At 46.3% G+C, this 72,089-nt stretch overlaps 1 protein-coding gene and 1 pseudogene across 1 annotated transcript; one reads left to right on the forward strand and one right to left on the reverse strand.

Annotated features, from left to right (window-relative positions):
• Nucleotides 1-8,524: 8,524 nt before the first annotated feature.
• Nucleotides 8,525-46,375, reverse strand: LOC129382056 (uncharacterized). Its single transcript, XM_055065400.2, has 9 exons — nt 46,225-46,375; nt 44,145-44,480; nt 38,943-39,150; nt 34,508-34,655; nt 31,414-31,538; nt 26,216-26,363; nt 19,068-19,256; nt 17,635-17,757; nt 8,525-8,886 (listed from the first exon to the last, which is right to left on the reverse strand). Exons 1-9 carry the CDS (start codon nt 46,373-46,375, stop codon nt 8,713-8,715), a joined length of 1,602 nt encoding a protein of 533 aa, XP_054921375.2. The 3' UTR covers nt 8,525-8,712.
• LOC126519784 (uncharacterized) lies at nt 16,630-17,352 on the forward strand (annotated as a pseudogene).
• Nucleotides 46,376-72,089: the final 25,714 nt, after the last annotated feature.

Here is a 72,089-nt window from a genome sequence, read left to right on the forward strand (position 1 = left end):
CCGTCCCAGCTGCCCTTCGAGAACCTGCGTGTGCAAGCAGACTACCTAACACTCGTCTAACGTTAGCGTTACAACGCCAGCTGTCATAAATCCCTTGACGAATTAAATTCGGTGCTTCTTCAAGTCAGTGTGCCTGCCCTCTGCCGGGTGGGTGCTGTTAGGAATGGCCGGCCGGGGTGGCAATGTGCCAGCTATTTCAGCCCGCTGCACGTGCTTCGACCGACCCGCGGTGGCGGCGCCCTTCCGAGAACGAGTGAGGACGACAACGCTAACCGACCATGCGCCGCGTTTGGAGGATCGCTGACGACAGCAGGGCTGGCCACGCTTGGCGCCCCATGCATTGTTGCTTAATTTGCCGGGTCGTCATGGTCTCTATGCGGCAGGGGGAGCTACCCTGGCAAAGGGTGCTTTGCGGTAAGGGGGCTCAAGGATTCGTCACAGTCTGCTGACACACGTGGCGACTACAGGAAAAAGGGCAGCTTTGGAATTTAGCGGCGCCGGCTGGGGTCGGGTGTGACCACCTGACTACAGGGACGCAGGACAATGGATACCACGACGACTGCGCTGCAAAGGTCGTCTGCCCTCGAGAGAGCACTGAAACCTCTGCGGCACGTGTGTGTGAGCCCTCTTCCTCCAAAAAGGCGTGTAGTCTGCGATGACGACGAACGATGACGTCGAACGGAGTGGAACGGAGTGGATTGTCGGCTCCTAGAGTGTGCTCGCCGTCGTGCTCTGTGCTCGTCAATGTACTCGTGAGCTGTGTGCTCGTTTGCTGTATGCTTCGTCTTGCGGGCTCCATTTGGGCAGTTACGCTAGACTGTGTAAATGCATCTCATGTGCAAATGTAAATACTGCAAATAAACCCTGCACGCCTAAGTCCAGACGAAGAGTCAAGGTCCTCCCAACGACTACGACTGCCAAAACCTAATAGTGCAAACCGATCTACTCCTGTCGTGTGACATCACTGCCCATTTCTGACCAACACCCTGATTTAACGTGCCACCAATGATCCCAGAAGGTGCCATAAATGCATGTGTTTTTGGAAGGGGCTACCTATTGGGGGAGTCAGTCGAAACTTTTTTATCTTTGGCTGATATTATAAATATAATTTTAAAAATAGTTTTTCCCATTGAGTTACATTTGTCAATTCAGGTTAAATTCCGAAGGAGAATGTTCATAATTCCTGGACACGAACACACACCAGCACTCAGTTATCTAAAGTATATCTCTGAGATCAATGAATCTGATGAAGATTACAAGTGCCAACAATTGCGCGAGGTGCAAACGGAGCGGCAGTTCAGGATTGAACTTGACCTATAGCTCCAGAGATGACGGCATTACTGCTCGGCTTTCTAGTGTATATAGCCTGCAAGCGCCGTTTAAGTGCGCTGTGTCATCGCCTAAGTTGCAAGGGGAGCTCAGTGGCGACCTTGATTTTATATGTAAAGCGTTTAGTATTTGCGACATTTAGTCACATGAGGTGTAGGTATTCACATTACCTCCAATTGCGGCGACATTTCATGGAAACTGATACATAGGATCTCGTAGAGGACGACAAATTCAGAGTCATTCCACTCTGTAAAAGTGGATGACCAGCGGAGCTGTATACAACTATAAAGTAAATAAAAAGATCAACAAAATATTGCGCAAGTATGCACTTTTTTGTGTTTATTTGTATTATCGTTTATCTCGTGACCACAGTCATTATTGCTTCATGGTCGATATGATAGCGGGCCATGGGCTCTGTGAGGACACTGGAGCTCTTCGCGAACGTTAGGTCTGTGCACGGCCGTGGCATATGGCGGAGACGTTGGTCTGGGTTGACATTGAAGGCCGAGCCTTTCCAAGAGAAACGCAGTGAACCACATTTCGTTGGGACGAGACACGTCGACGTTATGGTCACCCACAATGCCGACGGGATTGGGGTCCATTGGGAGGATCCACGCAAATGGGTCGTTCATAATTTCTTCAAGGTCCCTCTTTGTTATTCCGGGATGAACGTATACCGTGACGACAATTCCGTTCTCAATCTGTACGGTGACCACATTAGCTTGAACTCGCGGAAACTGACTTCTATGACAACTCGGTCCAGTCTTTCTATTCAAGGCAAGGGCGAAGGTACGCAATTCGACTGGCACCCACTCGGCCATGATCCTTATCCCCCGTATTCAAGCTGCATGCGCGAGGGGCTTGGATTTGATCTAAAGCCAGACGGTCAGTATTTGGCACGTCAAATTTCGCCCAAATGCGCACTGCATCACGCGCGTCCCCTTCCCTGTACTCGATCTCTCGAAGTACTCCAACGGCACCGTTCACGACTCCGTCTTTTACGTCGATCTTGAACGTGACCATGCAGGGCTTGCCCCAAGCGAGCAGCATCGTAACTGGCCCATTTCGCCATGCGTCGTACCGACCACCTTGGCCTGTCCGCGAACGCACTCGTCGTCGGACCCGTATCCGTGGTGCACATGAACCTCTCTAGCCTCGTGTACCTCTCCCACACCCTGTAGGGCAACATCGGTGTTGAAAGCATCGACTTCCTTATTGGAGAGGAGTCGCACAGCACTAAACGCAAGGACCAAGGTTCTATCGGCGCTGACGAAGTGACTATGTGACGCCACCTTTTCCGTTTGGAGCGCCCCCTAGTCCCCGATTTTCGTAAGGATTGCCGAGAACGCGGGATCCTTTTGACGCAGAACCTGCCGCAACGGGAAATGGAAGAGATGATACAATTTCCCCTCCGGGCTGAACACCTTGTTGTGACCGCGTGCAGGCCTAAAGATCTCTTCAGTACGAACCGGAGGCAGTTGTCGCAAGTCACCGCACATTATGATGTCCAGACTACCGAACGGCTCGTCGTACTTGTACGCGATCTACGCATCGTTCTCCTATAGAGTCATACCCTCTACAGGCTCATACCCCCTTAAGCAATGGCTCATACCCTTGTAAACGCAACCCACATTATGATAGTTTTTGCACACGCACATCACAAAATGATGGAAACTAGCTTCAGACAGCTCCGAATCACCAATGCATTAGATAATTATTGATAAGGCAATTAACCCTATCCTAAATAATAATTTTTGCTATATCAAACACCCTTTGATCTTACGACTTATAGAAATGAAGAAAGCAGTCTCTACACAGTGTTCATGCTTGTTACATCTGAGTTACATCTGCATAGGTAAGAGTACCTTTTCCTTGGTTCGCTTCTTCCATGTGTGACATGTAATTATAGGAATTGTAAGTATATTTGCACGGTTGATTTCCCTCAGGTTAACGATGTTTAATAAACATTTGACTTCAACCGCTGACCATTTGATTCCATGCTGTTAAATTTTATGTAAGGAGTTGACTTCTGCTTCTTTTCAATATCATTATTACCCCTCTGTTTGCAATACACCCCATGGGAGCTTGTGAGGACTTTGAATAAAAGCAATGAAACGGCCAATATTCACTAGCACAACAAGCGGTCTTTGCAAGTCGTGTCGGGGTAAACAAGTGGCTTCCATAGAACACATGCCGAAGTGGCGCCACCTGACAACGTCGACAAGAGGTGGGTTCGCCACAGACCATCTCAGGACAAAATTGTTGCTCTTGTGAAGAAGAAGACGCGCCTCGCGGCACAGACGCATCGCCAACGCGCGGCTCGGCTCCGCTCGCGCTGTTGATTACTGTCGCCTTTTTTGGACAGTGCTTCGGGCTGTCTCGCCGTTCCCGGTCGCTGCGCTTTTGCCTTAGGAGCCGCCAATAAACCTCTTCTCAATTGGTGGAGGTGCTGGGACTCAAACCCCGTCGCTTGTAACCCTGGAGCTGCGATCAAGAACGCTATCGCCCGCCATGACCGACAGCTCATCCCAAACGGCGCCGACGCCACAGTCCGTCACTTGCACCGGCGTTGCACGACAACGCGACCCCAAGATCTTCAGCGGTGCAGACGACGAAGATGTAGAAGACTGGCTGGCGTCATATGAACGGGTGAGCGCGCACAACAAGTGGGATGATCCAGCGAAGTTAACCCACGTCATCTTTTATCTGGCTGGTGTTGCCCAACTCTGGTTTCACAACCACGAAAGTGACTTACCCACATGGTCAATCTTCAAGACAACCTTTACAGAAGTGTTCGGCCGACCCGCTGTTCGCAAACTGCGCGCTGAACAACGCTTGCGCGCCCGAGCACAGCAGACGGCAGAAACATTCACGAGCTACATTGAAGACGTCGTGGACCTGTGTAAACGAGTCAACGCGGCAATGCCCGAAGCTGAGCGAATTCACCATATACTGAAGGGCATCGATGACGGCGCTTTCCAAATGCTTCTAGCCAGGAATCCGCGCACTGTGTCCGAAGTCGTCAGCCTATGCCAAAGTTATGATGAGTTACGCAAGCAACGCGCTTCGACTCGGCGTGCTCTGGGCAGCGACGACTTGGTGGCAAGCCTTGACAGCATGTACGACCCATGCTCATTACTTCAACGGGTCAAGGACTTCGTGCGTGAGGAAGTTGCCCGCCAACTTTCTTTAGTCCCCTTCACTCAGGAGCCCACCTCCAGTCTTCCAAACACGCTCCGCACTCTCATCTCCGAAGAGGTCGCTCAAGTTGTCCCTTCCGCACACCATCAGCCGCCTGCAGCCACGAATCTCAACTCTGCTCTGGCAGTGCAGCCTGTCGCGACTCCTCCCACCTATGCGCAGCCAGTCCTGCCTGTGGCTGCGCCTCTTACGTACGCGCAGGCAGTACGCAGGCCTCCGCCTGCGTCTTTCGCGACCCATTCCCAACCGGTGCCACCGGAAGCCCATGCTGCATCTTGGACCGCACCGAGAGCTAATCCTTGGAGGACGCCTGATAATCGTCCCATCTGCTATTCTTGCTGTACTCCTGGACACGTCGCCCGATATTGCCGACGTCGGCCTCAAGCGTTCGGCGACGCCTCTCGGCCCTTCCAGTACGGCAGCCAGCCCTTTCGCCAATACGCCACTCCTTCCCACCAACCGTATGCTCGTGCTGACCTTCCAGAATTTCCTTCGCGTCGCTCGCCATCCCCTCGCCGACGCTCGCTCTCCCCAATGCGTCGGCGACCCGCACCACCTGACCAGGAAAACTGAACGTCGCAGTTCACGAGGCAAGAACTGCGCCCCATTCGGACTGTCCAAGTCCTCGCGCCTGTCCTGCTAACGTGCTCGAAATTAGTGTAGAAGGTGTTCCTGCATTCGCTCTGGTGGATACCGGCGCAGCCGTTTCTGTGATAGCCGCCAAACTGTGCCGTTCGCTGCGCAAGGTGACCACGCCGCTTTCTGGACTGTCGCTTCGTACGGCAAGCGCTTAGCACGTCACTCCGCACGCAGCCTGTACTGTACGTGTGCTTATTCACGGCATTGTTTACATAGTCGAGTGCATTGTTCTTCCCACCTGCTCGCATGACGTCATCCTCGGATGGGACTTCTTATCCCGTCATAAAGCCGTGATCGACTGCGCACGCGCCGAAGTTGAATTTTTTCCTTGTGACGCACCCTCGCACGAAGATTGTGACCGCCCTTCTAAACTTACCGTGCGCGAGGACACAGATATTCCACCTGGCTCCTTCGCTCTCGTACCCGTCTCTTGCGATGCCATCACTGATGCAACGGTCCTCTTCACACCTTCCGACGTCTTCATGAGCCGTAAATCTCTCCGACTACCCTTCGCAACACTTGACATGGCTGGCGGCTGTAGCAACATATACTTCTGCAATCCCCTCTGTGCGCCGATTACATTGCTCGTTGGTGAATGCCTTGGCATCGTGGAACTCCTCGACTCTTCGTCTTTGGTTGACGTCCCCGGAGACTCTTTTGATGTCGACTCCGGCCAGTCGTCTTCGATTTCCGCGCTTGAAGAGACGTCCAAGGATGCATTCTCGAGTGCCATCGCCGATACCCTCACACCTGCCGAACACGCCGACCTTCTTGATCTCCTGCACCACTTTAGAAGTTCATTCGACGTTTCACAACCTCACCTGGGCCGCACGTCGGAAGTGCAGCACTACATTGACACCGGTTCACATCAGCCGTTACGTCAACGACCCTACCGCGTCTCGGCCGAAGAGCGTCGTGTCATTACCACCCAAGTCGAAGATATGCTGCGCCGTGACGTTATTCAACCTTCGCACAGTCCCTGGGCGTCGCCTGTCGTTCTCGTTCGCAAGAAGGACGGGTCTATTCGCTTTTGCGTCGACTACCGTCGGCTGAATAAGGTAACGCGCAAAGACGTCTATCCTTTGCCACGCATCGACGACGCCCTCGACAGTCTTCAGGGAGCAGAATTCTTCTCGTCCCTTGACTTGCGTTCGGGGTACTGGCAGGTACCGATGGCTGCAGCCGATCGCCAGAAAACCGCATTCATTACGCCTGACGGCTTATATGAATTTAACGTAATGCCGTTCGGGCTTTGTAACGCCCCTGCCACCTTTGAACGACTCATGGACAACACGCTGCGTGGCCTCAAGTGGTCCATATGTCTGTGTTACCTCGACGATGTCGTGGTTTTCTCGCCTGATTTTCCGACTCACCTGCTCCGCCTCAGACTTGTTTTGACCTGTCTAACGAACGCTGGCCTCCAACTCAACCTCAAGAAGTGCCGCTTCGCCGCGCGAGAGCTCACCATTTTAGGCCACGTTGTGTCCAAGCACGGCGTTCTACCCGATCCTGCAAAACTTCGAGCTGTCGCTGAGTTTCCGAAGCCTCAGACCATCAAAGAACTTCGGAGCTTTGTGGGCCTATGCTCATATTTCCGGCGCTTTGTTCGGAATTTCGCATCGATCATGGCGCCATTGACTCAGCTTCTGCGCGGTGACACCACCCTCTCCTCCTGGTCCCATGCATGTGACTCCGCCTTCGCTACGCTGCGTCGTCTTCTCACCTCCCCACCTATTCTTCGCCATTTCGACCCGTCGGCTGCAACTGAGGTACACACAGATGCCAGCGGGGTCGGTCTCGGCGCCGTCCTCGCCCAACGAAAGCCAGGCTACCCCGAATACGTAGTCGCCTATGCGAGTCGCACGCTGACGAAGCCTGAGGCCAATTACAGCGTGACCGAAAAAGAGTGCTTGGCCTTAGTATGGGCACTTGGCAAGTTCCGACCATACCTGTACGGGCGCCCATTCGACTTGGTCACAGATCACCACGCGCTTTGTTGGCTTGCCAACTTGAAAGATCCCACTGGCCGCCTAGCCCGTTGGGCATTACGCATCCAGGAGTACGATATTCGCGTCGTATACCGCAGTGGGCGAGCACACTCGGACGCCGACGCTCTGTCTCGTTCACCTTTACCTCCAGACTCGGCCTGCGGAACAACTTCCGCACACTCCATCTCATCTCTCGACATGGACTCCTTTGCCACCGCACAACGTCGTGACCCGTGGATCGCTTCTCTTTTCGACTATCTTTCTGGATCATCGACCATGCCTGTATCCCGAACCCTCCGACGCCAAGCAGTTCATTTTGCCATTCGTGACCAGCTGCTCCACCGACGCAATTACTCTCCTGAAGGCCGTCGGTGGCTTCTGGTGATTCCCCGCAGCTTAAGGTCACAAATATGTGCCGCTTTCCACAACGATCCACAGTGTGGCCACGCCGGAGTCTTCAAGACGTACGAACGAATTCGCCACCGCTACTACTGGCGCGGCATGTACAATTTTGTACAAAAGTTTGTTCGGTGCTGTCTTGACTGTCAACGCCGCAAATCGCCGCCTTTACGCCCGTCTGGTGCCTTGCAGCCGCTCCCGTGCCCTGCCACACCCTTCGATCGCGTCGGCATCGACCTCTACGGCCCGCTTCCTATGACGCCAGACGGCAATCGGTGGATCGTAGTTGCTGTCGACCACTTGACACGCTACGCCGAAACTGCTGCTTTACCAAGTGCTACGGCACGGGATGTAGCCTTTTTCGTTCTACATCGCTTCGTGCTTCGACACGGCGCACCTCGAGAACTCCTCAGTGATCGAGGTCGCGCCTTCCTCTCCGAAGTCGTCAAAAGTTTGCTCTCGGAATGCCGCATTATTCATCGGACAAGCACGGCATACCACCCCCAGACTAACGGACTCACAGAGCGATTTAACCGCACACTTGGTGACATGCTGTCGATGTACGTGGCATCTGATCATGGTAACTGGGACCGCATCCTTCCATTCATCTGTGAACTGTAATGCAAGAGCGACAATTTGTTTTCCAGATCTTGGTTGAAATTATGCGTAACAAACTGTTAGAGTGGCGACACCTTTGGAGCGTTTCGATGAGCGCAGCAGGCAATACGATGGCGCAAGATGATGACATACGCATCCCAGATGCAACATCCTGAACATTTGGGGGTACCTGCCACATATTAGACCAACTTCCACATGCCGATGGTGGTATTAGTTGGAACATCCTGCTGTTGTTACAGTAAAGAAGTTCATATAGGGATGAATCAAAACGTGCTGATCGTTAAAGCGCATATGTGCTTGGTATATGTTCCTTAACACACAGTATTTCTTTTTGCTAATTTATTGCTGATTGTACGGAAAAAATAACAAAGCGAGCAGAAGGACGAAACTTAAATATTGCAAGCTAGGCAAGCAATATATAATAATTATGTAACAATATGATAAAAATATCCTTATCATCCCCGTGTGTTGCCGGCTCAGGCAAGTGCTGCATGTCTTCACTTCTCAGAGCAGAAACCGCCACCGCCTCGACGGGGCTTCACGTGATATTCAGCGTCGTCTTCACCACACGGATACGCCAGAACGGGTCGGCCCTCGCCGGGTCGGTGTTGCCGCATTCGCTCGTGGAGTTGTAGTCGACGAGGTGAACGTTCAGCAGCAGTATCGCCATGTTTGGCCGCAGGTTCGTAGATGAGTTTTTTAGGTCCCTGCACTGCGCAGGCAGCCATAAAGACACTTTTTAAAACAGTTTCATGCGCCCTTCATGCCATTACGTCATGCATGCAATACGGTATCCCATTATCGTGGTTGTAGTTGTCGTTTTAAAAAAAAATGGGCATAGTTGCTGACGATATGAAGCGACTCATACCAGACCAAACAGTATAGAGACAGTTTTTTCCAACAATACTCCGTGTCTAACGTGTAGCGAGCAATGGTATCGAGGCTAGAAAGAATTATCTCGCTATCGGCATTCGAAACCAAAAAAATCGTTTGCCTCATATGATAGCAACATATATGCATGCGCTTGCATATTATGCAACGTTTAACTCTCATATTTTGATGCTGCACGACATGGCGTAACTATTCAATCAAACGCCTCGCAGACACGCGAACTTATTTTATCGCACAGCGAGTGGAGCGACACTATTTGTCAGCCAGCGGTCACAGCACACTGCTTGTCCTTGCGACCAAAACACGGTACGTCGCATTACAGAAGCACAAAGCTGCACTGCAGTTCTAATTAATACATGAAGCTTGCAGAACAACACTACTCCCGTATGTAGTTTTCGCAGCATTGCCTGTCAAGTATCAGTATGAAACAGATTATGGTTCTTAGTATGAATGGAACTGAAAACAACGCAGACGGTCCTCTGACACAAACACACCTATCAGGCTGTTTTGATTTTTATTTATTTATTTAGACTGTAAACCCATAGCGTCTGTAGCGCATCATATAGGTGGCAATACTAAAAACAATATGTAAAAGAAATGCCAAAGCACACGCACTAACAAGTAAAGCCCGCCTGGCCCCCCTCAGCCGCGCCGTAAGCAACCACGGCAGGAGCAGAAGCCCTGCATCTCTGCTGCCTTGCGCGCGACTGAAAACGGCGCGCTGCATCTCCGGTTTCCTCCATAGCGCGCGCCAGATTGGGAATTGCCATCGTCGGCTCACCCTCTCAAGCGCTGGCTCGCATATACTACCGCATACTATCACGCGGCGACGATGTTATCGCCTTTAGGCTTCATAGGGAATATCAAGGCGACGCCGACGTCATACATGCGTCTGGAGTGTCCACATAATTGTTATCGCAATAAAAAAAAACAGATCTATTTAACGTGAAATCGGAAGCCGAAGCGCTACGTAAGAGTAAAAATAGGGTACAGGGCACAACAGTCTTACAAGATACTGAAGGATAAGGTTAAAAAGTTACAGGGTACCGGGTTCGCGGCATACCATCAGTGTCTCCAAACCATCAGGCATGTATATTGTCTCATCAGGTAGGCGATTGTATTTCTGATTTGTGTTTGAAAAAGGCAAAAATTACTTGATAAATATAATGCGATACTTCTGGTATCTCCCATTATTAGTATGGTGAGATGTAATGCGGAGGGAGAAGAAACAAATTTATCGATCCCGGTGCAATCATTGTAAATATTCTAAAAATTTTGTTAACTCTATACTTCTTCAGGACAACGTTTTCCAGCGAAGCCTTCCTCGGACCTAAGAACTTGTGACGAGAAAGTTGTAAATAAAACAAACCAAAAATTGTCGCGCGTTTCCGTAGTGTTTTCAAGTGATACTTTATTGATGCTCCGATGCGATCCCACGAAACAGGAATTTTTCGTAATTCGTAAACTAAATAGATTCCTTCAGCCGGGAGGGTGTCTGGATGAGTAGTTGAATGGTAGGCGGCAGGCATTTTTCATGATGGCATCTATGTGAAGAGTTTAATCATGTTCAGGCGTGAAAACGGTTTTACCGTATGCAATTTTGTTGGCTATTTGCTGTTTTTTTGATAGCGTGATTCTTCAAGTATTTGCCTATTGTTTGTGAAGTTATTGTGGTAACGTTTCCGAATGTTTAAATGGATTGCGTACGTGTGATGCGAGCTACAAATGATCATTATGCGAAATTTTATGAAATCTTTTCATTCAGACAGTACGCTTGTCACTTGAGTACCATGCATTTTGCCCAAAAAGCTATTAGGCGTGTGTTGTATCAAAAGCGTTTATAGCTGTTGTCAGAGTTTGGAGGCGGCAGCGCAATGTCCTTTCCGGAAGATGCGGCCTGCAAAAGCTTCTGTCCACCACAGCCCTTCTCCAGCCCCAGTTCTTCCTTCACCTTCTAGTTACCGCCCAAGTAGTGCTATTGGGCACATCGCACCATAGCCTTCCTGCTGTGGCCTCTTTGGCCGACAAACTCTGGGAGGCGTCATCTCTAAACCTCGTTGCTTCCCAAGCGACTGTGGCCGAAACGGACAACAGGTTCATCCATCTACTTCGCGGTCGTTTGCCAAACAGCGTACCAGGGCATTTCCTTCGGCCCCACATCACGATGGTTATTGGATCCTTCACAAGGACATTCGACGAATCTTTGATCTCGTCGCTGCTGCACTTAACCGTCTGTCTACCAAACCACGTGCTCACCGTCTCCCCACGTGCTCACCACCTGCGGCGGCGTCACCGTCAGTGACTGTCGGCGCTCCTCTCAGGAGCAATCACCTGGCCAGCTTCCATCCCTATGCTGTTGCTATCGACGTGTTGGCATTTCGGCACGCCAGTGCCCACGACCTTGTTCCTGGACGGGAAAGGATATCTGGGAGCAGTAGCGGCGACAACCAACACACGAGAAAAATTCCATTTGCCATTTCTCCGTCCCTGGCTGTCACTAAACTGAAATTTCTCGTTGACACAGGCGCTGAGGTGGGCGTGTCATCGGCAAGAGCGCAGGACAAATGCTGCAGAGCCATTCGGCAATTGCAAGCCATGAATGGTTCGACCATTTCCGTTTATTTCGCAAATCTTTTAGCCTGAACGCCGGCCTCCGTAGAACATTCCAGTGGCTATTGCATGTTTCATCTGTTAGGCACCCTGTACAAGTTACCGGCTTCCTCTCCCATTACGCCCTCCTCGCTGTCTTGGCCAGCAAGAGGATCCTAGGTTCAGCTACGGGATCCAGCATTGCTGGCAAATTTTCACCTGTTGCTCCGTTCGCCTTCAGAATGAAACGTGCGATATAGCAGCAATTTGCCGCCCTCCTTCATGAATACCCGCCTTCCATGCATCCTCCGACTGGACCAAACCTGTGTTTGACAGTGTTCAGCATCATATAATCACCAAACGCCCGCCATGCCACGCACCTCCGTGTCGGCTTGCACCAGAGAAGCTACTAATCGTCAGACACGACTTCTAGGCTATGTTAGAAGTCGGCGCTTCCAGCAGCTTCACCTCCTCCCGCCTTCACGTGATGCTCAAGAGCATCGGTGATTGGCGCATCTGCGGAGATAATCGCGCAATGAATGCTCTTGCATTTCCTGATGGGTTCCCTCTAACTAACAACCAGGAGTTTGCTATCGGTCTACACGGTACCCATATTTTCCCAAGATCGACCTAGCCAAAGCGTGCCATGAAATTACCATGGCTCCAAAGGCCATAGTAAAAAGTAGGCAGATCCCACGCACTGGGGGAATCAATGTATGCGGAGCTTTCTGTGCTGCTTGCTTTGACTCACGATAATTAACCGTTATGTTCACGGTGAGTATTTAGTTTCTTCACAGGTTTGTCCAACACAAGAGTGGCGAGTTGATGTTAAACGTTACCTTGCGTGCGCCACTGCTGTTTGTCCGCGTGGTACACAGAAAACAAAGGGAGAGGTGCACATTCGATTTGGTGCGGTCCAAACGAGTTCCTCGGATCTCTTTTTTTCTCTGCCACGCTGTTTCCATGTATATACATACAGCCACCGACGCGGTGTGCCGGAAAGGAGCAGCCACCGCAGCAGCAAAAATAGGAAAGTCAAAGAAAAAAGCTTCGCTTTAACACAGCGATCACGACGACGCTGGGCCTCTGAGTTCCTGCGTATGCCTTTCGGGCTGAAGATTGCCATGCAGACAGTTCAGCGTTTCACTGGTGAGGTAGTTAAGGGACTTTCGTTCGTTTTTCCCTACATCGATGACATCCTCGTGGCGGTCGCTGGAGCCTCCATGTACAGGACCACATCTTTTTTAGACCGCAAGCCGAAGCAGTTCACAGTTAGCGTCAAGGAGAAGCCAGCAGTCATGTCCGTTGACAGGCTCAACCTCCTTTCATCGACGACACCGCCGCTCACAGTTTTGTCATTGCCCCGGTTTCTTCTTTTTCTACTACTTCGACGTCAAAAGTGCGTTCACAGACGAATAGAGTCCATCTCTCCAGGCGCGGCACCTGTGGAGAAGTCTGGTCATGCAACGTGCCACGCCGGCAAAACAAGAAGCAGGAGAGGCACGATCTCGGTGTTCGAAAGAAAATAATCAGTCAGCAGGGTTAGTCTTGTCTTGTAAGAAGGTTGTGTCTTCGGTCTTTCCTGTTCTCGCGACACAAGTAACTAGGTTCTCCTGCGTTGATCTGCACTCGCCGAGCTCGCGGCGCGTCCAAACCATATTTTGGAGTAACATAGATGGTCACTCCGGTTGGCCGTGGTTCATACATCACAGCACCCTGGAATGAGCCGAGCACTGGAATCTTCTGCCTTGAAATTTGAAGTAGCATGACACAGGCACTGCTGAGCTGCACTCTGGCAAGAAAAACGTTTCTGGGGTGCATTTTTAGTCCGAAGTCTGCCAGTTGCTTCATGCCACGTTCAGCTTCACACATCTTACGTTTTCTGGACTGGTTCAAAATATGCAAGAACGACGTTGGAGTTTCGTTTCTCCGCATGCTTTGGCACCGAAATGTACATAACACGTCACTGATGCATTGTGACCGTAAGTTTTTCTCGCCTAACAGCAACAGCGGAAACCGGAGAATGTCTGCGTCCTCAAGATATCGGTTTGCATATCAGGCTGGCCACCAATGTGCTCTTATAAAAAATAAAAGCAAAAAGCAAAAACACCCACAGCGAGCACTTTGGCCAGGAGGAACACAGTCCATTTCTTCAACTGTTACTGTTGACAGACTGATCTACCATTAACTGCTAGCAAAATGGAAATGCAAACTTTATACCGCACCGAATACCCCTATGTTGAGCGAGCTTGCCATGAGACGCGCATGGTTTAACAAGCACAGAATGACTTCAGCTCGAAATTTAGGGTGCCATGGTGCCCTCAAGCAAATAAACTGTAGACAGTTTATGACTCTTTCATCGTTGTTTACTGCAATGAACTAAGAGTCGGTGACACTCAGATATAAACATCTGCTTAATCCGTCGGCAGTCCTTAACACTGTAATGGCGTCTAGTGTTCCGAGCCATGAGGAAATAAACTAGGAGGGAGCATTGCGTTATCAAGCATGCACGGAACCCTCCATGAGGCCAAATCCTTTGATGTTCAAAATTGCGCCGTGTTATGTATTGAAACCCAAAAAATTATAATTGGTGTCGTACTATTTTCACCACATGGAGCTTTCCAAAATCCAAAGCTTTCCCTATGGAGTGTGGGCCCAATGCGTGAAATCTGATACCCGGCGTATTGGCCGAGGATGTCATTTTATCCACAGTTTTCAGTGCGGAGCCCTTTAGGGGCCTGGAATGTTGTCTGTCCAATGTCGTTGGGCGTCACGCACCAAGGCTGATACTAAATCTAGTCAAGAGAGGGCGCCACAGCCTCTTGGACGTGACGCACCCAGGTTGATATCAAAACTAGTTGAGAGAGGGCGCCACAGCCTCTTGGACGTTAGTGTTCCTGTATATGCTCCCGCAGGGAGCAGAGTTGCGCATAGGTCCGCCGCCGTGATCCAGCTCTGCAGCGAAGCCACTCCTCGCGCGCGCAGGAGCCAAATGCCACGCGGTGTTCCGCCTTTTTCTCTAGTGGTCGCGAGCTACAAGCGCCAATTGTTCGCAGGCGCTTAGCAAAGGGCACTTCTTAATACAGGCTACTCTCGAACGAGTCATTCGTGCAGCCGGAGGGGATGGGCTTCCAACCAACCGAAACTTTGTATGTACCTATGTAAACACGCATATACAAACACACACACGAACGTACAAATAGGGGGTAGGACCGCCTTCGATTCCCCAAAATAAAGTATTCCCGTTGCTCGAACAGCTCCGAAGTTCGCTCGCAAACGCGCAGTACGTTGCCACAAAAAAGCGGTGCAATGATTTTCAGCATGCATATGAAGTTGTCTTATCATGGTCAGAAAGCAAGAAATGTTTTAAAGAGTGTTTAGAACTTCACACACGTAAGGTGTGTGAAAAACTTAGCGCATTTTGGCTGCCAAAACTTGGCGCATTTTGGCTGCCGAAACCAGCCGATAAATGACCGTCGCCAAGAGAGCTATCATGCCTGCAGTTATGTCAGTGACCGTTAACAGAGCGCCATTTATCACTAACCATCGTCACAACAGCTGCACGTTTTCGATACATGCGGTGCAGGCACAGATTTAAGCGCATTTCAAATGTTGACATGCGCACATTTTAAGCAAAGCTTACTTTTATTTACTATTACTATTTAGTAGTGCTTACTATTTAGTAGCAGCAAATCTGCAAGTAGAAAAAGATTCAAGATGCAAGAGCTTCTAGCTGTTCCTCTGAACGCACGATCGACGGTCCACTGATTGCAATGGCGATCGTACTGACGGAAACGACGAGTTCGCATGAGTCGGCGATGCGATCGTAAAGTTGGCTTCGCAGTGGCGCGGATCATTTGACGTCATTTTTCGCGCTCGGCCAATAGCGGTGCGAGCGGCGCCGGAAAAGTTATGCGCAACTCTGCTCCCTGCGGGAGCATATACAGGAACACTATTGGACGTCACGGACCCACGTTGGCAAGTAATCAAGTAAGGAAGTAAGTGGTCCTGATCCCTTCTGACTCAGGGCAGGCGATTGTCAACGCCACAGGAGATGTTGAAAGTACGAAAAGGAAAGAAAGTAAGGCGTAGGAAGTAAGGAGAGAAAGAACATAAAACACAGTTTTGTCCCAATCACAGTCCGAGTCCGTCTGGTTGGTCCGGTTCGTTGTATTCTAGGCTCCAGTTGCCTCGGATTTCATCCACCAAAACTAGTTAAGAGAGGGCGCTACAGCCTCTTGGACGTCACGCACCCAGGTTGATACCAAAACTAGTCAAGAGAGGGCGCCACAGCCTCTGGACGTCACGCACCCAGGTTGATACTAAATCTAGTTAAGAGAGGGTGCCACAGCTTCTCTGAATAGATCCGACTCATTTGGTTGTGGGAGTTCATAGCGTTTCTTTTTTTCTCGTTTAACCTAGGTAGGACATAGGCAGTATAAAAGCAAGAGCTTGGTGGCGCAACCGACCGCCCCGTTCCAAGGGGGATGCTCATAACATCCATCCATCCATAGACCCTGCGAACAAAGAGCCGGTCTTTCTCGCCATGGACGCCTAACAATTGGCAGGAATCGAGCGACAGCGGGCACTTGCTCGCGAAAGCCAGCGACGCCGAAGGACCGATTCGTCTGTGGGACAACGTGAAGCAGAAGCCAAGCGCCAGCGAAGAGTGGAACATCCCCACCTTCGTCAGGCAGCAGTCAAGGTTTAGCAACAGCCAAGAAAAGCGAATCCCACGGTTAAAGCTCAAGAAGGTCAAGCGAAGCGGCAGCAAAAGCAAGCTAACCCTAATTCGGTTAAAGGTCAAATGCAAGCTGCATGCAAACATAGACAAGTTAATCCCGGACTTCAAGTTCAGCAAGCTCAAAGCGAACGGCAGAAAAGGCAAGCGAATCCCCAACGTCAAGTTCGAAACACACAGGCGAAACTTCAGAGGAGAGCAGCTAACCCCCACGTCTAGCAACGTGAAGTCGAGATGAGACGGCAGCAATGGCAGCTACTGGAGATATGCGGAGTGGACGCCCGATTCAAGCGGACTACTTAGATCGATCCTGTGGCCATAGTAGTAAGGTGTGTGATAGGGCGTGCTTCAATAAAGCGTTGATGAAGATCGGCAGCATCCGCAACCTTGAATTAAGAGCCAATGGCCTCAGAGTACTCGGACGAGAATTCGCCGCAACAGTGACCACGAATTTCAGTGAGTACAAAGTTAGCTCAACTTGTAAAGATTCAGTAATAGCAGGAAGAGGGCCAGCGATGAGTGTGACATATAGCTACACTTACGTAATCCATCCGCCCGGCATGCCTCGGCTAACCCAGTGGCGGAAAGATTGATTGCGCCTCGCTTAACCTTCATGAGCATTCGCCGATTAAACCATGGCAGTAGCCAATATAGAATCAAAGGTCAAGTGGTTAATGTCCCGATCAATGTGCAAAAGACGGTCCAGTGCCTACCGCGCAACATTGCCGACGATGTAGCGATAAACGTGCAAATTAAACGTAAAGTCCTTAGCAAACGGTCCCGCTCGTGAAGAAATATAACTTCCATGCATGGTTGAAACATTTGGAAATGTCTATCTTATATCGGTACCTAAATGTCGGGATTGATTGGACCCGCTTAACCCAACTGGACCCCAACGAAAGCTGTAACAGTGGCGAATCACTGCTCCGCACTTTGGACAGCTTCCACGTTGACTAGAACTGCAATTTTTTTAGTGGATGCGGCACTTCTCCGACTGCAATGCCGTAGTTCTGACTGCAGAGGAGGATTACTAAAACCTACCGTGTGTTTAGACGCGGCCATCACGTGTTGCGCTGACTCATGCCCCTTCAGTCGATTTGCGCAATGCTCCCTCCTACCTCTGTACTTCCCCAATGGCCCTAGTAATGTGAGGCGTGTTGGTAAGTATGCAATGCTAAACTGTGCTATGCAGAAACATTGATTTTAGTATGGATACAATGCAAATGCCGAAAGGCTCACCTTTTTCTCCAAGGTATCCTCGTCTTCAAAGAGGAAAATTAGAGATGGCACATATCTTCTAAATGCCATATTGATGTCGGGGTGTACTCGGATACGAGATGAGGTTGAATTCATTTTACATGGCTGCGAAAAAATAAAAGCAAGAAAAGGTGCAAATGTACTCGCACATGTCCTTTTCATTGTATCTGCGATCTAAACGGTACTCTTAATACTGCGGGCCTGTGAGCGGCACCTGAGTTCTCTTCGCGAAGTTGTCATTTAGTGGCCGTGCACACGGGCACGGTTTGGATCTCGATTGGAGTAGTCGTCTCTTATGAGGCACCAAACTCAAGTGAGGGAAAAGAGCAAAGCCCTTCCACAAAATGCAAAATACTTTTACGCCGTCCTAAAAGTGTTAATTTGAATGAAATCCGGCAAGGAACTAAATGAATAGCGATTCCAGATATTTAAAAACCACGCTTACACCCCATAAGGGAAGAGCCACTGAGTCTGCCCGTTAACCTTAAAGTATATTGATAGTAAGCATACGCATTGTGAACACGACGATATGGTAATCTAATCTGGCGAGTATCAGCATTCAATGAACCATGGTCGAGCGGAACTTAATAACTCATAGTAAGTATGACCGAGCCAAATAGGAAGGTTTAGGCATCTGCTCTATGACGAACTAATGAAGTGAAGAGTTGAAATCACTTAACTAACCGTTAACATTAAAGTATATTTAAAGTAAACGTACTATTTGTGAACACAATGATATGATAATCTAATCTGGCGAGTATCAGCATTCAGTGAACCATGGTCGTCCTGACCTTAATAACTCAATGCAAGTATGACCAAGCCAAATAGTACGATTGAGGCGTCTGCTCCATGAAGGACTAAGGAAGTGAAGAGTTGAAGTCACGCCTAGAAATATAGATAGTGCAATAGGTTCCCAGGTAGATAATGAATTTGAATTTATTAACAGTACGCGAAGGAAAGCATCAGCGTTGAGACGACGTTTCGACAAGGGCACTTGTGCTTAGTCAGAGAAACAACTGCTCTTCCTGGCTGCGTTTGCAGGTACAGATAATTTTTCTCCGAAAAGCGAGCAAAGAAAAGACCACCAAGGAGAAAAGTAGGGCTGACGAAACTGCAAATATTCTAAGCGGGCTAAAACAGAGTTAAAAGTATTCCCAAGAAGGCGGTTTTTATTGTGCCAGAGCGGGTGCCGGGGAGGTGGTGCGTTTTACATTCGCTCTCATAACAAACCGATAATTTACACGTCCCGTCCTTTACATTCCGCTCTTTCTTTCCTACATTTAGGACCACGACCAATACTTTTGGATGATGCTTCAATATTGTCCACGAAAAAGTGAGTTTCGCGTAGTTCGTATATCTCTTTCCTAACAGGATGAATCAAAGGTAAGGCTGGTTGCAGGAACAGATAAACTTACCACGACGTCAAAGTTCGTCGCAAAGAACTGGTTGCAGTGGCTGTGGACCAATGCAATATTTACAGCCCTTCGATATGTATAGGCTTCTGACCTATTGTACACAAGTGTGGCCAACTCGAAAGAGAGGCCCACCTGGACCTTCGAGTTGTTGTAGCGGTGGTCGTTCGACATCAGCGCTGCATGCCTCTTCTGTGGGCAAAACAGAAACAACAATATAAGCGATGTTTTCAAAAAAAAAAAAAACAAGTTCAATGCTAAAATTACGTATGCCGAAAGCATGCTGTAATAGAGGAGTCAGGATTCACTTTGACTCTCTCAGATTTTGTACCGCCAACATGAATCTAAGTGAAGAAGTGTTCTTGCACTTTGCCCCATCAAAAAGCACCTACCCTGGCATGGCTCGACCTTCGACCTTAAGTTCAGTAGCGCAATACCAAAGCCACTAAGCCAGAATGGTCTGTTAAACATGTTTTCAGGAGTGTCGTCGGCTGGCTAAGACCCAAACTTATTCTGCAATTATTGCTTTCGTGAACCTGTCTTGTCAAAGAAGTCGAGAGCTCAGTCTGCTTTTAAAATATAGTTCCCATGGCGGCTGCTTTGCGTATGCAACCAAGCGTTCGCGTCATTGCCTGAAACAAATTATTGAGGTTTCGTCATGCTCGTGAATTGGGTTACCATAAACATATTGGCTTATGTCTCAACACCCAACACAGTGTGCTACAGAGAACACTGCTAGACATTACAAGTATCAGTGACGTTCTAACACGTCGAAGCGCAGGGCGAATTTGCACGAAATCAGCGATTAGCAGACAAGAGGTCCGGAAAATTTACCACGATGCACACAAAAGAAAATTCAAATGACGTCGCACCCCTACCACGCCACAACGTTTATGTTTTCAAAAGGGATATAAAACGTCATGAGGAGATGAAGGCGTCTTCTCACCTGGCACATCATTAGAGTGTCAGATATAAGGCCCACATTTCGAATTTATGAACACTAAATTAGAGTGCGTTTAGAAGGGAGTAGACGCGCCATTGTAATGTATACTTTGTCACTGTCTTGCTTTCGTGTCATTTGGGGTGTTTAGTCTAGCGGGCTCGTAACGACTGCAGCGCGTAGCCCACAAGGTGCCGTATAATGTAGAGCTATTCCATCCTCATTTCATTCCAATCTCCAGACGTCAAATTTACCTAAGCACTGATGAATGCATCGGACGGTGACACACAACATTGTTTGAACAGCCCAATCGAACGCTCTCCTAGGTATTAGAAGGTTACCTTAATGTTTTTTAAACGCCAAAAGCATTGCTTTCTTGATTGGGTTTTTCGGATCTGAGTGGCTGACAAGAGTCGAAGACAGCACAGACATGGTCAGGATCTAGGTGGGGCCGAGCGCAGTGAAAGTAGATAACTGGATGGGGAGGGTGATGGCAACGTCAGCGATTGACCCGCTTCGCTTTCATTAGTTTAAGTTAGCTTGTTAAAAATTACAGTGGCGTGCAAATGAAGGTGAAAGATGCCGATAAACTTGGCCCTCAGCGAAGAATAGTTGGAAGACCTATGTCGTAGGCGTGCCGAATGGGCCCGACAAGGCTATACCTACCCGCAAAAGTTGTTATTATGCGCAGAGAAACCCATTCTCCCCGGCAGCTCCGAGTAGCCAGTGACGATGTTCTTGGGGGACATCGAACTTTTCTTCCTTTCGGAAAGGGCTAGCTTTCGTTATCGTAAACAAAAATCAGTCTTATTTTGCTGCATGTTTAGTGCGCACGTGCACTGTATCCGGGCGCGTGCTCTCGGGTTGGTGACATCGCTTGACAGACAGGCAAAATGGGCGCAGATATAAACAAATATTGAACAAAACTAGGTTGGGTTATGGTAAAAAAAAATATCTAAACCAGAAATTATTCTTTTGTTTCTTTCAGCGTAATAATGCATAATCTGTGCGGCCATGTCCTATCAGATGGAGAGTTCTTACAATTTCCCTGAGGTCGCGTGAGAAACAGGCGCAATGGGGGTCGTAGCAATTTTTTTTTTACTTATCGCTCGTGAGTAGTGGCGGATACGGAATAGGAACAGAATTAAAAAGCTTTGGGTTGTAGTCATGAAGGTTTCAGACAAAAATACGGATTCCTGCATTGCTACGGAAGTTTTGCAATACTCATATTAAGGTTGTACGGGCAGCGTTGCGGTGTTTTATATTTGTTATTGTGGGTATATGTTCTAAGCCTCGCGCGTTTTCTAAAAGACGCGTGTAGCATGAGACCCTTCTCATAAAAACTGGCACTCAACAATTAAACTAAGTTAAATTTGTGCCCCAGCGTGCGCTGTGAACTGTACATCCCACGACCGTACGCTTGTATTCGTGTTAAAAGTTCGTATTAAAGAACACCGGTGCACAAATTTTGATACACACCATATGTGCGTACCCAGTGTAAACCGATATATGTGTTCCATTCAGTGGAATGGCGAATTTTTTTGCCCGATGCGTGCGGCGGGCGGGCGGTGTGGCGTGCGGCTCGAGCGTATATCGGCCCATAACACGCACTGCTATTGCAAGGCCGCCGAGTAGCTTTTTAACGAGATAATCAAGTCCGTGCACTCCGCAATAGAGTACGCCCTAAGCTGGAACATGTCGGCACAGCAGCGTCACAGTATCTGTTAAAAAGAAGCGAAATAGCCAAAACTCACGCTGGAACGCTGGCCCTGAAACATCCACAAAAGGCTGCAAAATACAGCTGCTGCTTTTAGAGAGACATTGTTGACTTGAGAAAGTGCACAGGTCGAGGACCAAAAAATCTGATGTCGTTGCAAGGGTCAAATTTCTGAGGAATGATTTTTTGAAAAATAATAAGATCATCCATACCGTACAAAAAAAAAAAATTGCTTTGTTCGTTTTCCTATGCGCACGCTTCGGTCACTTCCTAGCGACGGCTCGCCCATATTAAATGAAACTAATAGGACGTGTGCATGAAAGTCAAGGCAATGTAACTGAATGAAGTAACTGGAGTAAATGAATGTCCCCTGATCTGCTTTGCGGCGATTGTTCCTGTGAGAGAGCAAGTAGAAAACTTATAATTATGCTATCATAACATTCAGAGCTTTCGCTTAATAACATGGCGACAATGTTCTGATCTCCGATAAAGTTTTGCGGTGGCCTTACGGCACTCGTAGTTGCGGCATTCCGCGGCACCAAGTGCCAGAATTTCAGAGGCGGTTGCCTTTGCCGTGCTTCGGGCACAAGAATACCGGTAACGTCTTAGCCGCCACGCTTTGAACATCCATTTAACTAATAATGTAATACTACTTGACAAGAATAGCTTTCAGTATTGTCTTGCGCTGGGCACCATGAAGACATTTTTTGTCGTTGAAAGCGGCAACTGCTGAAAACTAAAAGTGGTATTGTGGAAAAATTTGGAGAAGTCTTCAAAATAATAAGTGTCTCATAAATAATATTATACAGCCTCTAAAAGCATGATAAATTTAAGCCGGCCGTCTTGTAAGGTTCTCCTTCAATCTCTGTTGCAGGGTACCGTCCTCCCTCTAAGTGGACTACCCCAAGAAGGGTATACGCGCACAAAGGCCCGCCACACCTAGTCACTGAGAGGGAATGTCGTGGTGTCATTCAAGCCTCGCAAAGTAGAGCGGTGTGCATGATTCGGCGGTGGTCAAGGTGAAGCTGGTCAGCGGAAAGAATGTCGCGTGCCTCTCTCGCGCATGCGCACAAATTTTGAAGCGGTTCGATTCCAGCCATAGAAGGACACCATCGTCGTCGACATCACTTTCTTTGCCCCGCCGACGTGGTACTGTCGGTGCGATGTAGGGGTGTTCGCGTTTTGTAGCAGAAATTTAGCTACCTTTGCTGCTGTTATGCTGTGTTGTGGCTGATTCATCGTACAAGAAGACTTTTTAGGCACGCGTCGAAGCGCAATCTTTGACTGAAATAGCCAACCGCCACCGTACTTGCGAAGGCAACGGCGATTTCTTCGTTCCGTGATATGACTGGTTCTCTAACTTCGCTGCCAGCTGTGATGTAGTGTCGCGGGAAATGATATTGATTTAATGTTGGCACTGTCCCAGCTTTAAACTGCCCACTGCTCCCGTAGCGAACAGTTGTTCCTCAACACAGCACGGCGCAGGAGTTCTGTCTGTCTCCAAATTATAACAAAAATGCATGTGCTTTTCCATCTTTTCTTCACAAAGATATTGTTTGATGGCAGGTTACTATACCGAATTTCGGTAGGTTGGCACAAGCGCGAACTGTAATGAGGTGAAATGCTTCAAAAATGATTTTCATACACAGTTGAACTACGCCGCGTCATGCAGTTCGCTTGAAGTGGCTATAAACACGAAGCGTGCAAACACTTGGTTTTGACAGAGGTCAGGATGACTTAATTTGTGGTAAATAATAAATGACCGTGAACTCATTATTTGCTTTCTTGCTCAGACTGTACAGGATGCGAGGTCATGAATATTTACCTTATACTTTAACGCCTGCGAGCGTAACCATTATGGCTTTTTTTTTACTTGTTTAAAGCACACATCCGAGTAGTGGACTGTAATGCACAGCTGACTGCTACTCATTTTCTTGCTCTTTCAGGATACAACGCCCAGAATCATCCGCCAACAAGAAAAAAAAACATGTCCAGTATAGCTAAGGTGCAAATGAATCTAACGCCTGGAATGCTGAAGCAGCTTCGCATGACTACAGCCACGTTTCTGTTCTTCCGAAGCTCTACTGATTGAATAATGTAATAAATGTCTGATGCGATTTTCACAACGTTACCAATTTGTCACACCTTTATCAACAGTAGCGCATTTAGCACCCTGTCGTATCAGCTGCAGGACGCGTGAATAGCTTTTATAATTTATCAACGCACCAGTAAGATCGTTAAACATATACATAAACCGACCCGACATTAATGGCGCCCGAAAAATGAACTGAGTAGTTGCGGCTCATAGCATTACAGGGTGGTACGCTCACATACTGGGTGATCTAAAGCTCAAACTTTCTAGGATCGTATACATTTCAAAGCAGCGTTGAACTTGTGTGTTTTTGTTGAAATATTGTGAATTGTGGACGATGTTTCTAGAATGTCTAAAGGGAATGAAAATGTTGGTAGGAGGTATGAAATAATTGACAAAGTCATAATGAGGCGTAAAATGTTGTAAAAAGATTGATAGAATGTTGACAAAGTCTAAAATCATGCTTCTATTCAATGTAGGTGGCCACGTATTGGCAAAATGTTACTAGATCCTTCAAAGAAAGCGCTATTAATTTCTTAATACGACCTTTACAGATAATGTGTTAACATGCTTCAATTTAATGAACGTTGATAGAAGGTCTGATCAGAAGTGTTTCTAGACTGTTAGTAGGAAGTTTGCAGACAGCATATGTAGACGTTTCAAATTAACGTTCGTGGAAAATTGTTTCTAGGGTGTTACTAGGAAGTTGTTAGGAAGTCTAAAGCCCATTGGATGGATTTCATTTATCAGCTAGTAGAATAGTATAAAGACGGTCTACAATATGTTGCTAGAAATTTTTATAACGATTAGCACACGCCCTCTATAGGGACCACACGATGGATACGGCGCGGTTGTCACGACAGGGAATAGCTTTGTTTGGCAATTGCCCCGGTTTTCCTGCTGGTCGGCGGTCAGACTTCTCCACCGATGCAACAGCCAGCGATGCCGCGCAACAAAATTTCGGGGGGCGCCTTCGTCCCAAAGCGCGGATTAGCTCTGAGACACAGGTGTTTCCGCTGTACAGCTCTGGGACGGTTGAAGGCTTGGATGTTTGTCCGTAGTGGCGCTGTGGAGCGTTTGCCCTCCGCTTGGGCTAGCGGTTGCCGAGTGCGTCCGTCATGGAAGGATGCTGCGCTTCTCACGCCAAGACGCGACGTTTCGCGAGTGCCAGCTCGCTGCAGCTTTGCTTAGACCGACTACGACAGCGTGTGCCAGCTGACCCATGGCAAATGGTCGGATTAGTAATATGTTGACACAGTGAAGTAAGCCAGCAAAAAAGGGCGCAGGCGTGCGGCCGTTGTCATGACAACGTTTTCACGCTGTCATCAGTCAGTTATTGTAACGCTGCCGACCTCATCCCACGCTGTCGTGATCCTGATGTAATGTCATGGCATGCTACGATCACAGCGGCGCTGTCACGAGCTCAATCGTAACTACACCATCACTGTTCTGACGCTACTGTGTCACCTACCAAGACATGTGGACAATAATATTTGTGTCATTTTCATCAAACACCGTGATCGACGTCAGCAGTACACTTAGGAAGTGTTGCTCCATTTGTTTTCTGAGGTTCCCGAAAGCTATTGTCATACTTTTACAAAAGCTTGCGCTGGTTTCGGCAACAATTTTTCAGCAGTGATAAGTATGCGGATCTCTTGCCGCTGTTCACCTGAATTTGTTCGCATTCTAAATCACAAATAATTAAACTGTCCTGCCAATGAAGAATAATGTTTTCAAAAACATGAGTGTCAGTAGCGAACCAGGTGTTCCATGACAGCAGAGCAGTTTTGTGGGAGAAGTGAATAGGATATCATATGTATTGGGGCCCACTAGTGTTGAGGGAATCAAACGCACGTTCATGCTGCTGCATCAAAAAACAAAACGAATAAAGTCATGCCGGAGAGTGTATGGACCAATCTTCATAGGATAAACAATAAATGTAAAAATTCTGCGTCACAGAATTAATACTCTCTGGACATCGTAATAGGGTGTCAACAGATTGTAGACAACGTACAGGCTATGTTAAGTGGTTGTGTAGAGGTAATGATCGGAGGAACTGGACACACTCGTTCCATGTCGCAAGTATTCCTCGTTCGCTCTCACAGACTAAGGCAAAGATTTATTCCAAGAAAATATCATCCATATTGAGTCTCCGTAATTAGACACCGGATTAATACAAGAAAGGACACGCTTCGCAGTAATGGCGATCATTTAATTGAATTAGTGCGCACGTAGCAGAAGCACCCAATCACTCATTTTCAACTGGCGCAAAATTGTACGTACGAGAGTACTTGTTCGAAAGGATTGTCCAGTGAAAGATGACATAGTTTACGTTGCAGTTGATGCCGGAGAACGTGTTCTGGATGCTCGCTCTTATATGTCCGAAGTATAGAACTACTCACCAGATCAGGATACTTCTTTGCGAAAGCGGCGCGTCTGCCAGGTAACGTCGCCGTGTCCCAGATAGATGGTGGCGTACATTCACATAGCCCCGTGTTGTACACCCAACCGACAGAGCTGATCGCGATGACGGTGTCTGCGTTCGACGACCTGCAGTGAGTGGTGCATATTCTCGCAATGAAATTTCTTTCAGAGATATACTAAAAGAAGATCAAACCGTTTTGCAGGTTCTTTATTGGTTAGCAAAATTTGTTGCATAGCTAGTTGGTTCATGCAGAACTTTTTGTTGGGCTAGTTCGTTCATGTTACTGAAGTACTAAAGCGCCAAACAGACGGCACAAGAAGAGACAGGGACGAGCGCTTTGTGTCTCTTCTTGTGTCGTCTGTTTGGCGCTTTAGTACTTCAGTAGTTGGTTCATGACTGGTGAACAAATGTTACGCCGCTAAGCGCACGAGGACATTTGCGGTCGTCGACTTCCAATAGTTTATTCAGAAGAAATCAAGCAATTTTATACGTGACACCTAAGTGCAATTGGTCATAGAAAAGATAAACTAACAAGTGCACTAGTAGCTAAGAACCACTCGTAAGCTACTGACCATTAGAGGGAATATCAGAGTATCTGCAGTGACCTGAACTAAACTGTCAAGGCAGGCACATTGGAACAAACATGAATATAGGGCGCGAAACCGAGCAGCGAACCAAATGGGCCAGCTGCACGTCCGAATTTTGGTGGCGCTTACGGGCTATCCATTATCAATCTCATTTCTTTTACACTTAGTGGCAGTAATGGCATGCTAATGCGCATTGCCTGTTCTTTTTTATTAGGAACGTCTCGATTACCTCTCTTTCAGCGTGCTTTCTTGCTTTCCTTAGAAATGTCGTTTGGCCCAGGAGCGGTGCCCAACCACCGCACTTTGAGCGTTTTTCAGTGCCATGTTCTCCGCCAATTTTACCAATTGACCGCCAAGAAGTGGTCTTCCGCACGATATTTGAAAAATTCTCTAGCTTGTCGGACATAAACCCTGCCACATCTTAGAGAAATATTGTGAAGCACATCCTCAACGCATTCGGTGTAGCGTGTGGCATGCTTCCCGGAGAACATAGCCGGCAGTTTATTTGCCATCAAAGGGCAAATCTTGGGCCAGATTGCACGGAGCAAATACACAATTGGTGCACTGTATCTGGCTACGACCTTCATTATATTGTGTGACAGCTTACGTATACGTACGCCATTACGCGCGCATTCATTTTTTTTCCTTTGGATTGTGCAGTTTTTCTTCCCGTGATTTATTTTCTAAGTGAGGCTTTGGCACACCCGTAATAAAGATGGGAGGAAAGCAAGCGTCTTTCAAGCACCTAATCTGATTGTGAAAACCTGTAACAAGATTGCGCTCGTGTGATTTCATATGCCGAATTGAGTCATGTCTTTGCTATTCCCCTCTTGATAAGTTTACAATGTGCGCCCTTAAATGGTAGAGCGCTATTCTTTGTGCTGTGGGTATACATCCAACACCCATGGACCTTCATGGAGCTAAGTTTAAAGTCCAGAAATGAAATTGAGGTATCGTGTGGGCAATTCGCAGGCGAAATCTAGTCCGCCAGGTTCTGTCAAGAAGGTGTTGGTTAATTCTGCCACAGCAACGTCAAGGCAAGTCTCAGTTGAATGTAAAAGCGCAAATAAGTCCTCATCAGCCTGGCTACGCCCCCTGCTGGGCAAAGGCGTTTCCTATACTTCTCCAACTACCCCGGTCTCCAACTACACCGGTCAGCCCACATATCAGTAAATCCTAACTAAATTACGCTTGCTGATTTCGACAGTTGCTGCGCTTGTCAGTGGATAAAAGCGAACAATACGTCTGCCAGCATGGAGACATGTCTCATGCGTCTCGCCGGCTTCGCAATCATACGAGCTTTATGTCGTATATCAGGTAACCTTTTGAGTTTCAATTCAACGTCGGTGCATCGAACTACTCTAATTTGGAATGGACATCTGGGCGATGTTAGTGCAGTGCCCAATCGGAGAGGCGTTTTGCATTTAAATTACCCAGGTATATATATCCTAAATCCATTTAAATCCTAAAGGTGTATACGGCTTTTTTTTTCTCTTATCTTTAGGATTTGTTTTTGTTCACTCACGACTTGTAGTATAATTGTAGTTCTTGAGCTCGATTACTTAGAGAAGTGGACATTATTTGGACTATAAATCAAATGTCTATTTGACTAATTAAATAAGTTTGCTAATTGCACCTAAAACAAGTTATGTTGCGGAACATATTGCATTTCGGAAATTCTAGCCATTCACTTGAAAGTTTACGTCTGCTTGAAGATAAGTCTAGCGATCAAATATGTTTTAACGTGTGCCTCCCCCAATATGGAGCAATATGCATTGGTGTTCAGTAACTTTTTAGCTTCAATGTGTAAAAAGGCGTTTTTGCTAAAAAAAATTAAGTACAACAAAAGTGCAATTTTACCGTATATTTGACAGTGCTTGTCTCAAGATCGGTTTTGGTTGCACGTTTCCAACCGCGTCTTACGCGGGAAATCACTGGCTTCTCGACGATTGAATTGAAAATGTGGCGACTGAATAAATCCCAACTATGTAATGATGTTCATCCATCGGTTTCATAAACTGGCCAGGAGCTTAGGCATATTGTAGCCCATGCCGCAATAAGGCTTATAATTTTTTTCAAATGTCTCTGTATATTGTATTGGTGGTACGCGATTGCTACACCTACCACTTAGTGCCTATTGACCTGCGTTTAGAAGCTACAGGGGTTAGTGTATTCTCGTTGTAATATCGCCGTAATTCTTCAACTCTGAGGCTTTTCTTTCGGGGAACCAGTAAGGTTTTCTTTTGTAGTAATTGCTGCGAGCCGGTGGATGTCCGATTTTCCCTTTATTAATTACTCTCCTCCACCTTGCGGGCTTCTGCAGAACTACTACGTCAAACGCTTGCCTTTGCTTCGCGTTGTCAACAAATTCGACTTTGCCCTGCCATCTGCTAGCCGCCTGGTTAGCTCAGATGGTAGAGTAGCTGCCCCGGAAAGGTGGTGGTCCCGGGTTTGAGTCCCGGACCGGGACAAATGTTTCTTCAAACTCTGAGGCTTTTCTTTCGAAGAACCCGTATGGGTTTGCTTTGTAGGAATTGCACCGAACGGGTGGATGTCCGATTTTCCCTTTATTAATATCGGTTAGTATTGTAAACAACCCTTCAGTGGGTGCAATAGAATAAACTAGAGTAATACTGACATACATTTAACGAGTCCCATTATTCTCCATCGTGACTGAACAGCTTGACGTCACAAAGGTAGACGACAGAGTCAAATGCCTTATACGCGGAAGGGAAAAATGGGCAAACCATTCGCTCACATACAGAGGCATTTTAAATAGAGAATACTATCTAATGTTTATTAAACAGCCTCTTGAATCCTGTCAGCGGTTAAGGTTTGTTCTTTACAGTAACTGTGGCCTGCGTCATGTGTGTACGTCGGCACGCTCCACCGTCACCTACACTAAGGGCATTGCTACAGACAGAAAACAAGAGACGCAGTTGAAGTCTTGCGCAACCATTCAATAGCGTGTGAACACAGTGAATATATCTCCATGCAGTAACACAAACTTCCACTCGAAATCGCTGGAGTAAAGAAAACTACAGCACAATGTACGCACGCTTAGGGTAATCATTGTTGGCTATGCGTAAGACATCGTCACTGGGACGAAAATGACCGTGCAGGACAGCAACGTGCACATTAGCATATCGCCGAGCGAACCAACTGACGTTAAAGTAGTAGCAGTTCTGGGGAGGACCGTGACGTGACCCGCTGAGGAAAAAGCAATGGCACGTGCTTGGCACGCTGAGCTTTCTGCAACAAAGCGAATGGTCACATGGCAAAGCAACGAAACCTGCTTAGCCCTTAATTCATTCCGGAAGAAACTTTTTTTTTTTGCCAACTACAAAGTGTCTAGCTAGAATATTGGGCCAACACTGAATGACGTGCAGCAAGCGCCGTTTGTTTGCTTAGAGCAGGAACGCAGGATGAGGAAAAAGATGTCTGGTGGCACGTGACTGACTTTCTTTTGAAAGCGGGGTCTGAGGAGACAGACCGATGCGAGATCTGCGGCTGCAGTCTTATCACACACGTGATTTAGAGGAAATTAAATGTACACGTGTTCTTCATACGTGATAATGAGCGGTCGGGACGAATTCCAAACGAATACATAACTGGCCTGGGGCGAAGCCCACTTCCACGTTTTCTGCCTGGCGTTTCCTCCCGCTACTGCAGAAAAAGTTGCCGCAAAATATTTTTTCCCTTTCGTTAATACTTATTATCGAGGTGTTTGTACTTTATATGGCAAATAAACACCTTTTTTTTTCTCGTTTCGATGCGCCCGTCATTACAGGGTGAATTATGATACTAAAACAAACATGCCGAATATTTATCGCCGGAGCAAGTGGTTAAACGCAAATTGTTTACGCTGTAATCATTAACGCGTCAGCGATAGTTGTTTACAGGTTTAAAGTGGGTGATACCGCCTTATTCGATTTATTAGTTGTAACTATATCATTGCGGGCGTCCATGTCCCAGTGCAGACATGCGCGGCGTTATTCTGTAAATTATAGGAGACCGTACATGAGCACATGCCATGACGTGATGTCAGTGCTCAGAGTAGGCTCTCGCTGTACACATAACGAGAGCACTGTGAATATTGTTCTTGTTCTCATGAAAAAGCTTAAGGCAGGAGCAGTTACACTTGTAACTTATCGTTTAAGTAGACTGGAGCCACTATTGAACAGTCAGTAACGGAGCATGCTGAAAACAGTACTCAAAAGGCAATAGGGCATCAATTTAGGAAATTATCGACGGTATATGTTTTATATAGCCTTTATGTAGTATACAGTGGAGAGATCCTTTATTATTTACGTTCGAGATCTTCGCCATTTCATAACATAGCTTGATAGGGGAGACCAATACTATAAGATGAGTATTCTTTTGAAATGGCATGCCGAAATACGTAAAGATTAGCGAAATTGGGGCGTTGTTGATGGTTGTTCTGGTCAACATTGGAAAGGGATATTCTGGTGCTGGATGCAATATCTCCTGTCCACCAACTCGCTCGCCAAAACTGTCTAGGTAGCTCTGTGAAAACGAAAAGCTGCTGCACGTTCGTAGGTAGCACTGCTTTGTGTCGTTTACTCACTCGACGGCTTCTTTGAACAGATTGGCGAAGTTGGTATAGTATTCTCCTCGCCTGCCGTAATCGTACAGGCCCATCGCCAGTATCGTTCTTTTGGTAGTGTCGTTACCTTGCATATTCTTGAGTTCCTGCGACGGCGCATATGGGGAGGGAAAAATCACACATTTAGTTCTTTGTGCCAGAGAAAGTTCTGAAAAAAAAAAAAGGAAAGTGGCGAAAATCCCTGCTTTTGTATTTGGTACGTGTTTACTGGTCGGTCTGAAACCACTATCGACATATATTTTTGTTCGGTATCTGCATTTAGTGTGAACAACAGCGACAAAAAAACTTACTCGCCATTCCGACCCTGCGAAAATGAATGTGCAGCGAAAACTGTTGAAAACCACCACTACAGCTGCTGAGGGCACTATGCAATGCTTTATTGCTTTAGAGTAGTGATAGTAGTGTTAATTTTGACAGCACGCCACCGCCCTTAGCGGTACTGAAAGAACACTGAAATAAGTTGCTAGGCTCATTGTTTAAGATACGAAAGGATAGTGACGTCACTGCCCACATACCAAACTGTGGCTGCCGCGGCAGCTTGTGGAAAAGTAATCTTTACCGGGAAACGTAATACTTAATTATCAGGGGAGCCTTAGTATCAATTATGTGCTTCGGATGCTTGTTTTGTGCTTGTTCTTTAATGAAACGCATGCTGTTCAGCATGTTCTACGCGTGATTCAAAAGAATGCAGTCACTGTTCGCTTCACTTTGCTGAGTGCTTGAAGCCTCTGCCTTACGGGGGTACGGGCCACCGCCCCTGGCTCTGCACTGCCGCCGGGATCGGCCCACATTTTCGCTAGCGGGCGAGGGCACAAGAAATGCCAACTAACGGGAGGCTAACGGCATGTAAATTCCAATATAACAGGGTATATTGAGGGATCGTTATTTATATTTTGCTCATATACGTTTAGTGTTGATCCTCTCCCTCTATATATATATATATATATATATATATATATATATATATATATATATAGAGAGAGAGAGAGAGAGAGAGAGAGAGAGCGAGAGGTCAGTGGAGGTCAGAGTACAGGTTTCCTATATCCAGGGGGGGGGGTGCATGGACCGTCTTCGAGGTCGCACAAACGTTGCAGTAACTTAAACAAACTACCAAAAAGTCCCTTGGGAGCTACGACTCCTCGAATGCTCTTTGTTAATATATGACCCTTTCCCCAAATTAACATTGGCTGCGTCTTTTGCCTTTGCTGTGTTGTGCACACGACTGAACATGCACCTGATCACGTGTGGATTACTCACAAACCACCTCCCTGCTTATGTTTTTTCATAATGCCACTGTATGCACGCGCATCTTAGTATCGCGGTTATTTTCGCTGACTTTGACATGAGTCAGTGCACCTGTTGGTATTCATGACGTCGCTAAATGTACGCCAGCTTGAGGTCATAGACTGCATACTTTTTTTCATATAGCCAGTGGGCGCATGCGCAAGATTGTATTCACGTTTTTGTTTTCTCTCTGTCACTTGTACCTCTATTTTCGAAGAAAAATTCATAAATTGAGCTCTGTATGCTTTCATTCGCCCTGTTGATGATGGCCCGACTTCGGCCGGAATGTCAGTGAAGTCCGGTTTTTGTTTTCCTACGTGATTCTCTTCATCGGATTATATATATATACATACATACATCCATACATATCATGACGACATAAAGCCAACAGACACTGAAGCCAAGGAATGCATCAGGGAAATGAGCTGTGGATAAAATTGAAATGTAGAAAATAATAAAGACAGGAAAAGGAAAGTGGACGAAAAGATTACGTGTCCCCGGTGTGACCCCAACCCACAACCTCCGGCGTGCTTTGCACAACCAATTGTGCTACGGCAATGGCCATCTATCCATCTTGGCTATTTATGCTTACTATATCTAGTCGTAGGAGTGCTAACCGAGGGGTAGTAAGTAGGCTCAATACACTTATACTCTAAGAAACTCAGTATGATTACGAACATTTTGCAGTTTGTCTGCGTCGCCTAAGACCCACAACTTTTCGAAAGTATGGCTCAAGCACCTAACACCCGGTATACAGATCTGCAAAGTCATTGTACAAAGCTGTTTGAAGCAGATGAAACACAGTTTTTAAGTCCGCCAGTTCTCTCACCCAATGTTGTGAAGCTTGTGATTCGAGTCGACTTGGCTTTGGGAAGTGTTTCCTGCTATGAAGCGATGAAAGTAATTCATGGCTCTAAGACTCGTCTCGTAAGGTTAGAGATGGGCGACGAGCCTATCAGTTTCGACCACAGTAATACATTACGAGCTCAATGTTTGAAATAAGCGTAGTCTATAGATACAGTAATTTGATAATGAGCGGGCCTTGCATGACGTACCTGTTACCTTTAGCATCCATGTACAAATTGAGCAATAAATGAGGTTTATACAAGTATCCTACTTGGCTTCCGCTGACCCACCAAACATAAACATAATTAAAGGCGAAATAACTATTGCTTGGCTATTATTAGCATTTCTGCTAAATTGGTGCCAACATAGTAATCAGGTTGTGCTTGTAGAAAGTGAAACATTTTCTATTCTGCTTTCAGTAATTAGCATTTTATAGGCATGCCAGCATTTATTTAGCTGGCTTTAATGGGTTTCTAAGCCATTTGCACTGTAGGGGCTAGTAACATGAAATGTATAAGAAAACTTTTCCGCTTGCTTTTCTTTGAAACGCCAACGAAGGAAAGAAACTAATGACTATTGAATATGAGCACATCTACCACTCAACATTTGTAAAATAGTAGAAAAAACATGTTAGAGGCGCGAGACGCGTGGTTGAAGTGCCACAACGAAAGCTTACCCACTGATAGCGTTAAATCGCCACATTCAACGCGACCCGCGTTTCTGCCACTCCCCGAGCTCGATTCATGGAAGAGAAGCTTTTTTTCTTTTCGCCAAATGTGAAGTTTGTCTTTCCCGAGAACAGAGCAGGGTCCTTCGTTCGTGAGGAGCGCCACGCCTTTGCATTGCCTTAATGGACCTCGCCCTTCCCACAGCTCCGTAAGGTATTTTAAGAGGCACTGAAACGCTTGTCATCGCAATCGCTTACCTTTAGAGCCGGTTTCGTTTGCTGCAACATGTCGTGCGCTTTCTCTGGGGCGGCCAACATGTTTAGAACACCGTAGTGCACGATGTTTATCTTGGCTATATCTTCCAGCTCCTTCTTTACTGAGCGGACACTAGCCGCAGTCACGTACCTGAGTGGAAATGAACGCCGCTTTTTTGGTAAACAGTGATCATACTTCCGTTGGCTATCGGTACAAATGCGCAAATTGCTGTGCCTCCGAAAGCCAATGAGGCCCTCGAATCTGCAGGAATCTTTTCACGTCTTCTTTCCCTTTGCGTAAGTATCCAGTGTAACATAAGTGAGCAACGTTATATTGCGGCTGTTTATGTATGCGGCTCTTAAGTAGTATAGTGGCAACAGGGGAAGGCGCGAACGATACACTACTCTCAGATTTGACCCACGGTTCAAATTAACTTTTTTTTTGATATGGTGCGTGCAGGCCTGAGAGGAGAAGGGCGATAGAGTTTGAGTAATTTTGAAAGACCAAGTCGAAAGTCAATTATTCAATAAAAGTAACGAGAAAGTGACAAGTCACTGCTTGAAGCGGCATAAGGATGGCCACATGAAGAGAAGGACATAGAACGTGTGTTTCCTTTCCGTTCTAACTACCGCCATTTTCGGCGCTGATTTCATGTATGCAGTTTACAAAAAAAATATCACCGCCCAAACAATCCGTACAGATGGTTAACAAGCGAAGCTGAAAGTTTTGGTCCCGGTGTTTATCACTGGGTTAATCTCGAAGGTTCATTAAACGATGGCTTGACAGGCTGCCGGATCCCCGGTACGCCATTGCTGCTTGCGATCGGCTGCACGAGCCAGTTCTTGTGCCCGGTATGCAGCATGGGCACGGCGTAGAGGAGCTCGTTCGCGGTTCTGCTTGCGGCGTTGTTGATCGAAAGCTGCCTGCTTCTAAGGAGTACCTGTGACGCGTGGCCTATCCATTTCGGAGCCGGAGAAAAACTGCTGCGCGCGCGCTAGGCTGCGACGGAGAGCAACGATGTCACTACTGGCGCAGCTAATCCAACACCACCTAGATAGCACAGGGCCTTTTCACTCTGATCCATGACGTCATGTTATCTGGCGCGACTACCATAGAATCTAATGGGCTGCTCCCGAGTAGGCAAAAGCGGTTCTGACGTCACCGCTTTCATCACGCCAGCTTTGTCAATGGAAATATCGGCCAAGTAGCGCGACGTCATGGGTCGGATTAAACAGGCGTTGTGCTATGTAGGTGGTGTTTGCTAACTGCGCGCCTCTTTCTCACTCTACTTTTTTTGCGCATGCGCATGGGGTTGCGCTGGACTAGTTTTCGGCTTACAGGTGTTGTGCAACATTCAGTGACATTTACAGCTTCGCTGTAAAAATTATTGAATGTTGCACAACACACTAAAGTGTAAGCGCCATACAATGAGCGCGTTACTAAAATTCCTGAATGAATAGAGAATATAGCGTCGACTGAGCTGTTAAATGGAAATAATTAGATTCTTCAGGCACTAAATGAAACCAGCCCTCCTCCCAATGCTGTGAAAGCAGTATATATATTATAGATATTAGAAATTATAGCTGCAATGACCCATAGGAATTCGGTAGACATTGTTTTTGCAATGTGGAAAAAAAATAATCACGCTGTATTAACATTTTGCCTTATTGTGCGAGGTGGTTCTGGTCAAATGGCCGGTGTGTGGAACAAAGGCACCTGAGAAAGTGACTGTCTTACGTTATGGAAACATATTCATGTAGCAGTCAATGCGTCACGAAATAAATAGCAGGATCATCGGTAAGAGGGAGTAAAGGTGAGGATAAGTGTAATATACTTCAAGAAGTAAAATGGGAAGAGACATTTCGTACCACGTAGCTAGAATGACGGAGTGAATGTTTAGCTACAGATGCGATTGTGTAACGTTGGGAGCTCACCGATAATTGCAAGAAATGAAACCCGCATAGCAGTGCTGCTGGTCATTGAGTTGATCGGTTTACAAAAGATTGTTCGGTCCTCCAAGGCGGCCGCTATTCTGGTAGTAAACAAACGTGGGCAGCGCAAACCAGTTACCAATAAATGTACAGTTGAAGTATTTCCTTATGTACGATGGTGTGGGCTAGCCTTGGTTGTTAACAAGGTTAATATGGGGTGTTCAAGAAAGGTTAGTATTACATAAAATAAAATATACCGAAGTGATAAGCCTGATTCAAGCGGGAAATTAGAAATTTTTGAGAACTATAGGCGATGGCCTTGCAGTCACACATATCCTGTGCTTTTAGACGTTAGGTTCACATGGCGTGCCTAACACCATTTAACTACGCTGGATACTTCGGTCTGGAAAGCAGCAGCATCGTTAAGTTGGTACAAAAAAACGCAGACATCTGAAGAAAGACACATTTCGAACGATATCTTAGTTGGAAAGGAATCTTTTTAATTGAGAAAAAACTTATCAAGCGTGGAGCACTTCCGCATGCCAGAATGGGCCAAGAAAGCGCTAAACAGTTAGTTGATCCAATTTGACTAGCGGATACAGATTGTGTATAGTTAGTGAGAAATCAGTGTCGCTGAGGGAGCCCCGTTTTCGATGCCGCTGACGGTGCATGGTTGATCTCGATGCAGTGGACGCTGCAGACTTGGAAGGACAATCAAGGTTTCTGCGCATTCTCGCTACTAGAAGGAGCTGCTGTGGACATGCTGAGAGACTGTGGTCTGCCAAGTTGCAACTACACGAGATAACTGTTATTAAAACTGTTTGCAACTTGCGGTGCGATTTGCTTCGAGAGTGACATGTATTGTCGCGATGCAGAACACGTGCATGCAAGAGACGATGACGAAGAAGTGTTGTTGCTTGGGCGATTCGGCGGCCATGCTATATTGTGTGAGCTGGTGCCTGCAGCAGTCGCCTTGCATAAGCAACATTCGTGCTTGTCTCCTCCTCGCAAGAATATTGTCCGATATTTCAGGACAATAAGTGCATCAGATGTTTTTCACTAGAGAATTAGCATCGACGGCCTCAATAATTTGAATTTGAATTGCAGGGTCACTAGCTACTAGACCGCAGTTGTGGTGTTCGGTGAGCAGACGTCCGAGTACATTTATTGACAAGACGTAGCTTCGCGGAAGCAGATTTAGAAGAGCAGATGAGAAGGCCTGCATACAACAAAACCTCTGTGACCCATGGTACCCGCCAGCTACCTCGAGAAGTGCAGGCACCCGCCGTGGTTGCTCAGTGGCTATGGTGTTGGGCTGCTGAGCAAGGGGTCGCGGGATCGAATTCCGGCCAGGGCGGCCGCATTTCGGTGGGGGCGAAAACACCCGTGTACTTAGATTCAGGTGCACGTTAAAGAACCCCAGGTGATCGAAATTTCCGGAGGCCTCCACTACGGCGTGCCTCATAATCAGAAAGTGGTTTTGGCACGTAAAACACCATAATTTTATTTTTAATTTTAAGAAGTGCAGGCGAAAACGGGAACATCCAGAACCGCGAGTACTCACGTCCTCCGACCTACTGCGTTGGTGTACTCCGCGATAATTTTCCTAACACAGACTTCACAACACAAAAGCAATGCATCGAATTATTTTTTATATTTTATCCTAGCAATGCGGCTGCCCGTTTGATTCGAACCTGATATATGCAGCAGAACGGCTTACCAAAATGTCACGGTGGGTGGTGGAACCGTCCAGTTCACTGCGCGTGTGAAATGCTACAGTTTATCTGATAATTGCCCTTCCTGCATTGTAAAATCCATGTAGAAGCAGTTCCTTTGAAAGGAGTGCCGCTCACTCGGCTAGTGTTTCCTAGCCAATAGTCGATGAGCATCATTTTGATTGTCGCTGTCAAGCAACTCGCCCATGAACGGTCTTAGTGAACGAACATGTCCGAACAACTTTCTTGCTTCCGTGAGAACGCGGGCTTGTTCATAACACGTTCACCACGGAACACGATGGAGATAAGGTTTTCAGCATACCAATGGCTGAACCATACCAATGGCTATGGTATGGTGCTGCTTAGCACCATGACGTTCGTGCATTTCCCGCCATGGCGGTCGCATTCGGAAGAGAGTAAAATTCAAAAACCGAAATTACTCGTGTGCATTACTTCGCGCGTCCGTCATAGTATCACAAGTGGTTGACGTTCACCCAAAGGCCAACAGTACGATCACTCTTATTGGTGCGAATGTGCGGAGGAATAAAGGCGTCAGTAACTTTAATACTTGTTATACGCTCGAGGTAAAAACGGCGGCCTAAATGAATAAAGATGAAAGAAAATTCCTATCTGCCATGAAGATTGACGGTGCAGTCGAGGTATTTGGTGCAAAGTAGATGTAGCTACACGCCGTAGCGCGACATGAACAGAGCATTAAAGCTATCTCAGCAGGGTTTAAAAGGGGTGAAGTATGTATGGCTAATTCGATTGGTAGGGTAACTATAACTCACCGGGAGTCGAAACTGATGCCTCCGGACGTTTTCTTGCGCCTTGCCATTTCGTCCTTGAAAATTTCCCACGAACGCGAGACCTCTGTGGCCCGTATGGCGGTGCCAATAACGACCACGTTCCAGTAGAACAGGTAGTGACACAAGCCATCTGGTGGGTACATGTATCCGAAAACCGCAAAGCTGGAAACCGTGCAGATGAGTTCTGTGACTGAGGACAGAAAACAGGGTGCACAAGGAAGGTGCTTTGACAGCGCAACAAATGCGCAAAAGCTACTGCTACGATTTATGTGGTCATCCTTGACCTGTATAAGACACTGCATGAAGATTTTCGCATAAGGCTGAGTACTAAGATGTGACCAAAATAGCGTCGCAAATGTTTTACATCTAAAATGAGATTTCATAATTTACATAGGCAACCGGCTTATAATAATGGTAACAGACTAAGTCATGCCAGTTCGCATATATAAAACACGATTATGGCGCTCAAAATGATTTGAAGGCTAATGTGTACGTCATATGAAGTCAAGTTTAGAGGCACGCTGAATATTTACACGTGCCGGGAGACGTACAGTAAGATGTTCAGCGCGACGACTGGCACATAAGCGTGTACATTTTCTCTAAAATTGTGTACCTTAATATCTGCGACATGCCTATAAGACTGAAATAGACGCAGGTTCAATTGTGCGTTAGCGTGTGCAGCTAACCATTGTTTTGAAATAGCTGTTTACCGATATTTCGAAACCGATATAACCGCTCTATTGCAGCTATTTACAAAGTTACGCTGTTTGTGAAGAAGAGTGCGCATAGTTCACCAGCAGAATGCTAAAAGGGTCGTGAGAAATCGATTGCATACAGGTTGTTTTCTTATAAAAATACATGACGCTCAGAGTCCGTGACAAAGAGTCCGTGACTAGCAGTGCTTTTAATCATGCTGTATGGCTGAAGCTTGGGATGTGTAGAGATGCCAGCAAAGGAAAAGTCTTGCTGCGTGTTGAAAGCTCGCCGAGCAGTTTACGCCTAGTAAGTCATAGTACAGCTGTATATATATCGTAAGCTTGGTGGGGCTCACAGCTCAATAATTTTCGGTCCTCTTAGTAATCGGTAACGCACCCTTTGTGTCCGATTATTCCATCCGCCTAGCAGGACGTACAGCCTAATCCCTATGAGTGGCTGGTCCCCTGAAGCATAATGAGGCTTCACTTTTCAAAAGGATAGTTTTTATAATTAGAGGCATTTTGAATTTTTTTATGGTCCTAACCTTAAGGTGCAAACGGCTCGCTGGACAATAGACGTACATAGAGCACAGAACACAAACCTGCCAAACGTACGAAACTTAAAATTTGCGACATGTTACGACCGCGAACACGGAAGCGGGTAAGAGTTTGACACCCATACGTTAGGATGTTGCCCCGAGCTCACACCCTGTTTAGCATACGAACGCGAATAACAACTTTGGACGGTGTGCGCAAGAAGCAGATAACACAGACTGACAAGCAATTTATTTGTGCACGTTACATAAAAAAATGAGCTCAATACATGTACAGTGGTTTCTTTCGAAAATGCGCTAAATTCCCGGACTAATTCCTGCCTGAGAAAAGTAACTGAGCAATTACTAAATAGCAATCGCTTCCCGAACCTTTGTTACCTTTTTATGCAAATGCTGGAAGTAGAAGCTGGCATGACTATTTCAGTGCGTACTTTGTAGACCTTCGCAGGTTGTTGATCTTCGCTAAGAATTGTTTTTCGAATTTCTCCTTAGTCATCGTCTGCAGTTTTCTTGCAGAGGCATCTGTAGAGACACTGAAAACTATAGCTCGATGTTCGCACTGCAGAGAAGGGCGCTCTTAGAATAGGGTGAGCACTTTGCGCACAAGATTGCGTTTGCTCAGTGTCGGGATGCTTGGGTCGCGATGAAGCGCAGAGCTCCTTCGGGGCAGTAGCTCGCGGAAAACGCTTCCGGTAGAGCCTTATAAAATCAGGAAGAATCGCCCGTAGGTGAGTTCTTAGCATCAACGTCCAAGGCGGACATCGCCAACGAACCATGGCATATGCGGTTTAATTCATCGGCAAACGTTCCGTGAAGCGTTAGGATAAGGATAACAAATACAAAGCTCTCTCGGCCTCCCTATATGAGTACACGCGTCCGCAAGGCTGCCGTGTAGCGTGATCGCGGGTAGTTCCCACCCGCGAGCGTAGTTTTCACTGAATTCAAGCGCAAGAAGCTGTGTTGCATGGTAAAGCTTGCATCGTCCACGCACTAAGTGATTACCTGCAACTAGCTACCGACAAAGAAGTTACTGAACTACCGCTAGCGTCACTGAGAAACCAAAACAACTTAGCCAATCAGTTAAAAAATTATCGGAAAAGTTGTTTCAGTAAAAGTAATTACAAGTAATTTCTTACACACAAGTCCACAAGTAACACATTGTCTTTAGATTGCAGTGAATTTTTCAAGTCACATTTCTGTTGCCAAGTTAGCCTATTTCAGGAGCTATACTGAGTAGGAATGCTCTAAGAAAATGCGCCCCTAATGTACGGTGTCTTGAACTGCCAGAAAAAGCCAGATCAGGTATCACCTAATCACATTCTTGCATTCATTTTTGTTTCCCATCTGTCGTCATCCCATCCATGAACAACTTTAAAACCCTTTTTGCAGACCGGATTTGTCTTTTTTAAAACCCGACGAAACAATCGTAGAAGCGTAGAACGAGCCTAATTTCCTAGCGTTACGAAAATTTCGGAAGTATGCAGAATGTGATGAAGGTGTCACTTTCGGCTGCGCTACTATGCTGTTTTGATGTATAAGAAGAAAGTGCCGATGTACTGCACAGGAATTTCAGAATGGTATTATTAAATTTGATAACCGTCAATTCGTTCTTCCACAAAGCTTTTATATCTGCGGAAATTCCGTTACTTGCTTTCTTTTTGAAAATCAAAGCGGTGCTGGAGTCTGATCTACTCAGCTTCCTTAAGGAATCCTAGCATGCTGAGAAGTCTGCGATGTATTTATTGGCCGGCAGTTAATATCACAGTCAGTCTAGCGAGCCTAGAGTCATGGGCACGGACAATTCATTGGCTGCAAGAGAAGCGTGCCGCTACATTTCTCTATGGTTCAGATCATTCATCAATACCGAATAAACGACGACTTCTATTTACAAAACTTGTGCGTCATCATGAAGGCAGAAGAAACTGCATGTCTTCCAATAATCAAGTGAAGTTTAATGCATTTCTTGAATAAAACTAAGCCATTTCTTGGCTATATTGAAAGAAATGGTGGCGGTGTTTAGAGCAATGCCTGCATCAACGTTGCCAGAAGGTCAACATTCACTCTAGCACACTTAGCACGTACAATCATATTGTACCACTTTCGTAGAGCCTGCGATATTTCAAGCTTCTACCTCACGCTACAAGACATGTATAATAGATTATTGTGACAAAAAAGAGTGGTAACTCGTCAACATCCTACGGAATGCAATGATTTACAGTCAACAGCAAACGCTTACGGGATGCGGTTTCCCCTTCAAATGTGAATTCCTGCCCTGTTGAGGCGTGCCACTTCGTATCTAATGAATCACTGTGTAGGTGGCGAAGGCTACTAGGTGCTGGAACACTTAATTCGAGGCTGCGTGACCACGCTTCGCGAGAATTCAGCTTCTTGGCAGAGCCTGCGTCCCGTAAGCTTTTGCGGTTGACTGTACCTAGTGTGCAACTACAGGGTTGCGGCAAGGTGTCTGTGCAGATTGTTTCAGAAAATCCTAAAATAAAATTCCACCTTGACAGGCCGAGCAGAAATCGTAGCGGTCCGCTTCGGAACTGCTCTCTTCGAGCTCGACTCTCTAACTATATTAAACGCCTCACAGAGCGGTGTTACTGCAATAACTGACCACTGCAAGTGCTTCTCAATTGAGTGCATGCCATAATAAATTCACGTCTGCGCTCCTAAATCTGGCTGTGCTGTAGCGGCATGCTAGACTGAACAGAGGAGTGTGCCTCAGTTGTGCTATTTCAGGATCGCTGTGGCTGGCCTGCTGTCCCTACTGCGCAGATGCTACCGAGCACAGCTATTGTGTGGCGCCACGAGATCTCGCGCATTAGAGAGAAACAATACGATCGAGCCAGTCAGCGACTCAGAGAGCACCAGGTGCGTAGTCATGACGGAAGGAAGTAAATTCGGACAGAAAATATTGTCACGCAACCCGCCTGTGCACCGAGAAGCCAATTTCTTTGTCCTTTCCGACTTTTACTCATCACGTCACGAGCCATGTTGCTGCCCTTGTTTGTCCACACCAGCACATTCAAAATAGACAAGTTAAAACAAAGAAATAAAGGCGTAAAGGACAATTGCTTGGCCTGCGCATGCAACTTTGGTCCAGGTCCTGAAGACTGTGCTCGTGAAAACCCGCAACTCTATCACGGCTACTTCTCTGCTCGCTCTGTCCAGTACATTTAGTTTACGGCAAGTTTTAATCGATGTACACTTGTTGGGTGCAGTGAGAACCGCTGTGATAACATTTTTTCCTGTCGTGCTTGTGCATCAAGAGGAAGTTTGCAACGAACACACTTATGTTCTTGCATAAAAAGTTTGAATGCGTAAACCAAATCGCCACGCAGTCTTTTCGTGAAGAAAGCGCGTGGTGTGCGTGCCACTGGAAGTGCCAAAAGCTGCTTAGACACCATCACCTCATCGTGGTAGTTTTCAAATTTATTTAGTCGCACTCCTTCTCGTTTGAGGTATTTCTTCGCTTATGATACACATGTAATTGAACGTGTCACGCAACCTATTAAATAAGCGAATTCACAGTCACGATAGCACAGTCACGATAGCACAGTCACGATAGCACAGTAACGATAGCACAGATGACTACGAACTACCCACGAACGACAAATCAGAGGAACAGAAGAAATACTGCGCGTAGTAAATAACACTTAGCGAGAGCGGGACTTGAATGCCAGCTCAGGCAAAAGCTACAAAGGCTACGCAGGTAAGTGACCGACGGACGTCGCAATAACACGGCACGGCGTTACCAACTTTGGCGGTAACAAGTAAACATGCAGGTGTTTCGGCGTCAGCCATCACAGGCCATGATATTATGACTCCATTATTGTCGTAGATACTCAATTTGAGCTTGGTATCTAATCTGTGGATAACTTTTTCACTTTCGCACACCGCTATAATTGATAAGCAGCTTGGCGCTGACTTACATGGTGGCAGTGTAGTCGTCGTCGTGGTCGTGGTCGTGGTCGTGGTCGTGGTCGTCGTCGTGGTCGTCGTCGTAGTCGTGGTCGTTGTCGTGGTCGTCGTTGTCGTGGTCGTAGTTGTCGTGGTCGTCGTTGTAGTCGTTGTCGTGGTCGTCGTTGGGGTCGTTGTCGGGGTCGTTGTCGGGGTCGTTATCGGGGTCGTTTTCGGGGTCGTTTTCGGGGTCTTTGTCGGGGTCGTTGTCGGGGTCGGTGTCGGGGTCGTTGGCGGGGTCGTTGTCGGGGTCGTTTTCGGTTCCGGTGTAACAGGACCTTGCGGTGTTGGAACTCGTGGTAAAGGCACTGGAAATGCAGACGGTGGCACATTCTACTGTGGCACTGGGTTCAAGTTCACTGGGTTAACGCAATGAATGTAGTTTCTCTCCATTGCTTCACGCATTGCGCATCAGGCATATCTGGCGTATCAGACATTGGAATGAAATGTAAATATCATTTGCTCCTCATGATACCTGAGGACAGCATCTACGAGTAGAAGAGAAATACTGCTGTGCACACTAAGCATCTACGAAAGCTTTATGCAGGAGGCTTTAGGCCCAACCGTTCTGGAAAAGCAACGACCTTCCTACATGTGTGCGTTTGTGTACTCTTCTGTAGAAACCCCTTTTTCCTGTGCACATTGTGTGATAGCGAGCGTAAGACGAGAAAGACCAATTAGAGCTTGTACAATGGTCGTGAATCGAGCCTCACTTGTTGCGGTAACTTGGATGTCCTAGCTATAAATAGTCTATAGCTGATAAGAACAGGAATGGTATTGCGTAATATAATGCAAGCACCCAAAAACGCACAGGTATAAGAAAATACAGGGTGTTTCAGCGAACACTTAAACAAATCTTTGAAAGTTGCCTGTGGCAGATATCAAAATTCTAGTTCATGAGCTGGTCTACTCGAAGTGGCGGAGAATAGCACAAAAAACTGAGATCCAAAATCCACTATTTAACAGAAACTCACTAATTAGGTTTTTATCGCTAATTAGATTATGGCCCATATTGTAATTTACAAATTCTAGCCATGGAGTTTGCAAGGCGGATCCACTTGGAACAAATTTTCAAGATGACATTAGTTTCGCGATATAAATTCCCGATCTTTGCCGAGAAATGCAATGGCGTTCCATTTAATTTGTTAACAAATCGTCGTTTAATGCACTGAAGCACACAGGTAACTGGAACGCCAATGCATCTTTCCGCAAAGTTCGATAATTTATATCTCGAAACTGGTGTCGTCCTCAGAAATAGTTCCAAGTGGATCCGCCTAGTGAAGTCTAGTAGTATAATTTGTAAATTGCAATATGGGTAATAAGCTAAAAAGTTAATTAGTGAATTGTTAATTACTCAATTTTGCATTTCCCTTTTCTGCGCAAGTAGTGTCGGCCGCTTCGAGTAGGCCGGCTCATAAACTACAATTGAGCTATCTGCCACAGGCAACCTTTAAATATTTTGAAAGTTGGCTGAAACACCCTGTATATATAACAAATCTTCTGTTTCGTCCTACGCAAGAGCTGTGTAATACTACACACTAAGGACTGTCAATCAAATAATTATGATACAGTTAGAAGGAATGCGGTGGTTCATATCGTCTAGCACAGAAGTTGACTCTCTGCTATGAACGTTAACCATAATATTTTTTTTTCTCTGGGGATTTTACGTGCGAAAAACACCATACGGTTATGAGGCACGTCGTAAAGTCGAGGACTTCTGGGTAATTTCGACCACGTGCGGTTCCCTAATGTGCATCCACTGCACGGTGCAAGGGTGTTTCTGCATTTCGCCCTCATCCATAAGCGGCCGCCGTGGCCGGGATTCGATCCCGCTACCTCGGGCTTAGCAGCGGAACACTAGCGCCTCTTTGCCACTACTGCGGGTATAAATGCTAACTATAGTTCAAAGAGCGATGGTAAAGCTAGTATGATTGCAAAGTTTCATATCTTTTAGTGCAGATGTTGACCCGTTGTCATAAATGTTTCTTGAATTTTGTCCATAATAACATTTTTTGGGGGTATTTCACCCGGTTTAGCTCAACCCACACCTACCGGTTGTCTCTGGTGGCGTTCCTGCTGGAGACGATGGCGGAGAGGAAGCATCGTCACCCGTACCTCGACTTCCGTTGCCACCGCCGCCATCAACACCGCCACCACCGCCACCACCGCCACCGCCACCGCCAGGAGCCTTGTCGTCGTCCATGTCCTCGTCGGCTGCGCGTGCGAAGTAAATAAAATGCCGAAAAATGCGCAGAGGCGCAGTTCGGTTTTGTTCCGCTACTGTTGGGCCAGCCAGTAATCGCTCTAAGTCACGAAAAATTATGGCGTGCTTGTGTTCCATCTGGAACGCAAGACAGCACGGAGGATTCCCCTGCCACTGTTTGAGCAGGGTGGGTAAGGTGTGGCGTGTGATCGCTTCTTTGCAAACTTGCACTGATAAATTGGCATTTCTGTAATAAGTACATAGGCATGAGACATTCAGGCTGCTTCGGTTCTGGCTCCTTTGCATTCTCGCCCTTAGTTGTCAAGTTCGATTGGAAACCCGCAATCTGAGTCCGCAAACGGGTATAACATTTTGTGCGTAGTGCTCATTCCCATTTCCAATATTCCTGCATGAAAAATATGTGGAACAATGTATAAAAAGTCGTTTTTTTCCGTATGTCATATGATATTATTGGATGTGGGACTTATGGGAGATGTCTTTTTTTGTTACAGCACAGCTGTTTATATGCGGCCCCTGTGCGTCGTTGTCGAACTTTACTAAAAAGGGGCCTCGTGACGTAGCAGGGGAGGAAAAGAAGAGATCAACGGTGGAAAGGAGATGGAGTAAACCCTTTTGCCCGGTGAGAATGCTACCTTATACGCGAATCTTATACGGTTGTCACACGGTCCATTTTCGGCGATCGAGCCAGGCCGGCATCGAATTGATCCACGATTGATTCCACTCTGCCGCGAAAAGAGACAAATGTTATGCTGGCGGTCTGCGGCCAACGAACAGCGCCCAGCGATTGAAACGCGATACTACGAGCGCGTGGCTGCCGGCACTTCTTGCGCCAGGAAAGGAAGTGCCGGCATCCATGTCAATCGTCAAACCAATCCGACCAATCGTCCAAACGATCGATGCGCCCGCCTCTCCAGTGGTGGGCCTTGCGCCCAATATACGGAGCTTTGGATTAGTGGTTCCGCGCGTTCCATCCCAGCTATGGGAAGACCACGAGTAGTGCGAACGCATGAGGAAGAAGTTGTTCTTGTTGTTGTTGCCCTAACTGGCCGTGGCACATACTCACAGTGAGAAGTTGCCTACCGCGAGCGTCAGCGAAAGTTGGCCCGTGAACGGGCTCATCGTCGCACAGCCTGCTTCACGCGGAAAAAAAAAAACACTTGCAGAAGTGCGAGAAAAAGCACTCGTAACGCGCACTGACCACGCGAAGTATGCAAAAGTGAAAATGAGGTGAAAGTATGAAACAAAGGATTTACAATAAATATGGAGTTCTTGCCAATTTCGACTTGCACGCTGTAACACTCGTTCAACCAGCATCACCGACTGGAAGGGGCGGTGATTTGTCAATAAGGTTAGCTCTCTCCCGGGCACGCACACTAATACACGCATTTAACAGGAGTTGGTATGAGTAGGTGAGAGCGACTGCTGTCAGCGGGCATGACTTGGGCCGTGAGCTAGTTCCGGTGAGTGCAAGTACGCTTGAGAGTGAACGTGAGTGAGCGACAGCGAATTTCAGTAGGTTTGAGCGTGACCGGGAGTAGTCGTGAGTGCGATTTCACGAGGGCGTGAACGAGGGTGAATGTCAGTGAGCGCGCGAGGTGACACGATATTAGTGTGAGTTGGTGTCGGTGGGTGTCACTATGAAGCTTGGGTGAGAACGAACGATTGTTAGTGGACGTGACTATGATGACAAGTGCCTACCGGAGAGTGTATGTGTGACTATCAGCACGAGTAATAACCGGTGAGTCGCAGCTGGTGGTAGTGTGAACTCGAATGGCTGATTGATGGGTTCCTGTGGCTTAAAAACCATGCGTGCTCAGACAATGCAACGACAGTGCTTGTAATTGATTCGGTACTAATATGACAACCTCGAAGGATTGCCCGCGAGCTTGAGTGTACGTGTAAATTCCAGTAGAAGTGAGTGTGAAGTGAATGGTGATCAGCGAGAGGGGGGGGGGGGTGCCGGTGAATGCGATTCAGCTGCATTAGTGCACACGAGTGTAACATGTGTGGTAACACTTGGCCACACGTCGCAAACCGATAGTTAACTAAGGCGTAGTTTTAGTTTGGGAGCTCCTGTTTGAACAAGTAGAAAGCAACGTACATTTTTTTTCTCATCAGGTTCTACACCACTTTTAAGGATTGATGCCCTTAAAAGAAAGATATCTAAATCTACAGAATGTAGGAAGCACATATTTTATTGATACCGTGAGATTTTAAAAGAACCTATTACCTTGCAGCAAATGAATTACCGCCACTATCAAGTTTAAAACTATGTTACTAAGAAGAAAAAAAAAGGTATTTCAGTTCGATAAGACAACGCTTATCATTAATCTAAATCAGAGAAAACTCATAAGTGCACCGCTCTGAAATATGCCACTTATTTTAGAGCGCAGCTCTTTGGCGTCCGTTCCTGGGTTTCGCGTCGTCGTCGGCGTTGTCGTCGGCCTCGTAACCAGCTCCGCCCCCCTTTCATCCCCCCAGCGCTAGCAGCGACCGACTGATACCGCTGGATGCCGCTGACGCCGCTAGAGAGTCAAGATAACGTGACTGCATAGAACACCGTCGCCGCCATGCAGAAAGAGGAGGAAAGGGTCCCCCCCCCCCCTGTTCTTGTGTGGCGGATAGGGTGCTCTTCAGTTGCCGACGCGCCGGTTATTTCACGTAGGCCCCGGCACGTCGACGAATACGTGACCACCTTCCCACGGCTAGACCTGCTTCTTAGCGCTGCGGAAGCGAGGGTATCATATTGTTTGTGTCGGCATCGGTGGCGTTGTCCCTGAAACCAACTCCGCAGCTGGGGTTGACTCACTATCGGCGTCAGCGGCATCAGTCAGTCGCTGCTATCTCTTCCCTCCTCCCTTTATCGTGTTGTCCGCTTGCTGCGCGCGCTTCTGCCCCCATCGTTTGCCGCTGGGTGTACACGCCGCCCCCCTCCCCCCTCTTCCTGCGAGTCTCCGGTTGTCAAAGCGCCGGCTCGAACTTAATTCCTTTCTTCGCTCCTCCTCCAATGCAACCCCTGTGCGGTGGCAATCAGAGAGCCAGATCGGTGGCGGCGGATCTGTATATGTGCACCGCCCGAGCCGAAATTGCCGCTGCCGTTCGCCCTGTGCGGTGGCAATCAGAGAGCCAGATCGGTGGCGGCTTGACATAAAGACAAACAGCAATTTCCTAACACTTATGCGGGAGAACATCCCGTTCCTCTCGCTCGTAACGCGTCCCACGGCTGTGACAACCTCGCGAGGCACTTGTATAGATCTCGTCTTTGAGAATCAAGCATTGGTGTACCAAGTCGAACATATATCAGTCTATTTCTCCGACCACAAAGCTTCCTTCATGACTGTCAAGAACTGTTAGTGGAGTCTTTGTTAAAGGAATACGTGTGAAAAATAAAAAAAAAATTCTGTGATAGCGCATACATGTGTTGCTCGATTTCTTTGCCTCAATCTATCGAAAAGGTGAAACAGCTTATTTGCTGCGCTCAAATTTCGCATTAGGAAGTAACGTAATCGTCGGTAATTTTTTTAGTTATGCTTTTGCAAAATCAGCGAAATTGCAAAATTTTCACATAAGCTCTCAGTTGATAAATCAGATTTACTCCTTAACAGGTGCAGTTTAGAGAACTGCGGTTTCTGGTTTTCGTACAGAGTTGGGGATGCGTAAACGTCGCACTTCAATTTGTTTGAAACTTAGGATGAATAATAAAAATCTGCGTTATCTATTCGCTCTCATTTATCCGTTGGTCCTCAAATAAAGGCACTACCTCGTTTTACTCTGTACGAATAGAGAAATCAGTGTTGTCTCTTGGTTCAAGCTACCGTTTAAGTTTAGCGCGTAATAGCATACACAGTAGTAAACGAACAATTATCATTACACATTTACCGCGAAGTTTGGGAACTGTGCTCACTTCGTAAAAAATTTGTAAGCAAGGCTTGGTAAAAGAAAAAACATCCAAGAAGCGTACCAAGTCACCATGCCTTATTTAGGTTTCATTCGCAATAGCAAAAAAAAAAAAAAAGATGTCGCTCTTAGTGCAAGCGGAGAAATGCTTAAAGGAGAGGGGCAGAAGGACTGACTGTTGAGCTAGTTTGTCTTGAATTTTAATTATGGGAGATTAACGAAAATTGAGAAACTGACCCAAAAGGACAAAGTGGACAAGGATGGGTGCTACTAGCTAATGTCTAGTCTCAAGCGACTCACAGATATTTGTGCAGTCTGTAGCGCATGTGCCATCGCACCATCGCACAACGAGAGAAGACACCATGGCTTATGAAGTCCAAGACGCTATTGATAAGTCACATAGAACATCATAGAGCTTTCGGCCTTTCGACACTATTTTCCTAGACGTATCAAAGGCTTATGATAGCGTCCTTCAGAGCTCAACACTAAATAGTTTGCAGGCCATAGGCGTACATGGTTATCTTCTGCGATTCATTCACTCATTTATCAGTGATCGTAAAATTCAAGTGCGATTAGGAAGTACCATGATCACCGAAAGGGCGGTGTCGCGAGGTGTACCTCACGGAATTGTTCTTTCCCCAACGCCCTTTAATGTTGTAACGGCTGGTCTTCCCGCTGAAGTGGAAAACCATTGCAGGCATGTCCATATGTCGACATGTGCGGACGACGTTTGTTTTTGGTTAACGGGATATCAACACAAGCGTTTAGCTCTGATAGCTCGACAGGCATTACTTTCAGTTCAAGATTACCTTCAAGGTGTTGGGTTGACTCTCTCGGTGGAAAAATCTGGCTTCATCATGTTTCCAGGTAGAGGAAGACGGTATGTGCGGCTGAAGATAGACCTTGATCAATCTTGCCTTCGTCAATTGAAGCACAAACGCTTTTTGGGCGTCGTTATTGACTACCGTCTACAGTGGGGACGCGCTGTGGACTCGATTGTGATATCACTATCTTCGCGTCTCGATGTGATCCATAGAGTTGCAAGTGAGCGATGGGGAAATCACACTTCTTCAATGATCAGGCTGCACGATGCACTGGTGACGAGCCCAATAATATACGAGTTCCCTTTAATTTCCCATCGCTATCACAGCTGGAAAGACATGAGGTTTTGCACAGAAATAGCCCAAGGAGGGCTCTTGGCGTTCCGCAGACTGCTCCTAACAATGCAGTACTTTTATGAGTCTCTATCGAGACCTCTTAGCCTAGTCGCTTCACAAAGGTTATTGACGCAAATTGGCCGCCTGAAACAGACGATAGCCGGGCGAGCCCTTCTACAGAGCCTTCGAAAGAGATCGGAGTCCCGAGTGTACTTGGCCCTAAATACTTTTGGTTACCTGGGTCTTGACGCTAGAGGTCGAACTAAGAGGTTGAAACCACTTTGGTCTTTCGCGAGCCTCGATTGTTCGTTGACAAGTACTCGCGGTCGCGCTAAGCGGAGTTCTTCTTTGGTGACAACGCGTTCGCTCGTACTGGAACATATTGAGACTGAATATGCACGTCATCTTCAAATTTTTACTGATGGCTCTGTGGACAAGGTCAGAGGATCTGGTGCAGCTGCGTTTCCCATTCCCTTTTTGAAGTATGAGTGGTCGGTTCGCTTCACTGCAGTCGTGTCCTCCACAACGGCCGAAAGCGTTGCCATTGAGGCCGCTCTAAAGAAGCTACGGTTTTGTGCGCCTCAACCTGTTGCCATTCTTACAGATTCAACATCTGCCCTTCAAAGGTTAGAGCACGGGTTCCTACTGATGCCTTGTGTCTTAGCTCCCTACGCTTGGTGCACAATCTCTATATCAAAGGCTTCTCCATACGTTTCCAATGGGTGCCCTCGCACATAGGTATCATAGGCAACGAGATGGCGGACAGCCTCGCCCATAGAGCACTGTCTGAGAATCCATTGAGAAAAGTGCCTCAAGAGGACAAGAAACTCTTCAGAGAAGTGGTGTTGTGCCTCTTCAGTTCTTTGTAGAGCTCCCCTCACAAGCCATGTGCGACCAAGGGTCTTAAAAAAAACCAAGCCCCTTTACTGCTCCGCATTCGGACGGGCTCTGCTCGTACCCCTGCGTGGATGTATAAGACTGCCCTGGCGTTGTCTCCATTATGTTCAACATGTGGTGTGTGCGGTGACAGAGAACATTACCTTATGTGCTGTACTCTGTATAACGCAGAAAGGGGTGAGTTATTCGGGTCCCTCAAAAAGACAGGAATTCCCCACAGTTCTCTTCAGTACATTGTTTTCCCGCGCGGGAACCAGTTGTGTAGGAAGGAGGTTTCTCGCCTTCTTTTAAATTACCTGCAGGATACGGATTTGGCCTCCACATTGTGACTTTAGGAGTGACTATTTGTAATTGTGAGGTCTGTGTCTGATTTATGGTATTTATTTATTTTGGGTGTCGCTACGGTGGAGCAATTGCCGGCAGCAACTACAAGGCTAATCCCACCAGTAGCCTATGACCACTCAACTCAACTCAACTCAAGACTCCATGGCACAAGGCTCGCATGTATTAAAGAAAGGCTAGCATGAATTAGCAGATAACTTAATGTGTTGAAGTTACGTACTGCGAAAATGCTACACTACGATTTGTCACCACACGTATAGATAATAGAGGCTAAGTGGCTGTCTCAACGCCAATTCAAAGCGGTGGGGAACATGTGTTGAAAATAGCGTAAGTCACTGTGATATTATTTAATTACTGTTGCCGTATAGTAAGGGGGCAAAATGTAAAAACGTGCACGTACTTAGATTTAGCTACGTGTTAAAGAACCCAAGATGGCCAAACCTAGTCCGTAGTCCCCCACTATCACGTGAATCCTAATCATATTGTTGTAGTTATGGCACATAAAAAACAGCATATATATAATTTTAAGTGTTTAGTCTGCAGTTTTTCCCGCATACGTCGGTTATCTTCGCTACTACTAGCTTTTCAATGTTTTCTGCAGAAATTTGCAACGTTTTTCTAGCTCTTTATACTGTTTCTATGTCGAAAAGAATTGCGATGCTAAGAAAATCTCTTGATGTGCACGTCGGATGGAAAGGTGGTGTTGTAACTACGAACACTTTGCACACAAAACTGCGATTACTCTATGCCGCGATGCTCCTGCCTTGCTCCTCTCTGAAGGGCAGAGCCTCAATGTTGATGGGACAAGAAGAAGACGCTCCCAGTAGAGTCAATGAAAAAGCTGAAAAATTTGCCCGTAGTTGATTGTGCGGCCTCAACATCCGAAGTGGCGTCCACTATCGAGCCATAGCAGCGCAGGATCAAACCTAGCGACCTTTTGCGGAGCGAGAAGTTGAGAAAACAACTAATGATCGCCATTCGCTTCGGTACTGTTGTTGCCTGGCCCGATTGCGGGCATTCTACTCTAATTCTGGCAAACTTTGAGGGCTTAAGACTTCGAAGCGACGGATAAAATACAATTGCTTGCGCAAAGAGTAATTGAATTGCAATGAGCGTTACAGAGGAAATAAGTGATTGCTCAATGACTAAGTACTCATAAAGGTAATCGATTACAATTAGGTCATTACACGCAAGTAGTTACGTACAAGTCTGGTAGGGAGTACCTGTGAAGCTAGAATGCATGTGGCAAAGCTTCACTTACACGAGCGGTGGTACACAAGAAAGATATCCGTAACCTGTTTGCTCGTGAACTTAGAAAACGAGATACTATGGTTTTGCTTACCTTCTGTTGATGTTGTAAGCAGCGCCAAGGTTATCAAACAGCCGACGCCGACAAATATAAAACAGGCGATGATTGCGTAGACACATTGTTGATCGCTGGAGTCATAGCTACAAGGAATAATAGAGAAGTGTGCTGTTAGGCTACCAAACATTATTAGTGCGAATAACACAGCTTAACATGCAAGTCAGTAAAACTGTAACGAAGTATTAGCCTTGGCCTAGCGTATTTAGAGCTGAAATGCTTTTCTATAAAAGACATTCAGATAATTATCCACAAAACTTTTGACTATGAGAAAGATTTGGGAAACATACCTTTAGCTTCTGAGCTACACGATCAAACGTTTTATGAAGGAGTACATAGGAAGGGTAAATTCACATTTTTATTTTGTACTTATCCAGAGGTGCGAGGATATGATAGCATAAAAATGCCCGTACCTTTAGGAAACGTGGAAGTTGCCAACTTTCACCCTAAGCACTCCGTTGAGGATAACAGTAAAGCGCGGTTATAGCTACGTCAAGCAGCGTCAAGACCCCGGCGTGCGCCATAAAACATTCTTTTCAATACCATGCGGCAAGTCTGAGCTCGATAATTTCGACATACATGTGCCACAAGTTATGTATTTGTTAAAAGGCTGAAAGGGTGGGCCTGAGATACCGCACTCTGAGATAGTGTTTACTCTCGCGTCTACATCGCCACTTGCATCCTTCCCTTCCGTGTACAATGTGTTACCAGATCAGCAGTGTCACTGCAAAGTGAAACAGATTCACGGCGTCTTTTCTGAAAACAGTTGATGGACATTGAAATAGGTCAACGTCCTCTGGAAATGTTCAAGCAACAATTGCGATCATAAATGCGGACGCGAACGCGTATCTGCTATCAAGGAGTTGAAGTGGCACGAATGTCTGTTGTTTTTTTCTTTAAAAAAGGAGGCAGTTGGACCCTGTATGTGAAATATGAAGATGATAAAGCTGAAGGCTTTGCAGCACGATAGCGTACGTTGTGGCAAAATGCCTTTCGGTAGGTCCTCAAAATAATGCAGTTCTCACTGTTCTACCACAATGCTATTAAACCCGTCTCAACCCGGAATATACCAACACCTCAGAGAACGTACGTCAACGAAAAAGTAGGGATGCGTGGGAAAAAAAACGCGGTTAATCACCCAACAGCTTGATGGGACGGTCCAGTTGTCATTACATTACCTAAGGTCTAACGCAAGCAACGCACGCAGGACAGCAGGAAAGAGAAAGATTCGGCCCCCGTATTCAACGCCGTATCTTCGTACCCTGCTTCATCTCTCGTTCCCCGCTTGCGCTACACCACACGAAACGGTTAATGACGCAACAACTGTAAGTACACTTGTTGGGTGCATGTAGCATTTATTGCCTATGGTGTGTTGCACATGTAAATTTTCTTGTTCGTCCAGACTTTCAGTTTTGTGGACAAGATATCGACATACTCTCAATATAAGACAGAATTCAAAAAAATATATGAATGCAAGAAGAAGGAACACTTTTTAGTTCCGGTGGTTTGACTTACTCGGCAACTGTGTGTGCAAAAGCAATAACGTTCGAAATATAAGCACACTCATGCGGCGCTGCATGTCTTATTCCAGACAAAAAGCAGTCAATTTCGAGCGCAAAAGAGCTACTACTCCAGCATGACGAACCACATAGTCTGAAGGCGTAAAGTAGTAGTTTAGGTAAAAGTAATACGTTCTTATTAACATTCAAGAATAACTACAAGCGACAAAAAGCATTTGGTAGAAGGGAAAAACGACCAAGTACGTCGCAGCTACTAGTTACAGGTGCGAATAATAGTCTTTAAACCCTGCACCAATAAAGAACAGGCCAGCTAGTCAGAGCTGGCAACAGCCGCAAGACCTCACCTTTTGCAATAGGTTATCTTTTTGCAAAATATTTAGAAATGGAAGTCTTTTCGTTTATCGCGCTGACACCTTGCGCATACCTTGCGTGTTCCCCAGCTTGTTATTTCGCACGACACATGCCCGAGAGACCGCGGTTAATTTACAATTTCTTCGATTTGAGCGTGTAGAAGGTGTTTCAGGTTCATTATCATGCGTCCTAAGCGCAAGAAATTATGACCTTATAGCAAACAATGCGATCCTTAACTATCAGTATTATAAATAGATGGGCTAGGTACATTGCGATGCGAGAAATCTTCCCTATGTAACCACGACTACAAATCAAGGGTATTGCTGGCAAAGCGCACCGCTGACCAATCTGATACCAAAAATCCACATATACAGCGCTACTCCTCCAGTGCGCCCGGACACAAAAACTATGTCCGGCACATTTGCATGCCGTAATTCTGTGACTTCCGTAGAATTGTGAAAATGAAAATCGGAGCATCTATCGCGATTACAATATTGTTTGCTAGAGATTAGCCCTTTCTAACGATATTTCTATATGCGACATGAACACAGTGAAGCAGATAATTTGCATTAGAAATTCAGCGAGACCTAGTGGGCTGCTTTCGGACGAAGTTTACTGCAAAAAAAGTGTATAACGATGGCATCACAATCACGCGGTTTGTATTCATGCACGTGAGTGCCGCATTTCATTGTTTGAAACTAAATTCGCGTAATTTATCGAAAGTACATGGCTGGTAAAGTTGGGCATGCTTAAATTATTTATTAAAATTAACACGTCCCCTTTTTTGTTGTTGATAGAAGGTTGCGATTTTATCTCCTCCCTTCCGCTCATTGTTGAACAGCGTGGTCATGTAACGGAAGAAAATGTCCGTAATCTTGCTTAAACATTGTTCATTACAACGTACACATTCCAGTTGGTAAGGCGCACGAAAACTGAGGGAATGCAAAATTGCTTTGAAGCTCACCACAGTTGAAACAAATAATTCCACTGCTAGCTGAGCACGCCACTAAGAAGCTCAAGAAAACGAATTCCTCGAGATTGTGCCTTGGTGGCAGGTAACTGTTGCAGCACGTTTCACGGATGCAATGTACATTCTGGCATGGCAAGTGCAGTGTAACAATCATAGAAAAGTATCTTTCCTGACATTGAACTCCAACGGGGTACGAAACTTCTGTGAATCAAATAACGCTGTAACTTTTGTTCGCTTTAACCATCCCTGACGATGTGGCCTCGATGCGCGACATTGATTGATGAGGCCACGGCCCCTGGTATAAGTGTGTGGGGAAAACGTCACATAATGAGACTACTGTGAGTGAATCCAGACGTATGAGATGTTTTGCAAGCACGCGGATTTTCGATCGTTTTTCTTTTAGTCATACGTACAACACATACCTCGGACTTTACAATCACCATACATAACGTGATCTGCAGCTGCCGCAAATTCGACAGGCTGTGTCTTTCCTGCAGGAAGGTAGCTTAACTTGGATAAGCAAGGCTGGGTACGGATATGAGAGTGGTTCAGGTGAACGACGACAGAATTGTTCGGAGAACATAACTGAAAAATATTTTACCACCTCCCCGTTACCTGAATGTAGTGCTACTTCTTTTAAGAGCAAAGCCGTCTATGAGCAGGATCTCTGGGTATCTTCGTGGTGTAAAGTCAAGGGGAAAACTGTCACCGTCAATGGCTCATACTCCGTTAGGCATAGACCACAAGCACTAATCAAACTGAGGCGAACAATGGACACATTATCTGCAAGCATGCGTACAACATACAGAGCAGCACACCTTCAATAAAGAACAATCTCGAAACAACCATCTCAACCACGTGATTGATGATAAGGCGCTCCTGCGCCTACATACAATGCGAAGCACTCACATACGTTCCACGGTACAGATTAATGTTGTGCAAGCTGCCATGGCAACGGCCGCTTGTGACGTGGGGAGTGACGTACCTAGCCTTTCATATGTAAAATAACCAGCCTATGGACTGACTGCCACGCTGCTGCAGCACCACAATGAACGCCGCCGTGCTGTCAAAATTATAATTGTTCCCATTAATACCATTACTCTAAGACAGCATTACTACCTTTACTCTAAAGGCATAAGGCATTGCATACCCGTCTCAGCAGTTGTAGTGGTGGTTTTCAAATGCTTCTCTAGACATTCACTTTCGCAGGGTCGCAATGGCGAGTCAATTTTTTTCTTTATAACGAGTATCAATATTTAAAAAATCCACAAATAATTCATATGCTGGGTTTAAGGAAGCACTAAGGAGAGACTTGCTGCTCGTCTAGAGCTTGTCTAATGAGATAGCTGTCACGTAGCTTCAATAGCCTAAGAATTAGCTAAGGCCAAAACTATATATATATATATATATATATACATATTGTCACGTGGTCGTGACTTCAAAGAACACAGTAGCAATATACTGTGAACGACAAAACTAACTGTTATTGGGCGAACCTGTGCCCACAAAACAGGCTACACTTAAGCACAACGATAGCGGCGAACACGGTCGGCGATCGTCGAAAATCTGATCAGCGGGTCATGCGCGTCGGCTTTTATACAGCAGTCATCGAATGTTCCAGACTAATCGTTGGGACCCGCATGCCTTCTACAAAGTTCTACACAATTCGCGTCAAGCGATGAAATCAGATAACGCGAGGTTCGGCGACAACAGACAGCCGGGTAGAAGCATCGATAACTTTCCAGAAACGACCGATACATGCAGGCGCGTCCCGCGCTGTGCGATTGCAGATTGTTAAGCGGCGAAACGTGGTCGCCCGATAAAGATAAGTACACGTGTCAATATATATAGATTTATATAAAGCCCACAACGTGTTCTTACCAGACGGTTGAGCCGTCGAAGGTGCGCCTGGAAACGTGAAACATTCCAATTATCAAGTGAGCAAACTTACGCCAAGCGAAGCCCAAATTTTTCAACAAACATCATGATTAGTCAGCTCATCCCATGAATCAGCATGGCGACCTTGTTGAGCTGATAGTTCATATGAGTTGACGGCAGACAATCAACCAACAAAGCGTCATCAATAACAGCGAGTTGAAAAGAAGTGCAAAAGAAAGAGTTCCTATATGACATTTACTTCAACAAAGAGGTTCCATATGTCATCCTCCGCATTTAGTGTTTTTAGCAAACCGACATTTGTGGCGGATTAGCTCTGAGGAAGCCTGCGAAGTGAAGGACGATTATAAACGCAAAATTCTCATAACCTTGCGGGCTTCCGCATAATTCGTTTGTCGTATTGGGAGTCGGTATCCGAACTGTTTAATCTATTCGGACTAGTTGTGAGACCTGCGAACCGTATGGTTAGCTGAGATGTTTTAGCGACCACCTGGGAAAGGCCTTGATCACGTGTAAGATCGCCTTCCCAAGGGGAATTTACATTAGATGTCACTTTTTTTTAGAAACCCTTGGGTTTCTTATGCGATTAGTTTTTAAGGTACTGACAGCTTCCGGGATCTATCTATCTATCTATCTATCTATCTATCTATCTATCTATCTATCTATCTATCTATCTATCTATCTATCTATCTATCTATCTATCTATCTATCTATCTATCTATCTATCTATCTATCTATCTATCTATCTATCAACATTTTCCCGTCAAGCTGGGTCACTGGGTATGTTTTCCATGGTCTAATGGCTAGCTCATCCGGCTGATGTGCTCACTAAACTGGCTTCAAAACTAGCCATCATACCAACTTGGTTCACTGGATATGAACACTGGATATGTGGAACTGGATATATGGGACGGGATCCGTGCAGCTCTTCAATGAACCTCTATGATGCCAACTTGAGTACCTGGGTAAACGCAACTCTTTGTGTCGCTGTTCAGAGAAATGCAATGCTTAATAAGTTCTGCCGTAGCGCCACACAATTGAACCGTGACACGCGGGGACGTAGTGGCGGTGCCACTAGACGGCGCAGCGTGTGCGCTAGAGAAGAAGCAGGGTGGCCAGCACATCTCAACTTTGCCATTGCGGTGTATCACTGCATTCCTTCAATGATAATCTCATTAACGTCGGCATCCGTCGTAAATTTGCAATTGAGCAAGCTCACTACATGTTCTTACCAAGTGGCTCCGGTATCTGGAGTTCACCTGAAAATGTGAAAGTTTCCAAATACGAAGTATTGAAATGTACCAGCAAACGAAGACCGGGTATGTAACTCATCGTCGTGACTCGTTCGCTGATTTTTTGAATTAGCGCCGCCATCTTATACAGCAGAACACATATATAAATTGACGGTAAAGAAATGACTATTAAAGTGGTAGCAAACTCAGCTAGCCGAAAACATCTATATTGCAATCTTCTAGCTGGTTCATGTATATCTCAACGAACTTCCATAAATTTGCTCCGCGTTTAGCATTTCCTCCAAACCATATTTCTGGCAAACTAGTTCTGTGGAATCCTGCAAGGCGAAAGACCATCCAAGAAACGCACAATTTTCTTAAGCTTACAGCATTCCGCAGAACTGAATTGCCGTTTTTGGAGTCTGATCTTCGAAGTGATCATTCGTTGAGTCTAGTTGTGAGATTTGCTAATCTTTTGGTTAACTCCTATGGTTGAGAGACCACACTGGGAAGGCCTTGATCTCATGGCCGATGGCCATCCCAGGGCAAATTTTTCGCTTCATGTGAAGCTTTTCTTAAAAATTGTACTGTTTTTATGTCTTTAGCTTTTTTGGGTACTTAAGCTTTATGGGGTCCGTCCGTCCGTCCGTCCGTCCGTCCGTCCGTCTGTCTGTCTGTCTGTCTGTCTGTCTGTCTGTCTGTCTGTCTGTCTGTCTGTCTGTCTGTCTGTCTGTCTGTCTGTCTGTCTGTCTGTATGTCTTGTCTTGTCTTGCTGTCTGTCCTATCCTGTCCTGTGTTTGTCTGTCACTTACCATTTCCTCGCCAAGTTGGATAGCTGGATAGATAGCCAGTGGTTAATAAGTAGCTCATCAGGCTGATGTGCGCATGAAACAGGATTCATAACTAACCTTTCGACCAACATGGGGGACTGGATAGTGGCATAAGACATGTGGCACTGGAAACATGGCGCAGGCCCCGCGACGCTATTTAAACAACGTCTTTGATGCAGACTTGAGTAACTGGGTGTTTGCCAGTGTCTATGCCTCGCTTTTCAGTGACAAATGCAATGCTTTATATCTTCTGCCGTAGCACCACATGTGTACTTTGCGACGGTGCCACTAGATGGGGCCGCGTGTGCATTGGGAAGAGCTAGAGAGGGAGCCACGTGGTATACACATTTCCACTTTGCTATTGTTGTGTGTCGCTGTATACTTCAATGCTAATCACATTAACGTCGACATCCATCGCAAATTTTCAATTTAGCAAGCTTACTGCATGTCCTTACCCGGCAATTCCGGATTCAGTGGTTCACCTGAAAACATGAAAGTTTCCAAGTAAGCATGAACCAGTAAAATTTACCACCAAACTGACGCTGAATATTTAACTCATCTTCGTGACTCGATAGCTGATCTCTTAAAATACCACGGTCATCTTATACACAAGAAAATTTACATATTTGGATAGTTAAAGCATCAAGCCATCAAAACAGCAACAACATTAGTGAGTTGAACACAGTTTATTTGGAAACTGCTAGCTAATTCGCCCTTCATTCCGCGAACAAATTGTGCAAACGTTTCTCAAGGTTTAGCAATTTGTGTAGCCTATATTTGCGGCAGATTGTTTCTGTGGAAGCCTGGAACGTGACGGACGATTCAAGAAACGAAAAATTGTCATCCCATTGTAGGCTTTCATAGAAGTGATTTGCCATATTGGGAGTCTCTGTGCTTCAAACCGTCGATTTATTCAGCTAGTTACAAGACCTGCTGACCCTTTGGTTAACTGAGACAGTTATTCGACCACCCTGAAAAGGAGTTGGTCCCGTGTTCGATCACCTTTTGAGGATGGACTTTTTATTAGATGCGAAGAATCTTGGAGATGCTCCTTGTTTTTTTTATTCACTCAGTATTGTTAGGGCTGTCCACAAAATTTCTGGGGGCTATCAATCAATCAATCAATCAATCAATCAATCAATCAATCAATCAATCAATCAATCAATCAATCAATCAATCAATCAATATAGGTCAATCTGTCTATCTGTATCCATCCATCCATCCAGCAATGTCTGTCTGTCTCTCTGTCTGTCTGTCTGTCTGTCTGTCTGTCTGTCTGTCTGTATGTCTGTCTGTCTGTCTGTCTGTCTGTCTATCTATCTATCTATCTATCTATCTATCTATCTATCTATCTATCTATCTATCTATCTATCTATCTATCTATCTATCTATCTATCTATCTATCTATCTATCTATCTATCTATCTATCTATCTATCTATCACTGTCCCATCAATCTAGGTCACTGGGTCCATTGTTTAATGGGTAGATCATACAGATGATGTGCTCATGAAACCTAAGAATCGAACCAACTTGGGCAACAGGGTATGTGCCGATGTTTATGTGTCGCTTTCCGGTAACAAATACAGCGCTTTACGAGTTCTGCCGTAGCGTCACGCGTGAACTTTGCGGCGGTGCGACTAGATGGCGCAGCCTGTGCAGTGAGAAGCGCTAGAAAAGGAGCCCGGTGGCATAGACATAATACCATAGCAGTACGTAATGGCATTCCTTCAATGCTAATCGCATAACCGTCGACATCTCCCGTATGTTTTAAATTTTACAAGCTTGAATCTTACCAAGTGAGTCCGGACTCGGAGGTCCACCTGAAAACGTGAAAGTTTCACAATGTCAAGCAGTGAAATTTAACAGGAAATGAAGGTGGCATTTTTAGTTCATCTTTGTGACTCGTCACCTGATCTCCTGAATCAACACGGCCATCTTGTGCAAAAGAAAATTTATATGAATGGACGGTAAAAAAATTAACTATAAGATCTGTAGGAACCTTAGCGAGTTGAGAACAGTTTAAATGGAAAATACTGGCAATTCATCCTTCATTCAATGAACAAATTGCTTTAATCTTACGCCTCGTTTAGCATTCTTGTGGAACCTATATTTGCAGCAAATGGTTCTGCGGAAGCCTGCAAGGTCAAGGACTACCCAAGAAACGCCATACTGTTATACGATTGTGGGCTTTCGTAGATATGATTTGCCATAGTGGGAGTCTCTGGTCTCCGAACTGTCGATTTATTCGATCACCATTCCAGTGCGAATTTCTCAGTAGTTGCGAAGCGTTTATTGAATTTCTGTTTTTAGCTTTGGGCTACACGCCTCTGGACTGAATTCCCTCATTCGCGAATGTAGACCTGATGACTGCAGAACTGCGTTTCTACGAAAATAAATAATAAGTGTAAAGATGTCCTTTCTGATGAATGGATCCAGCCACCGATGGCAATATATATTCATACGAACAGCTTCTGCTGATGCCTGATTGCTTACAGAGGTGCCTTGACTCTACTCATGTAACTCTTTCCGAGACAAACTCTGTAAATGTGAACATATTCACATTAACTTTTTATTGGATGGCTAGGTTGGGATGACCACAAGAGCAGCTTTGGTTTTGGGTTTGGCATTAACTGAAACGAAATTAAGAAAAGCAGCTAAGGAAGGGTTATTCCTTAAATATATTATCTGTCTATATACTGTGATAAACACTGCATTTCGTCTTAAAAAAAGAATAGAAGACAGCTGGACGGGCTCCATTCATCATGAGCAAAGCTTAGCGTAATGTTCAGTGATGAGGGTGTTACGAGGAACTGCTTAAAGGCGTATTGTCACAGTGCTTACAGTGAAGAGGTATCTGTAAGTCCAGTGATTACTCAGTGGACATCATAAGCTCACACTTACTTGGAGTAATTGGCAATGGCAATTCACCTGCGGAAGGAAAATTAATTTGTAGACAACTTGAAATCTGGCCCTTAGGCCAAATAACAGTGTACCACATGGCCAGCAATACTCACTCATGGCCTTGCTGTGTCAGTGGCGCGTAGCCGTGGAGGGGTCCTGAAAGATCCCCCGCGGAGATCTGAAAAAGATCGCAGTGCGCGTAAAAAAAAAAAAAAAGAAACGTCGAATTAATACGTGCATACAACATACATTTATATTTCTGGTAAAGAACTGCAGACTGAGTATAGAGGAAGAACATGTTCAGCAATCGCACCACGGCAAAACATAAGTGCTGAACAAAAGCGGTAACCTGCCTCGAAGGGGGCTGCTTAAGCATCTCTCAAACCCTGCAATAACGTGCTACAATGAAATCTCAAACGAGGCACCGTATAATGGCACTTCTGACATAAGGTTACATGGCGATGACGCCAGTTGGTGGAAACAGCACTTCCGTGAATAGCCCTTTTTTCATGTGCAATCTTTTTAAAATCTCTCAGAGTTCTCGAAAAACGCATGTAATGAGAACACCTTATAGTGTTATGGCTAATACCTTTACAAGTGTAATATCCACACTCCATACCGTGGTATCGTTGCGTAGGGAAAAAACCAATTACTCGATAAGGCACCTGTCACGTGCACAGCAGGCGCCATTGTTGGCGCCACGCGTGACGCAACCAGACCTAAATTTAGCCTCTCGCTCGGCGGTCTGGAATGCGTAGCTCGGCAGTACGTTTGTCGATCCGTGCAGCAGTGGTCGTGTTCGAAATTAGTCACTATTAAATTGGGACGGCTTAGGAATAAGGTTCAACGGCGAATATCTCAGCAACCTTTCGTTTGCAGATGACACTGTGCTGTTCAGACACACTGGGGACGAGGATCTTAACAGAGTGTAAGCGTGGGATTGAAGAATAATATGCAAAAAAAGAAAGATAATGATCAATAGCCTGGCAAGGGAACAAGAGTTCAGGATCACCACTTACCCTCTAGAGTAAGTCTGTCTGTCTGTCTGTGTCTGTCTGTCTGTCTGTCTGTCTGTCCGCGCGACTACGTCTTGGCGCTCTTACGGTTGTTTCGTTATTTTGGTGTGTACCAAAGTTGGCTTAGTATGACAACAGTGTATGATGAACATAAATGATAGGTACTGACATGAATGTTACGGCATGCTTGTCGTGTAGGTCATGAAACAGCCGCTTACATTTTGCTACGTAGGAAAATTGGCATAGTATGAGAAGAGTGTATAATGAACATAAATGATCGTAGATGACATGAATATCATGACATGTGTCTCATGTAGGTCATGAAACAGCCGCCTATTTCTTTCATACATACCAAGGTAACGAAACGACCGTGACACCAATTGGCATATTATGACATTAGTGTATGACGAACAAATGATGGGTCATGGCATGAATGTAATGACACGAGTCCTATGTAGGTCATGAAAGAGCCGCCTACGTCATCGTGCTCTAACGGTTGCTTCTTAACTTTGTAGGCACCCCGCACACTCCTTCGCATAGCATCAATTCTCACAGGGCGTGGGATGTGCCGGCTTACTTAAAAAAAAAAGGCAACAAACGATGTATGACAAAGTACCTGCGAAAAGTAGCCAGATGCGAATAAAAGTATGCTTCGCATTAAAAACAACTCACTTTCGTCTTATTCCGAACCCGGGTCTTCCCGAAAGAAAAAGCACATTCATAACAACCATAGTATCCCTGCGGCTCATCAAAATGTGCATAACAGAGCCACTACGAGTCAGTGGAGTAGGTAATGTAAGGAAGGAGGAAATGACTGGGATGCTAGTAAAACGGAAAATATCATCGGCTGCGGCGACATCGCCTCTGGACTTTGAGTGCTAATCAGACGCGTCGCTATAGTGTGCTGATATTGCCACGAAACAACGGATGTGCGTCGCAGCCCTCTCCAGTGATGTGGGACCTGCGCGTTTCGAGGCTGGATAACTACTGATGTGCTAGCCATTACGGAGTTTAGATACAGTGCATCCGAGTGGCTTTGCTTCGCGTAGGGCAGTCTTTGAGTCTTGTGTTAAGCCCTGCAGTTCGCGTCGTCTAACTTTGGGTGGACGAAATTGGAAACTCCCTATTGATACTAATGGGTGCTCGAAAAAAGCCTACCTTGCTCGTTGGTTTCGCCAGAGGCTCGCAGAGGCCTGGACTGCCGGATGCCGAACCGCAAAGGTGCTTTGTCACAGCAGCTCCACGCGGACACGGTAGTGCGGGGGCCGGCGGATGAAACAAACGGTGACGTTTTCTGGAATACGCGGTGCGAAGAAAGACTGAAAAGCGACGGCTGGCTGGGCAAAGCTCTTCTTCTTCTGGCTCGTACCACGCTACGGCAGCCGCTCCGCGAGACTCACCAATTTTTATTTTTTTCGAAGCAATGGCTCTGGCCCACCACTGGCGCATCTCCGCAAAACTGGCGCGTCTCAAATTATTTTTTACTGAAGAGCACCACCAAATGAGATGATGACGTAACTGGCTTCTTTGTGGGATTCCTCTTCCTGTCTTCAAAGGAAGTGGTAGCAGTGGCAGACGTTTGCGTAGACTAAAGGCACAAAAAAAAAAGTTTAGTGATGATGATATCTGGGGTTTTATGATGCAAGGGTCAATGATGATCAAAGAGCACCACTCAATGGTCTACTGTAGTCGAGGACGTGGTCAATGACAAATAGCAAATGTATATATGTAGAGTGACTGAACAGAGTCCTAACATCTGTGGCTTTAATGCGAGTAAAATATATACGTGTCGAAATAATGGCAATGCCTAGTGAGGTGTGCTATTGGCACGAGAGATTAGTTTTGAATTGATTGTCATATTGAAAAGTATAAATGTCAATAGCCCCACTACCTCGTGAAGGCACTTAAACGCAACGACCTGGAGGCGTGTGCTGTACAAAACACTACTATCGCAGCAGAAGTCTCTGGTGGAAATATGTGCAACAAATCTCGTAGGCTAATTACATGAACACAACTTCATTTACGAAATTTAATACAAATTTGGTTCCGACTAGTGGTTCCGCACCAAGAAACTTTGCTCAATGGAGAGGAGTTTGCTTTTGGTAAGCTGCAGGAAAATGTCTTTCTCGCTCAGTTTTCTGTTGCCGGCCATCTAGCACGATATGGAGTACGGACAGCCGCTTCCTACATGTAGAAAAAGTGGGAGGTTCACCGCCAACAAAAAAAGTAAGAATGGTTCCCGTATGTGTGCCGTATTCTCAGTCGACAAAAGAGGATATAATTTAGTCGCTCTTTTGCTATCGACGGCCAGTTACCTAAATACTGCTTCGTTGAACGGAACATATTCAAGGTTTCTTTGTACCAAATGGATTGACAGAAATGCCTGAGTTATTTCCGCAACATGACTTCAGGTCTACAGCCGGGCTAGCTGGCTGGATAGGATGGCTGCTTTTGTGTTGAGCACGGTAGCTCAGTTCTAGCTGCTCCACAGCAGCACTCTTGACCGTGAAGGGCCGTCGGCCCGAAGGAAAGCCCCCCGAACAGTCAAGCCGTGTAAAGGGGGGTTGCCGGGATCAATGTACCAAATGCTACTGGGTCTTCCATCTGACAACGGCAATGTTATCGCGTTAATACCTTGCGAATACCTCGCCGTGGCAATTCGACGGGGAACTGTCATGGTGGCGAGTGAGACGAGACGCGGAAATAAAGAAAAAAAATAGAGAAATGGGCGGAAAAGATACCACGTGAGCGCGCTTAACCAATTAGGAGACGCAGAGCTTCTCTCCTGCCGCCTCTCGTGTTCCTCGCCGCAGCTGTGGCGGCAAGGTGCAGGTATGTCGCTACGTTATCCAGGAGGTATAGGCGCGAATCGGCGCAACAAGGTCAACATTATTTTTCACGTGGACCGAACAAACACCAAGTTTATTTTAACCGAAGGGAAAGGGAACACGGTGGGTTACACTTACAATGTTGGGCGCGGCGTGGCACTAGCAGTCAAAACAATCCGAAACTGAAACCGAAACCGAGGATTTAACAGCCAGCCCACGCGGGAGTGACGCTGCCGCCAACATTTGTTCTTCATTCCTGCTGTTGTCAGTTGTGCTAGCTGGCTGTGTTCGGCTCGCGTGTTCGTGGACATTGGTACTGTTTGTGACTTTTTCGTGTGGTCTTTGCGACTTTTTGTTTGCGTTTGTTTAGAACAAAGGCTCATTTTCCTTGAATTTTTCCAGCTTGAAATATACAGAACAGTTGTTGCCGAAATACTATCACCTGCGTCCAATTATTTAATAAAATTTACTTTCATAAGTACATAAGTAATTTCACATTTAATTGAACAGTGTGGTTACTCGGACCACGCTAATTAGGTAATTAATACATAATGATGTAATTAACCCATTCGCAAATAAATTTGCTGTATGCAATGCATTGGGGGTCCTGAGACTTCTAGAAATAAAAAAAAAATGTCTCTACATAATGTTCATCTATTGTGTATTCTTATGTGTAGTGTTTGAGTTGTATCTGCTTAGGTAGGAGCACCTTTTCCTTGATATGTTTCTTCCATGTGTGTCACGAATTATATGAACTGTAAGTTCGTTTCTACAGTTGATTTCCTTCAAGTTAACGATGTATAATAAACATTTGTGCTTCAACCGTTAGCCATTGTAGGACATTCGATTCCATGCTGCTAAATTTTATGTAAGGAGTTGACTTCCACTTCTTTTCAATATCACTATCTTTTCCTAACCCTCTGCACGCAATTCCCCACATGGGAGTTTGAGAAGGCCTTGAAGAGAAGAAATGAAACTGCAAATATTTACAAGCACAACAAGCGGTCCTTGCAGGCCGTGCCGCGGTAAACAAGCGGCTTCCATACCGTACCTACCAACGACCTGGATATTATGAAGGTAATGTTTAGTAATTGCGGCATTTATCCAGATGCGGTGTAGGTATTCGCGACACCGCCAATTACGGTGACATTGCATGCGAAACTGACACATAGGATCCCATACAGGACTACAACTGACTGGGACAATACGCATCATGGGTGGATGTTTTGTTACGACAGTAGTTAACAGACTGAAGCTTGCTGGATGTCTGCGACTGGGCAGTGGTTCGTCGTTTCTCCCTCAAGCCGGTATCTTTATGCACGATGTAACCTTGACCACGCATATATATAAAGGAATGCTCGCCCACTGTATTGGATGTCGCTCTTACCGCTGCGGCAATGTGCTGTCAGCTATAGGATGCTATAACCACCAACATGTGTATTTACAGTGTAGTAAAAGGGGCTACTGTGTTCAGAGGCGGCGCGCCGTGCATTGTCGCCAGGCGGCAAGCGGGGAAAGGTGCGCCACTTGGGCGCGAGCCGATGCGATGGCGACGTCGCCGCCAGCATCTGTCCCTCATTCCTGCTGTTGTTAGTTTAGCTGAGTGCGGCTCGCGTGTTCGTCGACTTTTTTGCTGTTAGTGTTTTCTTTGTGTGGAGCTTGAGATAGTTGTGTGCATTTGTTTTAAACAGCGACTTCGTTTTTCCTGAATTATTGCAGGTTGAAATATACACAGCCGTTGTCACCACAATATCGCCACCTGTACCTAAGCATTTACCTTTTATTAAAACATATTTACTTAAATGCATAAATTAATTCAGCTTTTAATAAACAGTATGTTTATTCGGAACACTCAGTTATTAGGTACATAATTATTAACAAGGAAGTTAGGTGTTTTATATATAAATGCTTTTGCTATGTCCAATGCGGCCTTGATATCGTGACGTTTATAAATGAAGGAAGCAGTCGCTTCAGCTAATGTTCATGTATTGTGTGTTCTTATATCTACTGTTGGAGTTGTATATGCATAGGAGGAGTACCTTTTTGTCGATACGTTTCTTCCATCTGCGACACGTAACTATAAGAGTTGCAAGTGCATTTCTACAGTTGATTTTCTTCAGGTTAAGCATGTATAAGCAACATTTGTGTCTTGAACCGGTAGCTATAGCATAATACTTAATTCCATACCGCTAAATTTTATGTGAGGAATTCACTACCGCTTCTTTTCAATATCGCTGCCGTTACTTAACCCTCTGCATGCAATACTCCACATGGGACCTCGTGAGGACCTTGAATAAAAGGAATACAACAAAACATTGTTACGTGTAGCTGATGTGCAAGTCTATTTACAATATATTTACACGTAGACCAATGGCGGCAAAGATGGCAACGCTATATCAAGCGGGCACACGTCGTCTTCTTCCTCCTCAGGGCAGCCACATTGTGGCGGCTGTTCCGTATCATAACCACCGACGATAGAAGCACCATCCCGGTGCTTAATCTACACATCCACGGTGAAAGGTGTGCGGTATGGTTTCAGTCTCGCCATGTCAACGATGTCACTTGCAGCTGATGATGACGCTGAGAGGTCGGCGGGGATGATTTCATACGTGACATCGGTCACTTGCACACCACACGGTATGGGCCAGTGTAGCGCGACAGCAGCTTTTCGGAAAGGCTCACACGTCGAATGGGTGACCAGAGAAGCGCCAGAGAACCCCAAGAAAAGTGCAAGTCGCGATGGTGGCAATCATAGAGGTGTCTCTGATGCTCCTGTGAGTCCTAGAGATGGGTGCTGGCGAGCTGGCGTGCGTGGTCGGCGTGTGCGATCACGTCGCGGGCGTATTCAGTGGCTAAACGTGGGGCCGAGGGCAGCAAAGTGTCCAACGGTAACGCGGGTTCTCGGCCATATAGGAGATAGAATGGTGAATAGCCGGCGGTGTCGTGACGCGATGAATTATACGTGAATGTTACATATGGTAAGTGAAGATCCCAGTCGTGGTGCTCTGTCGCAACGTACTTCGACAGCATGTCGGTGATGGTCCGGTTGAGGCGCTCCGTGACGCCGTCGGTCTGTGGGTGGTAGAACGTGCTGAACTTGTGCTTTGTCGAGCAGGAGCGGAGGATGTCCTCGACGACTGCCGACAGAAAGCTGCGGCCACGATCAGTGAGTAATTAGCGTGGAGGACCGTGCACTAAAAGTATGTCGTAGAGAAATCAGCAACGTAAGCAGCACAACTTGTCGGGAGGGCTCTGGTGATTGCGTACCGCGTAGCATAATCGGCAGCGACGGCGACCCATTTATTTCCAGAGCCCGTGAGAGGAAACGGTACAAAAAGGTCTAGACCAACACGGAAAAAGGGTTCGGGTGGGATGTCGATCGGCTGGAGACATCCAGCTGGAAGTGTGGAGGGCTTCTTCCGGCGCTGACAGGACTCACAAGCGGCAATGTAGCGCCGCACGGAGCAGGCGAGGCCCGGCCAAAAGAATCGACGGCGTACACGGTCATATGTGCACGAGACGACCAAATGTCCACCCAAGGGAGCGTCGTGAAGTTGGCAGAGGGCAGTCGAACGCAGGTGTGATGGAATGACGAGCAGAAGGTCCCCCTCCTTGAGACCGAAAGGCATCACCTTGAACTGATAAAGGCCGACAGGGGCAACAAATGCAGTCTTCTTTGGGTTCATGTCGTCGACGGATGTCTGCCATTACCCGGACTGTAACTCGATAGAAGAAAAATAGGTGGCACCGTACAGGCAGTCTAGAGCGTCATCAATACGTGACAACAGGTACACGCCCTTTTTTGTGATTTTGTTCAGGCGGCGATAAACTACACAAAAGCGCCACGTTCCAACCTTCTTTTTGACCAGTACGACGGGAGAAGCCCAGGTACTACAGGAAGGCTCGATAATGTCCTTTGCGAGCATCTTTTTTTACTTCCTGTTGAATAACAGCTCGTTCAGACGCAGAAACACGATATGAACGTCGGTGAATAGGGTTTGCATCGCCAGTATTCATGCGATGGGTCACAATAGACGTTTGACCTAAGGGTCGATCGTCAAAGTCAAAAATGTTGCGATAGCCTTCAAGAACGCGGCAAAACGCTATAGCTTAAGCAGGTGTAAGGTCCGAGGAAACGATCTTCTCAATGTCGACGTCAGTACCGTGCGATGACGTCATGGTATGGGCTGAGCTGTAACAATCTTCCAGCGTGCATGGCTCAACCTCACCAGCCTGGAAAGCGCTAATTATAGCCAATAAGGTCCCCTGAGGCAGAACTTGCGCAGTTAGAGCAAAATTGACAAGGGTAAGGCTGGCGCGGTTGCCAGTAATTGCCAGCACAGTGTGCGGCACGGTAACATCATGTGTAAGTATAATGGCCAGAATTGGTGCGACCACGCAATTGCCGTCAGGTACAAGCTGGTGAGGAGAATAAGTGGACGTGTGTCACAGTGAGGTGGTAGGCGGATAAAATCCGTGCAGGTCAAATGGC

Source organism: Dermacentor andersoni, chromosome 11, assembly GCF_023375885.2.
Source record: "Dermacentor andersoni chromosome 11, qqDerAnde1_hic_scaffold, whole genome shotgun sequence".
Classification (NCBI taxonomy): Eukaryota; Metazoa; Arthropoda; class Arachnida; order Ixodida; family Ixodidae; genus Dermacentor; species Dermacentor andersoni.

Excerpts from the sequence above, each read along its gene's own strand:
- LOC129382056 (XM_055065400.2), bottom strand. The coding sequence starts at position 46,375 with ATGGACGACGACAAGGCTCCTGGCGGTGGCGGTGGCGGTGGTGGCGGT. Across the intron at positions 26,364-31,413 it reads CTGTTCAAAGAAGCCGTCGA|GTCGTCGAACGCAGACACCG; the intron begins GTGAGTAAACGA and ends CACTCACTGCAG. Across the intron at positions 8,887-17,634 it reads AGGATACCTTGGAGAAAAAG|TGCAGGGACCTAAAAAACTC; the intron begins GTGAGCCTTTCG and ends CTGCCTGCGCAG.